The following is a 71,602-nucleotide window of genomic DNA, read 5'->3' as shown; positions in this document are numbered from 1 at the left end:
GCAGAAAAGGGTTTATTTTGGCCTTTGACCAGTGGTGAAATCCAATTTTTTTTACTACCGGTTCTGTGGCTTGGTGGGAGTAGCTTGGTGGGAGTGGCAGGGGAAGGATATTGCAAAGTCTCCATTCCCACCCCACTCCAGGGGAAGGATACTACAAAATCCCCATTCCCTCCCCACTCCTGGGGGAAGGATATTGTAAAATCTCCATTCCCACCCCACTCTGGGCCAGCCAGAGGTGGTATTTGCCGGTTCTCCGAACTGCTCAAAATTTCCACTCCCTGTTCTCCAGAACCTGTCAGAACCTGCTGGATTTCACCCCTGCCTTTGACCCCGGGAACGCTGCCACCGTCATATGGCTGTCATTATGAGCCGAGGTGGCGCAGTGGTTAGAGTGCAGTACTGCAGCTACTTCAGCTGACTGCTAGTTCAGCAGATCAGCAGATCAAATCTCACCGGCTCAAGGTTGACTCAGCCTTCCATCCTTCCGAGGTGGGTAAAATGAGGACCCAGATTGTTGGGGGCAATATGCTAATGCTAATGCAATATGCTAATATGCAATCTGCTATATGCTAACTTTGTAAACCGCTTAGAGAGTGGTATAGAAATCTAAATAATAATAATAATAAATGTGAACTGGTAGCCAAGCATCTGAATTTTCGATCACACGATTGTGGGGAGGCTGCAACATTCTAAGCGTGAAAATTGGTTGTAAGGCTCTCTTTTTCAACGCCGTTGTAACTTTGAAATGGTCACTAAATGAATGGTTAAGTCGGTTGCAACTTCCTGCGTTGCTGGCCTGCATTGATTACTAATCCAGCCACATCAAGAGAATGCACTCCAGAGGATGACTTAAAAGCAAGGCGTAAACCGTCAAAATAAGGGTGTTTTCCACTTGCAAGGCATGAGTCACCCGGGGAAAACGAAGGGATGATAAAATTATGTGTTTTAAGATGTTGAGCCTGAGTGACAGCTTTCGGGGTTATGAGAAGGGACATGCAACACACTGGGCAGGTAAAGGCTGTTGTTAGGGAAGAGATGTCCATAGATACATAGATACGGCTGGGATATAATATAATAATATAGCAATAGCAATAGCGCTTATATACCGGTTCACAGTGCTTCCAACCCTCTCTAAGTGGTTTACAGAGTCAGCCTCTTGCCCTCGACAATTTCGGTCCTCATTTTACCCACCTCGGAAGGACGGAAGGCTGAGTCAACCTTGAGCCTGGTGAGATTTGAACTGCTAAATTGCAGGCAGCCGGCAGGCAGCAGAAGTAGCCTGCAGTACTGCACTCTAACCACTGCGCCACTGTGGCTCATACTGATTTAAATATATCATATCATATCATATCATATCATATCATATTATATCATATCAGAGCCTTGGTGGAGCAGCGGACTAAAGCGCTGTTAAATAGCACTTAAGTAGCACTTAGCTGCCAGCTGCCTGCAATTACTGCCAGTTCAAATCTCACCAGGCTCAAGGTTGACTCAGCCTTCCATCCTTCCGAGGTAGGTAAAATGAGGACCCGGTTTGTGGGGGCAATAAGCTGACTTTGTATAAAAAAAGAACACCGCTTGGGAGGGTGGGGGGGCGAAAGCCCTACTAAGCAGGTATATACAAAAATATGAAGGCTATTGCTTAACGCATTGTAAGCCCCTCTGAGTCTCCGGAGAAGGGCGGCATATAAACCGAACCAATAAATAAAATAAATAAATAAATAAATAAATAAATAAATAAATAAATATCATATCATATATATGATATATGATATGATATATTTTATCAGTTTATATAATTTATAAAAATTTCTAAAGTAAATATAATTTATAGTTATAATTTATAATAATTATAATTATTACAATAATAATTGCAATGATAATTTATAATAATGGTTATTTATAATAAGAAGCGACTGGGCAGCCATTTGCCAAAAGCTGGTCTCCGGTGTGAGCAGGGGGGTTGGGCTGGATGACCTCCAAGGTCCCTTCCAACTCTGTTACCGTTATTGAGTTAATTTAATTTAAAATCACTGGCAAGAGTCATCAAGAATCTTAAAATATATTGTGGCAAAAAAAGAAGAAGAAGAAAAGAATGTAAAATCAGGCAACATTACACGATGACTCATTTAAGGACCGTCACGACTTACAAACATAATTGCAGGCTCAATTACGGCTGTATGTCAAAGAATACGTGCATTACAATTTATAAGTCACCTGACTTCCAGTGATGCTGGGTGTCATTTGCAAAGGCCTTAAAATATGAAAAACAGGATAATAAAAGCGAAAGGAATAAAAACGGGTAAAGATGGCTGAATAATAGATCCGGTGGATCAAAAAATCACAGAAATGGTGACTGGAGCCATGAAATCAAGAATCATCTGCTTCTCATGAAAGTGGGGAGAGACAGATTGGTCTAGTGCCGTGATGGCGAACCTATGGCACAGGTGGCACAGGTGCCACACGGAGCCATATCTGTGGGCACATGAGCATTGCCCTACCTCAGTCCAGCACGCGTGTGTGCACTAGCCAACTGATTTTCGGGCCTTTCGGGCCCACCGGAAGTCAGGAAATGGGCTGTTTCTGGGCCTCCGGAGGGCCTCCGGGGGAGTGGGGAAGGCTGTTTTCACCCTCCCCAGTCTCCTAGAAAGGCTCTAGAGCCTGGGGAGGGCAAAAAAAATGGGCTTACCGGGCCCACTGTGCCATCGCATGCCAAAAGTGGAGGGGAGCGGGGGGGGGGTGTCACACGCATATGTGTGGGGGGACGGGGCGCATTGAATTATGGGTGTGAGCACGCGCAATCTCCCCCATTACTCCCACTTTTGGCACACGACGGCAAAAAGGTTAGTCATCACTGGACTACTGGTTAAGGCACCAGGCTAGAAAGTGGGAGACAGTGAGTTCTAGTTCTGCCTTGTTCATGGAAGCCGGTTGGGTGACTTTGGGCCAATCAGCAGGAGACGGTGAGTTCTAATCCCGCCTTAGCCATGCCAGTCGGTTGACTTTGGGCCAATCAGCAGGAGACGGTGAGTTCTAGTCCCGCTGAAAGTGAGTCGATAAGTGAATTGTACCTCATTTTATTACCTTTTCTTGCCACAATTATTAAGGGAATCACTGCAGCTGTTAAGTGACTCATGCAGTCATTAAGTGAATCTGGCTTCCTTCCTTGACTGTGCTTGTCAGAAGCTGGCTGGAAAGATCACAAAAAGGTGATGTTTTTAATTCTGGTCTGTGACTGTCAAAAAAGATTGAAGACTGACAAATCAGTAAAATCTGCATTTATTTATTTTCAATTAGGAAAGCTGTTGCCCATGGCAAAGTGAAGGAACAAGAGATGGCGTAGGGCGGTGATGGCTAACCTTTTTGCCATCGCGTGCCAGGAGGGGGAAGGGGTGGGGGAGGTTCGCGTTCGTGCGTGCCCACACCCATAGTTCTATGCGCCCCGCCCTGCGCATGCATGCGTGACTCCCTTCCCCCCCCCCGCTCCTAGCACGCAGAGAGGCTCTGGAGGCTGGGGACAGCAAAAAAGTCACTTCCTGTCCAACCGGAAGTTGGGAAACAGGCCGTTTCGGACCTCCGGAGGGCCTCCGAGGGAGTGGGGAAGGTTGTTTTTGCCCTCCCCAGATGCATAGAGAGGATCTGGAGCCAGGTGAGAAAGAAAAACGGGCCTTCCCTGCCCTCCCCAAGCCCTCTGGAGGCAGGAAACAGACTGTTTCTCTACTTCTGGTGGGCCCAGAAGGCCCGAAAATCATGGAGCTGAACTGGCGTGCCTACTGATATGGCTACACGTGCCACAGGTGGCACGCGTGCCATAGGTTCGCCTTCACGAGCATAGGGTTTCCTACTTGAGCAGGGGGTTGGACTAGAAGACCTCCAAGGTCCCTCTTGTTTTTCTTCCTGGACAAAAAGAGTGTTTTTATCCTAGGTTTCTGTTGACATGACATTTCTTCCATGGGCTCCATGTTGATTTAATGATTCTTTGCTTTCTCTCTCTCTTTTTAAATTATCTCTCCGTTTGGTGTGTTTGGTGAAGTTGTGAAAGGCACACAATCCTATAATAAACCTTCGAGAATGAGTAGAGGGTGGCTTTGAATCAAACCAGGTTTGTTTGGGAAACTGCGCCAAGCCAAAAAAAATGGTATGAACAAGGAGGTGTAAACATTGCAATTTGACCTCTTCGTATATGGGCTCTTCAACCAAAAAAGTTAGCTTTAATTTTTGCATGCTTCAGAGTGAGCCCTCTTGGGGGTTTTAGGAAACCCCCCCAAATTTAATCCTGACATCCCTTTTGGTGATGTCATTCTTGGGGTGTCGTGAACCCTATTTGGTGACCATTCCAGGTCTGGATACAGGGTAACCCCGTGATTGTTAGAGAACAGTGTGCAAAAATATGCTTGGGAATGAAGAGTTTTTGGCTTAGATCGGTGCTCCCCAACCTTTGTTGCAGGAAGACGGGTGGACTTCAACTCCCAGAATTCCCCCAGGGGAATTCTGGGAGTTGAAGTCCTCCCATCTTCAAGAGGTCAAGATTGTCAAACAATGGTAGGTCATCTAGTCCAGAGGTCTGCAACCTTAAACTCTCAAAGAGCCATTTGGACCCACTTCCCACAGAAAAGAAAACACCGGGAGCCTGTTGTGGCCCATCAGTGGCGTGTGTGGATTGTAGCTGATTCTGACAGCGAGGAGGCTGGTGTGGTGCTGCGCCAGCAGCCTGTGCAGCTGGCACTCGAGTCGGACAATGAGGAGGCTGGAGAAGATGTGGTGCCAGAGGCAGGGATTCAGCCAGGGCCTTCAGAACCTCCAGAAGCTCCCTTAAGTGAAGAGGATGAAGAGGAGGAGCCTCTTCTCGATGCACGGGCGGGCAGAGCTGCCCAAAGGCAGGAGTGGCTCCTCAGGAGGAGGTCTCCTCGGGAGTAAGGCTTGGGACTAATTGGCCACTCCCTTAGCCTATTTAAGGAGGAACGCCAACAGAAGCAATTTGCAGGGAACAACTTCATTCACATAACTTCGTGTCTTGTCTTGCTTATCTTATCAGCTTCCTGCAAATTGCTTCTGGGCATTCTGCCGACCACAGTAAGCTTTCAGTATTATTCTTTGAATTCTTGGCGGCTGTTAATGCAGTTAATTAACAGCAATTGTTGTAAAAAAACTGTTTTATTCAGTAAACTAAGGTTTGAACGGACTTTGTGTGTGCTGCGTTCTTTGGGGTCCATAGCTGGGGAAGAACAGAGCCACAAAACCCTTCCCGTGCCTGACTAATTCTTGAGATGCCACAAAACTAGCATATGTAGTTGAATTAAACGTTCTGTTTTCTTCTGAAACTTTTATTTTCTTGGATTTATCCCTGGTTGGCCTACCAGGGGTTGAAAAAGCGTAATAAATTGTGTGCTGGCAGGTGTCGCACATTAGCAGTTGTGTCACAGGGAGCTGCAGCAGAGGGGTGAAAGAGCCACATGCGGCTCCAGAGCTGCAGGTTGCTGACTCCTGGTCTCGTCCATTTTCTGGAATGGCTCCAGATTGAGCACAGAAAAAAAAATCCCCCCAAAATAAAAGGAATGTGAAGTGAAGCTGGACGTTCATTTGTACCTTGGCTGTCCTGCTTCCTGCCAGAATCGACCCCAAATTTTGCACCTTTAAGATTTGATGCTTGCATCCCTTTCCCAAACCATGGGGCCTGGTGGCGCAGCTGGCTAATAGCGTGTTATTAACATTCAGCTGCCTGCAATTTCTGCAGGTTCAAATCTCCCCAGGCTCAAGGTTGACTCAGCCTTCCATCCTTTCTAAGGTAGGTAAATTGAGGACCCAGTTTATGGGGGCAATAAGCTGACTTTGTATAAATATACAGAAGGATGAAGGCTATTGCTGAGCACATTGTAAGCTGCCCTGAGTCTCCGGAGAAGGGCGGCATATAAATCAAATTTAAAAAAAAGAAAGAAAGAAAGAAAGAGAGAGAGAAAGAAAGAAAGAAAGAAAGAAAGAAAGAAAAAGAAGGGAGGGAGGGAGGAAAAAGAAAGAAGGAAAGAAAGAAGGGAGGGAGGGAGGGAAAGAAAGAAAGAAAAAGAAGGGAGGAAGGGAGGGAAAGAGGGAAAGAGGGAGGGCCTGGTGGCTCAGCAGACTGAAAGCATTGTGATTAACACCAGCTGTCTGCAATTACTGTAAGTTCGAACCTCACCAGGCTTTTTCTAGCCCATAGCCTTAACCACCAGAGAGGAAAAGGGAAGGGGGGAGAGCCTTGATAGTACAGTGGTCTAAAGCACCCTGTTATTAAGACCCGCTGCCTGCAATTACTGCAGGTTCGAATCTCCCCAGGCTCAAGGTTGACTCAGCCTTCTATCCTTTCTAAGGTAGGTAAATTGAGGACCCGGTTTGTGGGGGCAATAAGCTGACTTTGTATAAAATATACAAAAGTATGAAGGCTATTGCTTAACGCATTGTAAACCGCCCTGAGTCTCCGGAGAAGGGCGGCATAGAAATCAAATTTAAAAAAAAAAATGTGCTCGGATGCCTTTCTGAGATTGTTTTCCAAGGATTTGCAAAGACTCGGTTAATCGGGATTGTCGGATTTGCAGATGTCCAGCGAAGCATCTGGTACTCTTTGCTATTTTCATCCCAGGGAGCGCAAACGCCTTGCGAGCGGGGACGAGAAAAGCTCTTGTCAGCAATTGCATAACACCGTCGCCTTATGTAATCTGTCAAAGCCGAAACCCTTGATTTGTTTTGATCGGGCTTTGGCGTTGTTGGTTGGTACCCGGTGCACATGGGAAGACACTCAGGATATGCAAAACACAAAAGCCAAACAGCCAGCGGCTCTTGGAAACGGAAAATGTCCGTATTGTGGCTCGTAATGTCCCCAGACAATGCTCTAAAATGGATCTCTTCCAGCTGACCGGCTTTGAATGATGCTTGTTTATATTCCAGTCAGAGGACAAAAGGGAGCTTTCCAAACATGTGTGATGGGGATGGGTCTTGGTTTGTGCCAAGGTTGCTCCTTCCCACTGAAGTCTGATCTGTGAGGTCCTTGGTGCTCTCTGAATTTGGTGGTTTTCTTGCAGACGTTTCATGACCCAACTAGGTAACATTATCAGTGCTAGAAGGGAGTGGGGAGGTGGAGGAACAGGAGGAGGAGGACTGTGGGCTCCTTGGTGCTCTCCGAATTTGGTGGTTTTCTTGCAGACGTTTCATGACCAAACTAGGTAACATTATCAGTGCTAGAAGGGAGTGGGGAGGTGGAGGAACAGGAGGAGGAGGACTGTGGGCTCCTTGGTGCTCTCTGAATTTGGTGGTTTTCTTGCAGACGTTTCATGACCAAACTAGGTAACATTATCAGTGCTAGAAGGGAGTGGGGAGGTGGAGGAACAGGAGGAGGAGGACTGTGGGCTCCTTGGTGCTCTCCGAATTTGGTGGTTTTCTTGCAGACATTTCATGACCCAGCTAGGTAACATTATCAGTGCTAGAAGGGAGTGGGGTTTGCAGATGTTTCATTACCCAACTAAATAACATAATCAGTGGTAGAAGAGAATGGGGTTTGCTCTTTGTTTATATATTAGTGCTGAGATGGCGAACTTATGGCACTCGTGCCACAGGTGGCATGCGTAGGCATATCAGTGGGCATGTGAGCTCAGCTCCGGCGGGAATATGCGCTCCGACCAACTGATTTTGAGGTCTTCTAGACCCACCAGAAGTTGTCAAACGGGCCGTTTTCAGCCTCCGGAAGATCTACGGGGAGTTGGGGAAGGCTGTTTTCGCCCTCCCCAGACTCCTAGAGAGGCCCTGGAACCAGGTGAGCCCCAGGCACCTGGAGGAACTGGGGTGGGTGGGTTTGCGCATGCATGCGCAGGGCGCATAGAACTATGGGTGTGGGCATGTGCGCGCCCCCCGCCCTCCCCCCTGGCATGCGATGGCCAAAAGGTTAGCCATCACTGCATTAGTGCCTTGTTCTGTCCAGCTTGCCCTGTACAGGTAGTTCTTGACTTACAACAGTTCATTTAGTGACTGGACAAGGTGATAATGGCACTAAAAAAACCGACAAGACAATTTTTCACACTTCTGACCGTTGCAGCATCCCCGTGGTCGTGTGATTGACATTTGGGTACTTGAATGATGGTTCATATTTATGACGGTCGCAGTGTCCCCCCGGGGTCGTGTGTTCCCCTTTTGCGACATGCAAAGTCAACGGGGAAGCCAGATTCACTTAACGACGGTGTTGCTAATTTTGACCGATTCGCTTAACAAACGTGGCGAGAAAAGTCGTTAAAACGGGGCAAAGCTCCCTTAACAAATTTCTCACTTAGCAGCATAAATTGTGGGGCTCAATGGTGGTTATTTAAATCAAGGAATACCTGTATATAGATAGCAAACCCCACTCGCTTCTAGCACTGATGTTGTAACCTAGTTGGGTTCATGAAATGTCTGCAAGAAAACAACCAAGCCCACAGTCCTCATCCTCTTCCCCACAAGCCCCACTCCCTTCTAGCACTGATGTTGTAACCTAGTTGGGCCATGAAACGTCTGCAAGGAAAAAACCAAGCTCAGAGAGCACCAAGAACCCCACGATCCTCCCCGTCTGCAAATCCGAAAGAGCCAAGTCGTGACTTGCCCAACCTTAAGCTTGGGTAGTGTTGAATGGTGGTTCTGGCTGAAATCCAGGATGGCATTGCAGCCGGCAAACTTTGTCAAGCGACGAGCCAAAACTGCATCCCCGGGAATGATTAAAAGCATCTAGGAAAAACACCACCTGTTTTGGCTCTCCGGCTTAAAAGGGGCAAAAAATCCCTCTGTGGGGCAGCCCCTAATGTCTTAATGCAGCCTTCCGGCTAATCCATTCTTCCTGCAAAAGAGGGCCAAAGTCTCCGCTATTTTTAAACCACCCCCCTCATTTAAACAAAAACTACTTTTACAAAAAGCGTCCTTTTTGCAAGAATGCCATAAACAGGGTTTTAGAGGCAGTGTTCTGACCCAGCCTTAGCAGAAGCAAGAAACAGACTCCTTGTCAGGGAAAAATCCCTCTTTATTTATCTCCTGTGAATTAATGGCATTCACACACCGAAAAGTCCAGGCAAGAGCCCTTCAAGGAGTTAACTGCACTAACAGACCTGATCAGTTCCTTGAGATAATTGCCAGGCCGCAAAGCTGCAAATCTAAGTTCTGGCAAGCAGTCTTTGGGCCACGAAACACCATGAGCGAAATCTTCAGAAATACGAACGGTTGTCTCCTACGACCACCACTCCCCTTTCCTTCTTATTTGTTCCCCAGCCAGGGAGGGGCCATTCAGCGTCCACGTGTGCCTTTGCTTCCCGAGTCGACTCCTTGTCCTCCGTTACTCACCTCTCCTAATTGCTCTGCGCATACATGGATCTGGAACAGGCCCCAGCTGTTCTTCCTCCCCACTCCTATCGGCCTCCAAAGGCAGCTGCCTCTCCAATGGCTGGGAAATGTCGGGCGGCCCTGGCTCTATCTCTGCGTCCGACGCAGAGTATCCATCGAGCCTTCCCCAGACTCCAGAACTGGCTCAATTTCCTCCCCATCGTCCGAGTCTGCCGCCAGCTCCGCTGGTAGCTGGTGGGCCACAAGAAGTAGGGAGAAGACGCAGTTTAAATATTAAGCCAGCGTTTCCCAACCTTGATAAGTTTTAAGATCGGTGGACTTCAACTCCCAGAATTCCCAGATCTTAAAACTCGCAAAAGGCTGTTCTAAGGCATTTAAAACTTTTATTAAACACTGTTAATTCCAGTTTTAAAAAATGTGCAGCACTCCTTTATCCTTTTCTGCTCTGTCTTCCAATTTTATCTCTGACATTCTGTCACAAGTGTTTCCAGGATTGCTGTGGCTATCTGCCTACTCACAAACAGTATGGTTTTAATCAAGCCATCTACTGTTGCCAATTACCTGCAAGCCTTCCCCGCCCTGGATAATTGTAGGTTGACTCCCTATATAAGCAAGGACCTTTTGCTTGCTACTCGGGCCTAGTCTTCTAGGCCTAAATGCACAGCTCCTGCAGGAAGCTTGTTGCAACGCCGCAGATGGGAGAAGAATGCAGATAAGGACTCCAGACGTCCCTACGGAGAGACTCCCACGGATGCTTGCCTTTTGCTGTTTTGAAACATGCAAGCTATCATCGGGACTGCTGCTGGACCTTCTTCCTCCCACAAGCTTCAAGCAATGTTTGCTGTTTGAACTGTTTTTACTTCAGGTGACTTTCAGCTGTGAAGCTCGTGCTGCTCCCATTATGATGGCCTTGATGATGTATCGACGCCGAAGCTGCTTACCTTCATGCTAGCTTTATTCTTTTGTGAACTGTTTTCGGTATTGTGGAGAGGGATCTAGGGAGATAGCCTTGCCTCACATACCCAGATAAGACTTTGTTTTTAATGTGCTTTCTTAAAGACATAGTGCTTTTTAAATGTTTTAAAGTAAATTATATTTTTACACAAGGCGCCTCTGTCAGAATTATTTCAGTCTCAGTGTGTTTACTCATGAGCTGGTTCATGGTCCGGGGTACCCCTCAACCCCATTTCCTAACAGTTGGTAGCAGAGGATGGTTTAACGAACTTACGCTCATGTGGTAACGCGCTAGACTGGAATGTCTGCAGTTGAATAGATGTTGACTAGGGCAGCAGCAGCAGCAAAAAGTATGAAGTCACAAACTGGACTGTCTGGGGCTCAGGCCAAAAATGTTTTGGCTGAAAAACCCCAAACTCTAATTGATTTAGAGAATAGTGGAGCTGTAAGTTTTGGAGCAGAGGCCTCAACTTGTGAAGGGCCTAAAATAGTGAGTAAACCATCATCACCTAAAGAAGTAGAGACTGGAAGAACGCCACTTCAGGTCTTGAAAACAAATACAGAGGTGGATGATGAGTTTAGGAAGGCAATCCTTCAGTTTTTAGGTTTGCCCACAGTAAGTCAGAACCCGACTGCTGATTCTAGCGAATTATTAAAGAATTCAGCCGTGAAAGGAAAGAAGATCGAAGTCCTACAAAACACCGGATCGGTAAGAGACTTTCAATCTTTTCCTAAAACCCCCACCTCAGACCATAAGTGGAGAATGGGGGATAACAGACTGCCTGATTCGAATGTTCCTGCTTCTTTGTTAAACCAGCATGGCCAAATTGATATTGCGCCACCTGCTGTTGAAGCCATCATAGATCAGGCTATAAAGACTTTAGCTCCCTTGATGACATCAGTGACTTCTGCTAAAATAAGAGACTCTCATGTTGAGCATAAGGTTGCAAGTGTGATAGAAATTTTGGCAACCATTTTAGGCGATGGTTTGCAGGCACCATCGGCTCAACAAATAGTAGCTGCACATACCAAAGCACCCCTGATGTCTGCGACTAATTCAGCGCACGCCACGAGTGGGATGTATCCATCCGTGATGACATCGACATCCAGGACAGTTCCGGAGGCTGCCTCAACTGAAGATAGGAATTTGGGAGCGCGCCCAAAAATTCCTAGAGATGTGCACCAGAGAGGACCCTCGACCTTTTGTGCTCAAACCAGGATGAGCTTTGCATCCGCACAACCTGAAGTTTTAATCCCTCCCATTGGGGAGGAACGATTGTCAGAATGCCTGATGGAAGACACTGTCCTGTGTGCTTCCATCCCAATGCCTTATTGCCCGTTCCAGGATGGACCACATTTTGAACATCAATTAATGTCTGTTCCCATGTTTAATAATGTACAGGTCCTTCCTCCTAATTTTAAAAGTTTAAGTGTGGGTGGAGGAAATTTTAAGGAATGGGTTAAAAGCATTCAAGTAACTTTAATGAAAGAGAATGTTTTACCGTTGTTGTTAAAACCCCCACCTAGACCATGGTCCTTAGAAGTTGATCTTTTACATCATAAGGCCTTTTGTATTTTACTGATGTCTATTGACCCTGCACTATATCCCAGTATACCTAGTAACCTGACCGTAACAGAAGTTTGGGTGAAACTGCATAAGCTATTTTGTTCAAAAAGCTCCCATGTTACAAACAGAGTTTATAGGGAGTTCTATTCCGCAAGGTTGAAGGCGGGAGTAGATATTAATGAACACTTATGTGAGTTAAACAGGTTAAGGCAGGAATTGATGTTGAGGGGGGAAACAGTGTCTGAACAAACCCTCATTACTGTTATACTCAATTCCCTTGATCCTAGCTGGGATAATTTTATATCGCAATTGGATAATGTTAGTTGTAATAACTTATCTTTAGAAATGTTATCTGGCAGATTGATTGCAGAAGATAACTTGCGAAAATGCAGGGCGGCTTTTCATAAAAAGGAAAAACCTTTAAGAAGGCCCGATAGTTCAGATAGAGCATATACTATCGGAGAATGCTTCAATTGTGGTTCAAGAGAACATTATAGAAGGGATTGCCCACAAAATGTAAATGCTAGGGCATGCTCAAATGTACCTTCTGATAATAAATGTAAAAGGAGGTCATTGCCTCCTGGTAGAAAGCCAAGTATAGATGTTCCTAACCACAGAAGGGGTAAAAAGCCAAATGAAGGCAACAAAGGGAACAAACCCAGGTTTAATGATAGCTCTGTAGGTATAGTGGAAACTACTGAGTCAGAGCTTACAAGGGAACAGCGAGACCAACTATGGTTAATGGACAGTGGAGCCAGTAACCATGTTGTCAGTGACCGAAGGTTGTTTGTTAATATGAGAAGGCATCAATCCATGGTCAAAGTTGCAAACGGTAAAAAGGTGAATGTTGTTGGCATTGGAGATGTTTATATTCCTGGGATAGGAAAGATTCATGGAGCACTGTATGTACCAGAGATAGATCATAATTTGCTAAGCCTAATGAGGATATGTGAGAACCCCAGAATGGAGATTCTGTTCTCAGGAGGAACAGCTGTGATCAAAAACAACAAATGTGTGATTGGGGAGGTTTTGAAGATAGGTGGTTTGCCTTATTATTCCCCCAATACGAATGCTGAGTCCTGCAGCGATAGCAATTACACTATCTCATTTGGTAGTAACAATGAATCACAGTTAGAACTAGGTGATGAGGATCAAGACTTTCACCAGAGGAAGCCTTGTAAAGACAAATGTAAAGCTAATAAAAGGTTTTTAAATTTTAACTTAGAGTTAGATAGTAGGGAACCTGAAAATGCTGATGCAATTGCTATAGGTGAGCCGCTGCATAACGAATGTGCTCACTTGATGCATCGCAGGCTAGGTCATGTGAGTTTTCCTATAGTGAAAAAGGTAACCGAACACTCAAGGGGAACCAAGATCAATGACTGTAACACATTCCTAGACTGTTCAATTTGTAGGAGTGCAAAGTTGAAGGTGAAGTCTGCGCCCAAGAAGTCTCAGAGGTACTCTGAACACCCGTTTCAGCTCGTCCACATGGATTTGGTGGGTCCATTCGCACCTTCCGTGGGTAAGAGACGGTACTTTCTTACCATAGTAGACGACCATAGCAGATTTGGATTCGTTTTTCCCCTAATGTCCAAGAGTGAAACGTTGACTAAGTTTAAAGAATTTTGTAACTTAGTCCAGAACCAGCACCAGGTCAGAGTTAAGAAAATCTTGACTGACAGGGGGACTGAATTTAATTCCAGGCAGTTCTCCAGCTGGTTGAGAAGTAAGGGGATAGTCCACTTACGCACCGCGCCTTACTCTGCGTTTCAAAATGGCGTCGCAGAACGACGCAATGGCGTGTTACAAACCATGATGCGGTGCGCCCTAGAGGACTCCGGATTAAACTTCGCGTATTGGGTAGAAGCAGTTAGATACGCGAATTACACCCTGAACCGTGTGTGGTCTAGTGTGGTGCAGAAGACCCCATACGAGGTGCTATATGGCCATAAGCCTAGCTTGGCACACCTCCACGTTTTCGGAGTGATGGCCGATGTTCATGTCCCGAAGGAGCTCAGGAGAAAGGGAGACCCAATCTCTGTTAAACTGAGATTTGTTGGTTATGAACAGGGCTCCAAGGCATTTAGGTTTGCCTACCCTAACGGGAAACTAATGATATCAAGGTCTGCCACTTTTCATGAAGGGGCCAATTGGAGTAAGATCCATGCCAATGAGATTCTTACTCAGAACCCTTCCCGCAGTTGTCATAGGCGAGCGGAGGATGTATCAGAAGACCTACCTGAGGATAGGGATACATCTGGTTCTGGGAAGCGTGCATCCCAGGCACCCTTGAAAGGGGTATTGAAGCGTAAGATGGGGGTAGCCAGGAAGGATAGGCACCCAGCTTCTGAGACGCATAGTGATAGTCACGAGGTAGATGACTCATCAGACGACTCTGATGTGAGTGACTCCCCTAAAGGCAGACCAGTTAGGGTTACCAGGGGCAATAAGCCTAAGAGGTACGACGACTTTGTTACCTCAGTCGACCAGGTTTTGGCCACCCCTCAGAGATATGAGGATGTGTTGGCCTTACCTGACCATGAACGACAGAAGTGGCTGGCCGCCATGGATACGGAATTAGACAGCCTGAGAAGGCTGGACGTATTCACGCCAACAAGATTGCCCAAAGACAAGAGGGTGATCGGCACCAGATGGCTTTTCAAACAAAAGCCCATTGAAGGTGGGGGCTTTATCTATAAAGCGAGGCTAGTAGCGCAGGGATTCTCGCAGAGATTCCCTGATGATTATGAGGACACCTTCTCGCCCACGGTGCGCCCTGAGAGCGTGAGAACAGCTCTCACCATCGCTACCATGCGAGGCGAACATGTATATCAGTTCGATATTCAGACCGCGTACCTGCACGCCCAGTTAGATAAAGAGCTGTACGTGAGGATTCCTCAGGGAGTAAGCCATCGGGAAGATGATGTGTGGTTGTTGAACAAGAGCCTATATGGCTTAAAACAATCTGGTAAACGATGGTACGAGTGTCTCACTAAAAGCCTGAGAGAGATGGGCTTTTTACCATCGTCGGCTGACGAGTGTGTTTTTGTTAAGGAAGATCAGGGCATTAGGGAAACAGTACTGTTGTACGTTGATGACATCCTATATATTTGCAGATCAGAGAACAGGCATAAGAAGTTCTCTGAGGACCTAAGTAAGAGTTTCGCCTTAAAACCATTAGGTCACATTAGCAAATTTTTAGGGGTGCAATTCGTAAAAACCGAGAAGGGGTTTCGGCTCTCTCAGGAAGATAAGATTCAGGAATTGCTTAAAAAGTGTAGCATGGTAGAGGCGAAGCCATGCGATACCCCTATGGCAACAGACTTCCTTAAGAATATGTACACTGAGAGCACGGAGTTTGAAGATAAGACCCTTTACAAGTCCGTGATTGGGTCGTTGTTGTACATTGCAAATTGGACTAGACCGGACATCAGTCTAAGTGTAAATGTGTTGTCTAGACATTCTGAACATCCCACACAGTACCATTGGAGCGGAATTAAACGACTCCTGAGATACTTAAAGGGTACTGTGAACTATTCATTGTTATTGGAACCAGAAGCAACTAGAGAATTGAGATTGAGTTGTTTTTCGGATGCCGATTGGGCAGGGGATGTTAGATCTAGAAAAAGTACCTCGGGGTACATTGTATACCTAAATAGTAGCCCCGTGTATTGGTACTCTGGGAAGCAGAAGTTAATTGCAACCTCCACAGCGGAAGCTGAGTATGTGAGTTTGTCCAAAGCTTCCAATAACCTAGTTTGGTTTGACGATCTTCTGGTAAGCTTATGGAGGCAGCCCATGCAACCTATAAAAGTCTATGAGGATAACATGGCTGCCATTAACATATCGGAAGCCGATGCTGTAGGCCAGAGATCGCGCCATATTGATATTAAAATCAAACATGTGAGGCAATTGGTGAAAACAGGTTTCATTAAGACTGTGTATTGTGAAACCAAGGAACAGGTAGCGGACGTGTTTACCAAACCGCTGCCCCGTGACCAACACCTCTATCTTCTGGGTAAAATGTCGATGGCTATGTGAATGTACTTCCCATTGATGTATATATGTACCCAATGTAGAATGTATGTTTGTTAACCAGTCAAATAGCCGCAGAGAAGGGGATTGTCACAAGTGTTTCCAGGATTGCTGTGGCTATCTGCCTACTCACAAACAGTATGGTTTTAATCAAGCCATCTACTGTTGCCAATTACCTGCAAGCCTTCCCCGCCCTGGATAATTGTAGGTTGACTCCCTATATAAGCAAGGACCTTTTGCTTGCTACTCGGGCCTAGTCTTCTAGGCCTAAATGCACAGCTCCTGCAGGAAGCTTGTTGCAACGCCGCAGATGGGAGAAGAATGCAGATAAGGACTCCAGACGTCCCTACGGAGAGACTCCCACGGATGCTTGCCTTTTGCTGTTTTGAAACATGCAAGCTATCATCGGGACTGCTGCTGGACCTTCTTCCTCCCACAAGCTTCAAGCAATGTTTGCTGTTTGAACTGTTTTTACTTCAGGTGACTTTCAGCTGTGAAGCTCGTGCTGCTCCCATTATGATGGCCTTGATGATGTATCGACGCCGAAGCTGCTTACCTTCATGCTAGCTTTATTCTTTTGTGAACTGTTTTCGGTATTGTGGAGAGAGATCTAGGGAGATAGCCTTGCCTCACATACCCAGATAAGACTTTGTTTTTAATGTGCTTTCTTAAAGACATAGTGCTTTTTAAATGTTTTAAAGTAAATTATATTTTTACACAAGGCGCCTCTGTCAGAATTATTTCAGTCTCAGTGTGTTTACTCATGAGCTGGTTCATGGTCCGGGGTACCCCTCAACCCCATTTCCTAACACATTCACTCTTTGCTGTGGACAACTATTGGATTCAGGCCTGAATTTTTTGGGAGGGTTTAGTATTTTATTCCTGGAAATTCTTTATCACGCCCGAGATGCATTCCTCTGTGTCTGATTATGACGGAAAAAAATAAAAATAAAAAGACAGACTCAAAAAGGTTTAAAAAACAAAAGCAAAGAGGCTTCGTTTCAAAACTGGGAAGGGCTTTTCAATCCCACCCACTAGCTTTATTCACACAAACATTTTAATTTACAAAGCTGCTGTCATTCATACACAATCAGGATTTCCACAGTGTTCCGAGGATTTAAATACAAGGTCACACACCAACCCAAGTAAACCAAAAAAAAATAAAAATGGAAACCATAAAATAAAAAGATTTATTCACACACGGGTCCTAGAGTTACCAGCTTCTGTGCAAAGAAAAGGGAGGAGAATTCTCTTAAGACTAGCATGGGAAAACAGATTTAAGACGTTCTTTCTGGACATTCAATTATTATTATTTTTTCCGGGATCTCTGTCCATGTTTACAATGGACCATGTCTGGGCCTGGATCCTGTGGAAAAAAAAAAGGACTTTTCCCCCTTTTTCCTCAGGGGTATCTGCAGGAGAGGATTTTTTAAAAAAAACAACCAAAAAAAAAACACCAAGTTGGTGATCATAACGAGATAGTATATATGGATTATTTTCATCTTTCATGAGCCTTGCTCTTCTAGACCAGGGGTCTCCATACTGGACAACTTTTAAGTCTTGTGGACTTCAATTCCCAGAATTCCTCAACCAGCTGGCTGGGGAACTCTGGGAGTTGTAGTCCACAAGTTCTAAAATTGCCAGGTTTTCGAGACTAGACTGGTCTAGATTAAGGGCCTTCCAGCTTCTTCAACCCAATGGGCCTCCAGTTAAGTTCTAGATACCCCTATCAGTTGGTATCTACTTCCAGATATCTAGTTCCACTAGAAACTAGGTATCTAGTATCTAAATATCCCTTCAGTTCTAGATATCCCTACCAGTTGGTATCTAGGTCCAGATATCTAATTCTACTAGAAACTAAGTATCTGGATCTAGATATCCTTCAATTTCTAGATATCCCTACCAGTTGTTATCTAGTTCTAGATATCTAATTCTACTAGGAACTAGGTATACCTTAAGTTCTAGATATCCCTACCAGTTGGTATCTAATTCCAGATATCTAATTCTACTAGAAACCAAGTATCTGGATCTAGATATCCTTCAATTTCTAGATATCCCTACCAGTTGTTATCTAGTTCTAGATATCTAATTCTACTAGGAACTAGGTATCTAGGTATACCTTAAGTTCTAGATATCCCTACCAGTTGGTATTTAGTTCCAGATATCGTTCTACTAGAAACTAGGTATCTAGATATCCCTTAAGTTCTAGATATCCCTACTAGTTGAGAGAAACCTGGAAATGGTAGCCCAATAGTTTCTGGAAGTCTTTAAAGTCAGGAAAACTTTGACTCTTGGAAAAGTAGCAGAAGGAATGACAGAATGGATGACCTGGGCAGCGATCCGAGTTTTGCCAGGCGGAAGAAATTCTGTAACAGGAAGACTCGTGTTCTTCAACTCAACATGGCAAAAAAGATCCTTGGGGGCCAATTTTGCGCAGCGCAACACGAAGGGGTGTACAATTTTTGAACCCAGTACACAGAGAGAGAGGGGGGGAGAGAGAGAGAGGGAGGGAGGGAGGGAGGGAGAGAGAGAGAGAGAGAGAGAGAGAGAGAGAGGGGCACCCAGCATCCGCTCAACCGCCAGGAGTGAGGTAGCTTTTCCATCATGTCAATCCAAGTCAGGTATTCCAGGAAGTGACACTGAATTATTTTTTTTCTTTTTCAAACTTCCGACAGCTTTTTGCAACAATCGTTTTAATTCCGTGCAGGTTGAGAGCTGCTGCTTGCCTCGGGGTGCCCCAAAAGTTTTCTCCTCTCTGAGGAACCGAGCAAAGCCCCAGAGAGAAATGGCGCCAGATGCTTAAAAGGCAAGTTCTCAGATGTTCTGTCCAAGTCATCTTCTCTCATTTAGGAACAGTGGGCTCATGGAATATATCAGCGGTGTCCCACCTTGGCAACTTTAAGACTTGTGGACTTCAACTCCCAGAATTCCCCAGCCAGCCATGCTGGCTGGGGAATTCTGGGAGTTGAAGTCCACAAGTCTTAAAGTTGCCAGGTGGGACACCACTGATATATGTCGTGTCGGAGGCCACAAACGAGAAGATCTAGCAGTTGTCCACCCATCAGCCACAACAAAACCCTGGGCTGGCTAAAAGTCTGGTTTTGAAGGAACCTTCCCAGCCCGCAACACAACGCTGCACTCTTCGATTTTAACCATTTGGTCACTGGAAAAGCAGATCTACCCCCTTCCTGACAGTCTGTTTGGGTCAGGCATTTCTATGGGTTAGTAAAAGCCCCATCAGGCAACCGAGGACTTAAATCCAGATGATAACTAGATACAATACGTTGAGAAGGATAAAGACAAAAGAGATTCAAACTGGAATCTATCTCGCGTGCGCGTACACACACAGATTTTTTAAAAAAAGATTATTGCTCTATAAAAGGACCGGCAGTGTGGGAAGCTGAGGGAGCGAAGGTATTAGGGAGATGGCAAAGCCAATGAGCAGCACCTCAACTCTTCAGTACAACATCTGGAGAAGTGGAAATCCTGAGGGCTTGAGTCCCTCCCTCTTCCCCATGGGTCAGCTGGGAAGGTCAAGGCACAGCCCTAGAAGGTGACCAACTTGCAAAGAGAGTAGTCCTCATGATAGGGAGCGGGGTGCCCGAGTGCCCTGGGCAGTGTCTTCTGCTCTCATGCCGTTGATCTCCAGACTCTATGCTTCTAGTTCCTAATGCCAACTCAACAATTATATTCCACCCCCCAGATGAGTTGATCTTGGCCAACGTCAACTGTGGTTGATGGCCGGTCTTCCCTCAATAGGCCAAAGCCTCCCAGGCCTTAGGCTAGTGACATCTATTGCTACTTAGGTAACCCGCTGCTCCCAAAGCTGGTGGGAAGGAAGACTTATAACCAAGAATGCCATGTGTTGGGTTGATCAAGAATGATGTGTTGGGTTCCTACCCCAATGCTCACTACAACCCAGACTGAGATAACAGCAGCTGTAGTCTCTGTAATGGCTACCTTTGACCTCTCGTTTTCCAACCTTACGGTGGGAGGAAGAGATACTGATACACAACCTCGGCAAAAGAGCTTTTTTGGGCCTAGAATGAGTGGGGAACTAGGTTCCTTTTATGACCTGGGGACTTGAGCTCCTAGAATTCTTGAACCAGCCATGGCTGGCTCAGGAATTCTGGGAGTTGAAGTCCATAGGTCATAAAGCGACCATCGTTTCCTGTGAGTGGCCTTGAATCTGATCAAAGCCAAAGGAAAGTTCAAACTTAGTTTCTCGATGATACAGAACTACCCATGACGGACTTTTTAAAAAATTCTTCTGCCAAGTTTAAGAGTCAAATGTGAGAATGCAATGTGGTTAAAAAAGGGAAACAGGAAGCTATGGCCAGATGTACAAAAGAGAAGACAGGTGTGGATGGCACATTGGCACCTTTAGAAAAGCTGTCGAGATGATGCCAGCTTCGGTGCCATCCTTCCAATGAAAAGTAGAGATCGAGTCGTTGGGAAAAGGTGATTGGGGGGGGGGGAGGGAAAGGAAGGTTCTGTGAATGGGCCAGGGTCAAAGCGCAAAGCCCACACTGTAAACAGCAAACTGAGATGTAAACAGTTTAAAATAAACTCGGGGAAAAAAAAAAAACCCGCCAATCGATCCCCAAATAACTTTTTTTTTTTTTTTTTTACGTCGGTGAGATCTGATCGCTCTCAATAATAAATTAGCAATCTCCATTCAACATTCATATAACCAGCGACTGAGGTGGGGACGGGGATGGGACGACTTCTGAGTGAAGGTGGGAGAGATACTTCCGCAGGAACCCCAGTCGTCGTGTCTGAAACCCGGGAGACACCAGGATCCTGGGGCCAAAGGTCTATTGCTTGTAACACAACACAGTCACATCCATTAAGTCAAAGGAAGATCACATCCGGAAGCAGGGAGAGGCTCCCGTCCTTAGGAACGAGGGCAAAAGACCTTAGGAGGAGACCCTGCTGGATTCCAGAAACGTCTTGTTGGCACCTGATGCAGCCAACCCAAGAAGCGTCGATCGATTTCTAAAGAGCTTTTGTGGGCAACCGAGAAGGAGACCGACACAGACAAAGAGATTGTAAAGTGGAGAACCGGAGCTGAAGCACAACTCAACAACCCAAAGAGCTCTTTCCTTAGCTTTAACGCATTTCTCGCAAGAGGCTTTCAAAATCCTTGAATAAGGCACTTGAATAAGGCCTAAGCCAGGAGTGTCCGCAGCTTTTAAGACCTGCGGACTTCAATTCCCAGAATTCCCCAGCCAGCATGGCTGGCTGGGGAATTCTGGGAGTTGAAATCCGCCAAAGATCTAAGCTATCACCACAAAAGCGTTAACCTCACCAACGGGAAAGGAAATCGCACGATGGCATCTTGCCCACGAGGCTTCCTCCGCACACACACACACGCTCGCACCCACCCAAACATCCCTCAAAAGTGCAGAAGTAGAACGCGAGGGCCCGTTGGGCTGGAACAGCACGGAAGCTCGCGGGACATTTGACACGCAATGCGATATGGCTTGTGCCCTGGGATAGATAGATAATTTTTGATCCAACTCTACCCCCCAAAAAACTGGCTAATTTCAAATGATAAAAGAGAAACATTCGGTCGTGTGAAACGTCTCTTGGGAAATTGTTTTAGTTTGGATTAGTTCACCTTGGATCTCAAAAGGATCTCTTTTGAGCTCTGTCTTGTCAATCAGGACCGTGTAGAATGAAAACCCTCGCAAGCCACATGACATCTACAATAAGACTGAAATTCATGGTCTAAAACTGGCTGCACATAACTAAGGAACGCCGATATTTTGGAGAGTAAATATTCTGCAGCACTCAGTCCTCGAGAAACTGACGGACGACCTCGGGAACCATTGCAAATGACCCAGTTCGTCTTAGACCAGAGGGGGGCGAAAGGCAAAGCACCGATTCGGTTTTATGACGCCGATCCAACTGTGCCTTCCCTGCCGCTGAACGAAGAGCGGTAACCCCCAAGACCAACCTACGGCTGATTGAAAGGAGCAGGATAGTCAGTTCAAAGCAGGCGGTCGGCTTAGCGTCCCCGTCACCGAAGAGAAGCAACTGACTTTCGAGAACCATGGAATGATCATCTTAGGGGAGAGCTACTTAGGGCAGCGTTTAAAATTGGGAATAATTCTTTTGTGGGTGCGTAAACATAGACACGCGACAGCTGCAAATGGATTCTCTTAACTTTGAAAAGATACCCTTAACTTTGAAGAAGCCTTCAAGAAGTAAGAAAGGGCCTGTACTTCTGTGGAAGGGAAGAAATTTCAAGAAGACTGACGGCTAAAATAGGTAAAAGGTGATGTTAAGATAGCCACTTGATTTCAGGCTGGCTGAATTTAGCCAGCCAAGGACTAGCTAAGTAAGCTACAAACCCCTAGATACAGACTTAGGATAACTTTTTCTACACAAAGACCGTTTCTACGGAAGTTTTCTATCACTTCTAAACCCCACACACCTTTCTGTAAAGTTTGGCATACAGAAACACAGGCTCCTGGGATGCTTAGATCTGGGTTTCTAACCCAGCAGCCACCTTGAAAGGTTTGTGTGTCTACCTTAAATATCCCTATCTGAAATCTCATGTCTTTAGGTCCCCCGATGTAGGTCATTTTGAAAAAAGGAGAGCAGGAGAAATGTGTGTTCCGCTGTGTTTCTAGCTTTAGGGGCCAGGCAGCAGCAACCAGAAACCAAAAAATAAAAATAAAAATTTTGTCACAGATCTTCATACTCTCAACTAAATATCACCCTGCTCAACGACATTCGGAGAGGGGGGGGGGGAAACAAAACAAAACAAAACGTTATGTACACATTTTGTCCCAGAATTCTGGTACTTAAACAGTAGCAGCAACAGAAAATTATTTGCTGGGGTTTTTTTTCTTCAGTATTTTGTTTAAGTGAAAGCGGAATTCCAAATGAACTGTGCAGATGAAGGGAATAAGCAAAAGATGAGCCGGGAAGGGGGTGTGGGGGAAAGGAAGGGGGAAATGTAAAAAAAAGAAAAGAGGATTTAATAGTCTTATAATGAAGTCGGTTGCAGCAGCTCCTGCTCTCCTTGAATCTCCCGGGGCCTCCAGACGAGTCTCAAAAGTTTCACGATATACCAGAGAACTTGGTGTCTATGTTAGTCGCTTCTTAAAGTTTGCATGTACATCGGGGAGACTTTCCAGGTCCCAGTAAAAAATCCTGCAAGAAAAGAAAGAAAGAAAGAAAGAAAGAAAAAAGAAAAGCGCTGGTGAAATGTCTATTATCAGAGCCCTGATATTAATTTACTTAATATAATTATTATGCTGAAATCGGTTAACAACTGATTACGGAGAAACTGTAGAGTGAAGGGTCTGAAGAACGTGACTGGTTCTTAAATGCCACTGGAGAAGCAAATTTTCTGAAATTCCTTGATATGGGGTTCCTGGGGCAGTGATGAAATCTAAAATTTGTTACTACCGGTTCTGTGGGCGTGGCTTGGGGGAGGTAATGTGACTGGGTGGGCGTGGCCAATTTTTTTTTTTAACTTTTAAAACCATTTTTTCTACAGCCTCTTCGGCCAAGAGGTTGTAAAAAAATGCTTTCAAAAGGCTTTGATGATCCCAGCTGAGTTTTTTAAAAAGCCTCTGCCGATCAGGCAACTCAGCTGGGATCGTCAGAGGCATTTAAAAGAAAAAAAAAGGGTTTTTTTCTTTTAAAAGCCTTTGACGATCCCAGCTGAGCCGCGCGACCATCAGAGGCTTTTTTAACTTTTTAAAGCATTTTTTCGGCCAAAGAGGTTGTAGAAAAAATGCTTTTAAAAGTAAAAAAAAGGCCTCTGATGATTGTGCGGCTCAGCTGGGCATGGGGGCGGGCAGGGATTTTTTTTACCGGTTCTCCGAACCACCCGCCGCCATCGCTACCGGATCGGGTGATCCGGTCTGAACCGGGAGCATTTCACCCCTGCCCTGGGGCCTCCCTGAGCCTGGTGGTTTTCTTGCAGACGTTTCACGAGCCAACTAAGTAACACCATCAGTGCTAGAGAGGAAGGGGAAGACTGTAGGGCCCTTGGTGCTCTCTGAGCTTGGTTGTTTCCTTGCCGACATTTCATTACCCGACTAAGTAACATCATCAATGCTCAAAGGGAATGGGGCTTGCAGGAAGGAGGAGGAGGAGGAGGAGGAGAACTCTGTGTCTGTATGGGTCTTTGGCACTCTCCGAGATTAGTCGTTTTCTGGCAGACGTTTCATGACCCAACTAGGTAACATCATCAGTGTACAAGGCAGTGGAGTTTGCACTATTTGTGATGTTACCTAGTTGGGTCATTAAAGTTTGCAAGACCACCACCAATCTCAGGGAGCACCAAGAACTCCCCCAATATTGTTACTCAACTATTGTAAACCCCCTCACATTTGAGGACTAACTTGAGAGCCAGGCCAGGAAGATAAACACGCATCAAAGTCAGTGACATCATCAGTAATTCACAAAGTTTGCCCCCTAATTTAGCTGGGTCACAAGGGAAACCTTGCCTGGCCTTTTAGCTTCTAGCATCCAAACTCAGTCACCAAGTTTCTTGGGACTAAATCCTCCTCCTCCTCCTCCACCGTCCCCCAGTGGAAAGGCCCAATTAGCCTTCAGAAGAAAACAATGGCTAAAAGTATGCCATAATTAGACATGGCTTTTACTCGTGCTCTAATTTCCTTGCTGGCTTTGGCAAAAGGGTGTTTCTGAAATCGGAGCTACGGAGTGTCGAAATTGGCCCCTCGGGAGAGGAGAATTCTGCTGAGGCTGCTGTAACTGGCATCACGTCAAGCAAAGCAGGACCAGCTACTTTACAGGATCAGCTAAGGCAGAGAAATCTATAATAATCATCATCATCATCATCATCATCATCATCATCATCATCATCATCCCTCGGAGCAATACCCAAAGGGCTACCCCGCTATTTAGGAATTCTAAATTTGCCGGACTTGAACATTTTGACTCTACAAAAAACCACCTTACTCGGAACAGCTTACATCCTCCGACGATACCTTAACAGTTCCTAGGTCCTTGGTTAGGACTCGAGCTGCTGAGCTATTAACCAGCCTCAAAGGCTGTGAATCTCACTAAAGATTAACCAATAAATAATAATAATAATAATAATAATAATAATAATAATAATAATAATTTTTTAAAAAAAGACCAGCAGGCAAAGAAAACTGTTCTGCTGCTAGACAGTTCTGGAAGATCTGATCTGGCAAAATCCTTCCAGTGTGCAGGACCATAAATACACGGCATCTCCAATTTTTTTACTGCCCGAATCAAATCTTTAACACAACAGAATGACAGAATTGGAAGGGACCTTGGAGGTCTTCTAATCCAACCCCCTTCCTGCAGTTTAAGATTGGTTCTTCTAGGCTAATTCTTTCTTTGATGGTCTCATTTCTGATTTTATCTCTTTTGGTCACTCCAGCAGCTTTCCTCAACCATCTTGTTTATTCAGTTTCATGTATGTTTTGTCATAAGTGTCCATGTTTGGCACTTGTACAGAACAGAGTTGGAAGGGACCTTGGAGGTCCTCTAGTCCAACCCCCTGCTTAGGCAGGAAAGCCTACGCCACTTCAGACAAATGGTTATCCAACGTCTTCTTAAAAACTTCCAGTGTTGGAGCATTCACAATTTCTGGAGGCAGGTTGTTCCACTGATTAATTGTTCTCACTGTCAGGAAATTTCTCCTTAGAACTAAGGAGAAATTTCCTGAGTTGCTTCTCTCCTTGGTTAGTTGGTGGTGCAACAGACTAAAGTGCTGTTAAGTATCACCAGCTACCTGCAATTACTGCAAGTTCAAATCTCACCAGGCTCAAGGTTGACTCAGCCTTCCATCCTTCCGAGGTAGGTAAAATGAGGACCTGGATTGTGGGGGCAATAAGCTGACTTTGTATAAAATAGAACACCGCTGGGGGGGGGAGGGGGGCAAAAAGCCCTACTAAGCAGGTATGTACAAAAGGATGAAGGCTATTGCTTAACGCATTGTAAGCCGCCCTGAGTCTCCGGAGAAGGGCGTCATATAAATCGAACCAATAAACAATAAATCGAACCAATAGTTTCCACCTGTTGCTTCTTGTCCTGCCTTCAGGAGCTTTGGAGAATAGCTTGACTCCCTCTTCTTTGTGGCAGCCCCTGAGATATTGGAAGACTGCTGTCATGTCTCCCCTAGTCCTACTTCTCATTAAACTAGACATACCCAGTTCCTGCAACCGTTCTTCATATGTTTTAGCTTCCAGTCTCCTAATCATTTTTGTTGCTCTTCTCTGCACTCTTTCTAGAGTCTCCACATCTTTTTTAGATCATGGCGACCAAAACTGAATGCAGCATTCCAAGTGTGACCTTACCAAGGCCTTATAAAATGGTATTAACCACTTTATATATAGAATAACAGGATGGGAAGGACCCTTGCTAGACAGTTCTGAAAGATCTGATCTGGCAAAATCCTTCCAACGTGCAGGGCCATATATACACGGCGGGCCCAATTATTATTGTCCAAGTCAAATATTTAACGCAGCAGAGTTGGAAGGACCCTCGGAGATCTTATAGCCGAACCCACTGCTCAAACCGACTGTCTGGCTCAGCAACAGAAACGTGGGAGCTCAATTGCAGTCGTAAGTGGAGGACTACCTCCACTTAACACTGAGGATTACAGAGGGCAAACCAGACCGTAGCCAGACACAGCGATCTGGCTACAAGCCCAGTTCTTCAAGAGATGCTGTCACGGTAAGAAACCGGCTTCCCACAAGTTCAAAAGGAAGAAAATGCCCCGTTTGACCGATCAGCAACTAAGTCTGTGTAAACAAGGCAATCCCTCTCGCTCGGAAGCACGCAAGGGGTCAGCCAGTGTGTGTCGTCCCCCCACTCCTCCTTTTCGGTTATATAAGGAGCAGCCCTCTTTCGCTGTTTTTTTTTCGGAGAAGACCCATTCCTGACTCAGCTCATATCCAAGGGAGGGGTGGGGGATAAGGACAGACAGCTAGCCCCCCTCCCGGCCAAACAAGCAGCCAAAGGGGCAGTTCTGTCCCGGCCTTTTGTGTTTACTGGACTCGCGTGTCAGCATCCTGAATTTTGAAGGATTTTTTTTTTTTCCTCCCCAGAGGGCACAGCCTGGTTATGCAACCCTGCACCGTCGTGTTATGGGCGCAGGAATAATCGCAACTGGCAGACGCAGATGATTTGAAAAGTTTTGGGTGGGGAGGACGGGCTCAAAAAAAAAAAAAAAAAAAAAAAAATTAAAATAAACAGAAATCGAAGACAACATCAAACGCTCCAAAAGGACCCGAGAGGAAGGAAAGCCATTCCTCTGGAGCTTTTGATGCCCTCATAAACAAGTCTGGGGGATGGAGGGCTCCTTACATAACCCCTAATCATCTCTGTGCCTGAGAAGCAAACGTCTACGAAAAGGATCAAAAAGGTCTGGACAGGTACTCTTTTAAAAAGGTACAGTCATGTCCCGAGGGATGCAAAACTTCACTCGTTGTCCTGGGATTAATCCAAAGCATGTGGGTTTTTTTTTTTAAAAAAAAAAACAAACAAGAATGGAAATATCGCTTTTCTTTGGATTACGGAGAGGTCAGACGAGGCTTCTTCCGTCACGTGGCAAATGTTTTATTTTGATTGTATTTATTGGTACCCCTGCCTTTTATTATTTTTTTACAAATCGCTCAAAGCGGCAAAAAGTATCCAACGGATCTTCCTCACTTTATAATGCCTTGGTAAGGGATATTACAGCCACGATATTTGGTCGTCACAAGATAAAAAAGATGTTGAGACGCTGGAAAGAAGGCAGACAAGAGCAACAAAGAGGATACGGGGATTTAGGCCAAAACGTGAAGAATAGTTTTTGGGTAGGTCTAGTTTCATGAAAAGAAGGACTAGGGGGGACACGATAGCACTCTTCCAATATCTCAGGGGCTGCCACAAAGGAGAGGGGGTCCAGCTATTCTCCAAAGCACCTCAGGGCAGGACAAGAAGCAATGGGTGGAAAGTAATCAAGGAGAGAAGCAACTTAGAACTAAGGAGAAATTTTCTGACTGTTAGAACAATCAATCAGTGGAACAACTTGCCACCAGAAGTTGTGAATGCTCCAACACTGGAGGTTTTTAAGAAGAGACTAGACAACCATTTGTCTGAAATAGTATAGGATCTCCTGCCTGAGCAGGGGGTTGGACTAGAAGACCTCCAAGGTCCCTTCCAACTCTGTTATCTGTTATCCTCCTGGTTTCCCCACAACAACAAAGATGGGTTGGGCTGGCAATCACTGGTCCAAAGTCACCCAACCCAAGAGCCTTGGTGGCGCAGCAAACTAAAGTGCTGTTAAGTAGCACCAGCTGCCTGCAATTAGTGAGAGTTCGAATCTCACCAGGCTCAAGGTTGACTCAGCCTTCCATCCTTTCGAGGTAGGTAAAACGAGGACCCGGATTGTGGGGGCAATAAGCTGACTTTGTATAAAATAGAACACCGCTTGGGGGGGCCAAAAGCCCTACTGAGCAGGTATATACAAAAGTATGAAGGCTGTTGCTTAACGCATTGTAAGCCGCCCTGAGTCTCCGGAGAACGGCGGCATATAAAGCGAAGCAATAAATAAATAAATCTATCTATCTATCATCTCTCTATCTATCTATCATCTGTCTGTCTGTCTTGTCTATCTATCATCTATCTAATAAGAGCCTTGGTGGCGCAACAGGCTAAAGTGCTGTTAAATAGCACCAGCTGCCTGCAATTACTGCAAGTTCAAATCTCACCAGGCTCAAGGTTGACTCAGCCTTCCATCCTTTCGAGGTAGGTAAAATGAGGACCCGGTTTGTGGGGGCAATAAGCTGACTTTGTATAAATATACAAAAGGATGAAGGCTATTGCTTAACGCATTGTAAGCCGCCCTGAGTCTCTGGAGAAGGGCGGCATATAAAGCGAAGCAATAAATAAATAAATAAATAAATAAATAAATTGGCTTTAATGGCTAAGGTGGGACTTGAACCCATGGCTTCCTGCTTTCTAACATGGTGCCTTAATTACTAGGCCAGGCCGGCTCTCTATTTAGGGCGTCTCTTCCAAGAATGTAGGGCAGCATTTAATACGTTTAAACATCCTTCCTCTGTTCACCCCACAAGTCCAAGGCCTAAGTGAGACAGGTTCAGCTGACGAAAAGTAGTAGAGGTAATGCTCAACTTACAACCGTTCATTTAGTGACTGTTCCAAGTTACGACGGCACTGAAGAAAGTGACTTATGACCGTTTCCCCACACTTACGACCGTTGCAGCATCCCCAGGGTCACGTGATCAAACTTTGGAAGCTTGGCAACTGGCTCATATTTATGACGGTTGCAGTGTCCCTTTAGCGACCTTCTGTCGAGCAAAGTGAATGGGGGAGCCACATTCCCTTAACAACAGGGTTACTAACTTAACACCTGCAGTGATTCCCTTAACAACCGCGGCAAGAATGGCCGTAAAATGGGGCAAAACTCACTTAACTGTTTTGCTTAGCAATGGTAATTTGGGGCTCAATTCTGGTCGTTAAGCCGAGGACTACCTGTACTCTTTTGATATTCATTATTTGAATACCGAGCTTGGTGAATATGATTTATTATTTTTAATGATTGATGCAACAGCAGGTATCCATGTTAAATTAATTACGAACAAATGAAAACAAGATCAATACTGGCGAAACACTTCAGCCCAGCTTCATTTCAGAGCAACTATTCGATAAGGGGCTTCGGGTCCTAACTTTTTAATCCAAACAGCCTTGTCAACTGATGTATAATCAATGCATCAACGTATTTTCTGGGATGGGTTCTTGAGGGCTCAAAGAGGCTCACCCAAAATGAGCTGGAAAGCAAGACAGAGAATTAATTTCGGGTCCAGTCAGGAGGACTGGACGGGACTTTCCTTTTAATGCCAAATGGGAGGGGTCGTGTCACAGGTAACACACCTGCACAAAAGCTGCAGCCGGATACCAATCAGGCAATTTAACTGTTTCATTGAGCCCGTCGTAGACGACCCAATGGGCTTCCAATTCAAGGAAACTGCAAGGACTTTCTCCCGATGGGCATCTGTTCCCTAACCCTCCGCATCTTAAAATATCCATATTTGCATTTCATAATATTAACTGATTTATTTTTAGCATGTTTTTTTTCTTTTATTGCTTCCTCCAATTTTCTCCACAACTACCATTCTGTGAGGTAAGATAGGGCTGAGAGAATGACTGGCCCAAAGTCACCCAGTCGCTTTCATTCTTAAGGCAGGACTAGAACTCACCATCTCCTGGTGATTGGCCCAAAGTCACCCAACTGGCTTTCATGCTTAAGGCAGGACTAGAACTCACCATCTCCTGGTGATTGGCCCAAAATCACCCAACTGGCTTTCATGCTTAAGGCAGGACTAGAACTCACCATCTCCTGGTGATTGGCCCAAAATCACCCAACTGGCTTTCATGCTTAAGGCAGGACTAGAACTCACCATCTCCTTGGTGATTGGATCAGTCACCCAGTCGCTTTCATTCTTAAGGCAGGACTAGAACTCACTGCCGCCAGGTGATTGGCCCAAAGTCACCCAACTGGCTTTCATGCTTAGGGCGGGACTAGAACTCACCATCTCCTGGTGATTGGCCCAAAGTCACCCAACTGGCTTTCATGCTTAAGGCGGGACTAGAACTCACCATCTCCTGGTGATTGGCCCAAAGTCACCCAGCTGGCTTTCATGCTTAGGGCGGGACTAGAACTCACCATCTCCTGGTGATTGGCCCAAAGTCACCCAACTGGCTTTCATGCTTAGGGCGGGACTAGAACTCACTATCTCCTTGGTGATTGGCCCAAAGTCACCCAGCTGGCTTTCATGCTTAGGGCGGGACTAGAACTCACCATCTCCTGGTGATTGGCCCAAAGTCACCCAACTGGCTTTCATGCTTAAGGCAGGACTAGAACTCACCATCTCCTGGTGATTGGCCCAAAGTCACCCAGCTGGCTTTCATGCTTAGGGCGGGACTAGAACTCACCATCTCCTGGTGATTGGCCCAAAGTCACCCAGCTGGCTTTCATGCTTAGGGCGGGACTAGAACTCACCATCTCCTGGTGATTGGCCCAAAGTCACCCAACTGGCTTTCATGCTTAGGGCGGGACTAGAACTCACCATCTCCTTGGTGATTGGCCCAAAGTCACCCAGCTGGCTTTCATGCTTAGGGCGGGACTAGAACTCACCATCTCCTGGTGATTGGCCCAAAGTCACCCAGCTGGCTTTCATGCTTAGGGCGGGACTAGAACTCACCATCTCCTGGTGATTGGCCCAAAGTCACCCAGTCCCTTTCATTCCTAAAGCGGGACTAGAACTCACACCATCTCTTGGTGATTGGTCCGAAGTCACCCAATCATCTTTCATGCCTAAGGCAGGACTAGAACTCACCATCTCCTGGTGATTGGCCCAAAGTCACCCAGCTGCTTTGGTGCAAGACTAGAATTCAGTCTCCTGGTTTCTAGGCCGCCACCTTCACCACTACCCTCAACTGATTCTCTTTTCAAATTCCTGCCAAGCAAAACTGACATGTTTTCTGAATTCGGCCACTTTGTTCCAGCACAGGGGTAGATAGCCAAGCTGTCTCAGGAATTCTGGGAGTTGAAGTCCACAGGTTGTAAAAGAGCCACAATTGCCCACCCCTGGCCTAGGGGATAATATACTACCCCCTCATCTATGGAAATCCGGATCACGATTGTCCCAAAGGTCCTTTTTTTTTTTCAAGAGGCAACTGGACTTTCTGGTGTTTCTTTGACGACGTTTCGCTTCTCATCCAAGAAGCTGCAGCTCAGAGCTGAAGAAGCTTCTTGGATGAGAAGTGAAACGTCTTCAAAGAAAAACCAGAAAGTCCAGTTGCCTCTTGAAAAAAAAAACATCTTTGGTACCCCTCCTCCTCATTTTAGTGAATAAAATCCTTCAGACTGCTCTGTAGAAAAGCATCTATTTTCTCTCTTCTTCATATCTGGGGCCAACAAGCAAAATGCGCTTTTTAAAGCCTCCCTCAAAGCAGCGGGGCAGGGAAACAAAAGAAAAAAAAAAAAAAAAGAATTCTCAAACTCTTGTTCCTAACCCCCAATTTGCAAGCGGAGACGCCTCTCAAAAGCAGAAGAATTCCCTTTAGCCACCCAGGCTCAATTCAGTGAGCAGAACACAGGGGGTTTTGCATGACAGCAGCTAGGCAATTATTTAAAATTGCAGGCCGTGGTTAAGAGGTTCCCCGGCTGGCTTCTGCGGTGATCCACAAATACGGCAGGGTGACGAGAGAGAGAGTGCGGGAGCTCCAGGGAGTATCTGTTGTGCTACTTCGGAGCCTGCAAAAGCCCAAACTTTTGTTCGTGACACGGTGATGTTTGGAAAGCATCTTGCTATGTCTGGAATGTCTCTAGAGAGACGGGCCTCTGCGTCTCTGCCGATTGTTCTCTGGCCTCGCTTGGAGCCAGGGTGGATAAAAATCAATGATTTTTTAAAAAAAAAAATTAAAAAAAAATCAGATTTTTTTGATTTAAATCAAATTTTTTGATTTAAATCAGGTTTTTTTTATTTTTATTGAATTTATTTTAATAAAAAACTTTTGGGGTAAAAATCTATCGTAAGATAGTTTTCTATTTATTTATTATTTATTTATTTATTAAATTTATATACCGCCCTATTCCTGAGGGACTCAGGGCGGTGTGAACAGCGAAAGATAAAAATACATGTAATACAAACGTTAAAAAAAAAAACCAATTAAAATATACTAAATACTCTGGTCCTAGATAATTCAAGACATCCCAGTTTAAAACAAAATCAAAAGCAATATAAAGGGAAAGTTAGGCCAGGCCTAACTATTTAAACTATTTAAGATACATAAGTAATTTAGTTTATTCAGCCTGAAATGGAGCTGAGTTATGTAGCAGGAGGCTGTATATTCTGCAACACTGGGACTATCGGTGAGTCAACAGCGGGTCAAAGGAGTAGCAGATTTCATTTCATTTCATTTTATTAAATTTGTATACCGCCCTACTCCCGAAGGACTCAGGGCAGTGAACAGGCACAAAATAAAACACATAAATACAAAAGTTAAAACATGATTAAAACCTAATTAAATAATTTTTGCCCGAGACAATTTAAAACTCCCAATAATTTAAAACAAATTAAAATTTGAGTTTAAAAATTTAAAAGAAAGGGGAGAAAAATTAGGCCAGGCCGGCTTGCTGGAATAAGAGGGTCTTAAGAGCATGGCGGAAAGTGCGCAGAGAGGAGCCAGTGCAGCTCGCACAGGAGAGATGTCACACGGAGCAGAGATGACAGTTGCTCTTTAAAAATTATGATTTAAATCGAGTTGATTTAAATCAAGCCTTTTTACTAGTGATTTAAATCACGATTTAAATTGTGATTTAAATCAACTCGATTTAAATCAAATCCACCCTGCTTGGAGCCCAAAGGAAAAAACAGACTCCCTCCTGCCGAATTTGACTTGTGAGCAGCGGGTGAGGGCAACCACAGCTGGCCTCATGGCTCTTGCAAGCCGGCCACACTCTCTCAACCTCAGCAAGGTCCTTGCTGAGCAAGGAATAAAAGCATTTTATTAAAATAAATTTGATAAAAATAAAAAAAAACAATCTGATTTAAATTTTTTTAAAAAAATTTACAACTCCCAGAATCTTTCCCAGCCAGGGTCTTAAATTTGCTAAGGTTGCACAACACCTGTCTGGAGAAAGTACAGGCAGTCCTCGTTCTATAGCCATTCGTTTAGTGACCGAAGTTGCAACGGCACTGCGAAAAGTGACATTCACTTGATAACGGCGGCCCAAAAGGTAAAATTGAGCCTGACTCATTTAACAACCGCCTTGCTTAACAAGAAACATTCTTGTTGTTAAATCGAGGAGTGTCTCCTTTCCACATGCAGCTTAAGAGGAAGCCCACCCTGCATTTAAAAAGAGAGGGAAAGTTCCAGAAAGTTCTTTACCTGGGCCGAGACTTTAAATTCATAGAGGTAGCAGGAAAGGGCCTAACTTGCCTTCCAAACAATAAATAAGTCAGTCTTTTTGGGGTGATGCCTTCTTTTACGGCAGGGGTGGCAACTTTAAGACCTGTGGACTTCAACTCCCAGAATTCCTCAGCCACTTGAAGACTGCCTGTAACCCCATACAAAGACCCTTGGTGGCGCAGTGGTTAAAGTGCAGTATTGCAGGCTGACTCTGCCCACTGCCAGCAGTTCAATCCTCACCGGCTGCAGGTTGGCTCAGCCTTCAATCCTTCTGAGGTTGGTAAAAGGAGGACCCAGATTGTTGGGGGCAAGATGCAAATAATGCTCTCCGAGTGGATTTGATTTAAATCAAGTCGATTTAAATCACGATTTAAAGCATGATTTCAATCACTAGTAAAAAGGCTTGATTTAAATCAACTCGAGTTAAATCATCATTTTTAAAGAGCAACTGTCACCTCTGTCCCGCAGCAGCTCCTCCTCTGACCCGCTGTTGACTCACCGACAGTCCCAATATTTTTTTTTTAATTTTTTAATTTTTATTTTTTTAATTTGATTTATATGCCACCCTTCTCCGGAGACTCAGGGCGGCTTACAATGCGTTAAGCAATAGCCTTCATCCTTTTGTATATTTATACAAAGTCAGCTTATTGCCCCCACAAACTGGGTCCTCAATTTATCTACCTTAGAAAGGATGGAAGGCTGAGTCGACCTTGAGCCTTGGCGAGATTCGAACCTGCAGTAATTGCAGGCAGCTGGTCTTAATAACCAGCTTAATAACAGGGTGCCTTAGACCACTGTACTACCAAGGCTCTTGGTAGTACAGCCTCCTGCTACATAACTAAGCTCCGTTTCATGCTGAATAAACTGAATTATTCATGTATCTTAAATAGAAATCTACCCTTGGATAGCTTTTTAATCCAAAAGCATTTTATTAAAATAAATTTGATCAAAATAAAAAAAAAAAACGATTTAAATTTTTTTAAAATCCGATTTTTAAAAAAAAAGAATCATAAGATTTTTATCTACCCTGAATCCTCTACATTGTAAACTGCCCACAGAGTGCTCTAAAGGAGTGGCCCCCAACTTTTTGGGCACCAGGGGCCGGAGAGGGTTTTTTCCGTGGACCAATGGGCTTCAGGTGCTACCTGGCTTCAGGTTTGTGCACAGATTGGATTTTGCTCATTTGTGTGACCTGGTTTCTGGTGTGCCGGTTCACAGCCCAGACGTTGGGACCCCCTACTCTAAAAACGTGATGGGGAGGGGAAGGATGTTTATTTTATTTATTTATTTGATTTATTTGATTTGATTTGATTTCTATACCGCCCTACTCCCGAAGGACTCAGGGCGGTGCACAGCCAAACAATAAAATACATACATACAAAATTTAAAAGTGGAATTAAAATCAAATTAAATAGTTTTGGGCCAGACAAATTAAAACCCCAATCAATTTAAAACCTATTTTAAAATTTGAATATATAAAATACTAAAAAATTAAAAAATTAAAAATCTTTTATAAAAGAGGGAGAAAGTTAGGCCAGGCCCGCCTGGTGAAATAAAAAGGTTTTAAGGCGCGGCGGAAGGTGTGCAGATCCGGGATCCTCCGTATCTCCGGGGGGAGCTTGTTCCAGATCGTAGGTGCCCCCACAGAGAAGGCCCTCCCCCTGGGGGCCGCCAGTCGGCATTGTTTGGCCGACGGCACCCGGAGGAGTCCCTCTCTATGGGAGCGTACTGGCCGGTGGGAGGCTATTGGTGGCAGCAGGCGGTCCCGTAAGTACCCCGGTCCTAAGCCATGGAGCGCTCTAAAGGTGGTAACTAAGACCTTGAAGCGCACCCGGAAGACCACCGGGAGCCAGTGCAGCTCGCGCAAATGGGTGTTACATGGGAACGCCATGTCGCTCCCATTACCACCCGCGCGGCCGCACTCTGCGCCAGTTAGAGCCTCTGGGTGCTCCTCAAGGGGAGCCCCATGTAGAGAGCGTTACAATAGTCCAGGCGGGAGGTGACGAGGGCATGAGTGACTGTGCATAAGGAGTCCCGATCCAGAAAGGGACGCAACTGGCGGATCAGGCGAACCTGATGAAAAATCCTCCCGGTCACAGCCGTCAAGTGCTCTTCTAAAGACAGCTGTGAATCCAGGAGGATGCCCAAGTTGCGCGCCCTCTCCGTAGGGGCCAATGATTCGCCCCCAATAGTCAGTGATGGCACCAACTGACTATATCGGAAACCACAGCCACTCGGTCTTGGATGGGTTGAGCCTGAGCCTATTCCTCCCCATCCAGATCCGTACGGCCTCCAGGCACCGGGACATCACTTCAAGGGCATCGTTGGGGTGGTCTGGGGTGGAGATGTACAGCTGGGTGTCATCAGCGTACTGGTGGTACTTCACCCCGAAACCACGGATGATCTCACCCAGCGGCTTCACATAAATGTTGAACAGGAGGGGCGAGAGGACCGACCCTTGCGGCACCCCGCATATGAGGGGCCTCGGGGTCGACCTCTGCCCCCCTGTCAACACAGACTGCGACCGGTCAGAGAGAAAGGAGGAGAACCACTGCAACACAGTGCCTCCCACCGCTAACTCTTCCAACTGGTGCAGCATGATACCATGGTCGATGGTATCAAAAGCCGCTGAGAGATCTAACAGGACCAGGACAGAGGAGCAACCCCTGTCCCGAGCCCTCCAGAGATCATCTACCAACGCGACCAATGCCGTTTCCGTGCTGTACCCGGGCCTGAAACCCGACTGGAACAGATCCAGTTACGTTTCATCCAGGTGCTGGGGGAGCTGTTGCGCAACCACACTCTCAACAACCTTCGCCACAAAGCGAAGGTTGGAGACCGGATGATAGTTTACCAACATTGCCGGGTCCAGGGAAGGCTTCTTGAGGAGAGGCCTCACCACTGCCTCTTTCAAGGCGGCAGGAAAGTCACCCTCACCCAAGGAAGCATTTATAATCCTCTGGAGCCAGGAGATTAAATAGATGTTTAATCCTAAATGCTATTGCTATCTCCTTTCCAGCATTCCCTAACCTGTTGCTACCAGAAAGAGCATAAATAGCCTCAAGCCAGTGGTGAAATTCAAAAATTTTCCCTACCGGTTCTGTGGGCGTGGCTTGGCTTGGTGGGGTCATGTGACCGGGTGGGCGTGGTCAACCTTTAAAAACATTTTTTAACTAATTTTTTTTTAAAAAAAACTTCCGATGAACAGCTGTGACAAACAGCTGTGCCCGTGATCGTGGGAACTTTTTTTTTTTTTTAAACTTTTTTAAAAAAACCTTTTTAAAGCATTTTTTTTACTACCGGTTCCAGCGAATAGGTAGTAAAAAATGCTTTAAAAAAGTAAAAAAAAAACTGTTCTGACGATCGCGCGGCACAGTTGATTATCACAGCTGATCATCGCAAGTTTTTAAAAACTTTTTAAAGCATTTTTTTACTACCGGTTAGGCTGAACCGGTAGAATTTCACCCAAGTGCCTCAAGCCCTTGGATTCATGGCAGGATCATTTTAATAGGCAGAGAAACAGAAGAAAGGCCCCTTACCCTGTTTTCAGAGCCCACCAACACTTTGACCTGAGTTTAAGCAGCACAAGTAACCTGGTCCATTCTGGATTCAAGCTCAAAGGCATCGGGTCGATCTTGCGGGTTAGCAGCCAACATGTCTTTCAGGAGCTGTTTGATTCCTTCAGACATGGAAGTCCTGCGTTTCTGAGGAATGTGCAACTCCATCTTTGGGTTTTCTAGTAGAGCTTCCCCGACAGGTACGATCTCGGTCCCCTGCTTGATGTAAGTCCCCAAGAGTTCCTTCTTGGTCTCGGCATCGATGAAGGTTATCCGCTCGATCATGGCCCAGATAATGATGCCCAGCGCAAAGATGTCCGCTTTGGCCGTGTAGTGCCCCTCCCACACTTCGGGAGCCATGTAGAAATCCGAACCGCAAGCCGAGGACAACCAGTACTTGTTCACATTCACATTTTTGTCGTCGTCGTCGCCGTCCTTGCCTCGGGCGGTCAATCCCGCGCACACTTTGCTCAGCCCAAAGTCTGCGACTTTGAGAACCGGAGCTCCCGACTGCTCGGTGATCAGGATATTGTCCGGCTTCAGGTCTCTGTGCACGATGTGGTTTTTGTGCAGGAACGCAATGGCGCTGGTCAGCTGGAGCATGAAACTCTTGTTGGTGGCCGGGTCGGGCCTGCGGGAAAGAATATACTGGTTCAAGTCTCCCCCTTCGCAGTACTCCATGACGAACCACAGGTAACAAGGCTCTTCGGCGTAACCCAGAATCCTCTCGCCTGGCAGAAGGAGAAAAGAGCAGGAGGAATAATTACTGCCTTGGGCAAAACGGAGTGACTCCAAATCAGTTAGAACGGATTGAAACCATTCATTTAGGATTCACACAGGTTAAGACCAGAGGTGGTATTCAGCGGGTTCGGGCGAATCGGTAGCAGCATAATGCCATCCTATTTAACCACGTTTTTGAGGCCTAGCACATGTGCGGAAGTTGTGTGTGTGTGCTTTGCGCACACGGGGTGAAGCAGTAGTAATGTGAAACCCACCGCTGGTTAAGACACCAGAATATCAGTAGTCTTTGACTGCTGACCACAATTGAGTCCATGATTTATGCTGCTAAGTGAATTTTGCCCCATTTTCTTGCCACAGTTATTGGCATGTGCACCTAACAACTGCATTACTAACTTAACAACTGCAGTGAGTCAATCTGGCTTCCCCAAAGACTTTGCCCATCAGAAGTTTGCAAATGGTGCTCCTATGACCCAGGGCACTGGAACTGGCAGAAATATACATGCCAGTTGCCCAAGTGTCTGAATTTTGATCATGTGACCATGGGGGTGCTGCAACAGTCATAACAGTGGAAAACTGTCATCAATTCATTTTTCAGTGCCGTTGTAACTCTGAACGGTCACTGAATGAATTGTCATAGGTTGAGGACTACTGTATTTCTCAACCTTGGCAACTTGAAGGTGTGTGGACTTCAACTCCCAGAATTCAATTAGTTCTGTCTGTCTGGCGAATTGAATTCTGGGAGTTGAAGTCCACACATCTTCAAGTTGCCAAGGTTGAGACCGCCTTAGAATCTTAGCAACTCGTGTGTGATGCTCAGAGCTGGAAACCGGATTCCAGACAGCATCAGACCAAAGGAGAATAATAAAATAAAGCTATCACTTCCTGGGAGCCTTCTAAAACCCTATTTCTGCTTTTTTTTTTTGCAGCCACAGCCTGCTGCTGAGTATACACAAGATTTGTGTATACTCAAATCTTGTGTATACTGTTCACACGTCCCTTTTACTAGCATTGAGAAGTCATCACACTGTTGTGGCTCCGTTACCGGAGCCTGTGTCATTGGCAGGAGAGGACTCCGAGAGTGAAGGAGAGGAGTTGGCAAGGCCTCCCTCTCCAGGACCCTCCTCTCTGGCAATGCCTTCGGTGTCTGCTGAAGGGCAAGAGATAGGGCCGGGGCCAAGCACGTCCACGCAGCCACAGGTGGGCAGTGATGAGGGAAATGAGTCTTGGCTGGATCCTCGGCAGCGTCACAGAGATAAGCGCGTGCAACAGAAGAAAAGGCGTGCCCGAGATTAAGCTGAGTCACTGGACCACACCCCACAGGGCATAAAAGGGGGTGAGGTGGCCATTCAGACTCTGTGACGGACAAAACTAACTACTATCGAGTCACATTGCATCTTTGGAAACAACATTATCTGCCTTGGATTTATTTTACGAACTGGACAATTCTTGACTGTGGGTATTTTGTTTATTGAGTAAAAGTTCTTGGCAAGCAGCTACTGGGTTGCTGCCAAGCCTCTTATCGGAAGAATTGGTTGTCTGCCAGTTTATTTAACCCCCGGCTGTCTGTTTGTGTGCGTGTGTGAGACGGGGACAGAACACACACTGGTTTAAGTACAGAACTGACTTTTCCCCTTCCTCAAACTTTGATGTAACTTTGCCATTCTACTCTATATGAGCCTGGGAGGCTTACAAAATAATACCACTAATCTTCCAAACAGAATGAGGCATAGATAACTAAATGCTGCTAACACACAAAAAAAAAACCCTACAGGTAATCCTCCAACAGTTTGCTTAGTGACCAGTCAACGTTATAACGGCCCTGAAAAAAAAGTGAGTTATAACCATTTTCCACAGTTACGACCTTTTGAAGCAGCCGCTATGATCCTGCGATCAAAATTCAAATGCTTGGCAAGTGGTTCGTACTTACGACCGTTGCTGTGTCCCAAGGTCGCGTGGGTCAAGCAAAGTCAAATGGGAAGCCAGATTCACTTTACAACCAGGTTACTGATTTATCAACTGCAGTGATTCCACTTAGCGACTGTGGCAAGGAAGGTGGTAAAATGGGGCAAAAAAAATCACTTAACCAGTGTCTTACTTAACTACCAAAATGTTGGGCTCAATTGTAGTCGTAAATCGAGGACTACCTGTATCCGGATTGGTTTTTTTTTTTTTTTAATATTATTTTTGCCATAAAGGATTGTGAGAAACGCTGGTTATTTGCATAAACATGTCTGTCACCATGACTATTACTATGGTAATTGAAGGTCCTATCAAAATTTGGCTGGGCTTCCTCCTCAACAAAGAAAACATGTTGGAAAATGGGTGTGAACTACAGCCCTGAAGGATTGAAGGGCTTAATCCCACATAAAGGAGCTTTTTCTCATCCTATTTCCTCCTTAATCTCGGCTGGTAAACAAACACGGAGAGGAAAGGCAGGGCCCAAGTTATAAAAATCCTATGGTGGCTGCATTCAATAATTAAAGAAATAATATTACTGCTTTTTCTTTCGTTATGAGGATGCGGAAGAGCGCTTCAAGATTGCTTGGTCTTTCAGACCACAAGAGGAAATACTGTACAAGTACTAAGCAATAGCACTGATATAGCCCTTTACAGCCCTTTCTAAGCAGTTTACAGAGTCAGCCTCTTGCCTCGAGTTATGACCAATCGAGCCCAAAATTTATGTTGCTGAGTGACACATTTGTTGTGAGGTTTGCCCCATTTTTGCGGCCTTTCTTGCCACCGTCGTTAAGTGAATCACTGCAGTTAAGTTAGGAACACGGTTGTTAAATGAATCGGGCTTCCCCATCGCCTTAGCTTGTCAGAAGGTCGCAAAAGGGGATCACATAACCCTGGGACACTGCGACCGTCATAAATATGAGTCAGAGGCCAGGTGTCTGAATTTTGATCACGTGCCCATGAGGATGCTGCAACGGTCGTAAGTGCGAAAAATGGTCACGATGGTCACTTTTTTCAGTGCCGTTGTAACTCTGAGCAGTCACTAAATGAACTGTTGTAGGTCGAGGACTAGCCATAGTCAGAAAAAATTCTCACAAGGAACCGTCGCTTCCAAAGACTACAGAGAGTTCTCGACTTACAACAAAACATTTGATGATCGTTCAAAGTTACAATGGCACTGGAAAAAGTGACTTGCAACCGTTGTTCACACTTAACGACCGTTGCAGTATCGTCACGTGATCAAAATTAAGATGCTTGGCTATCATATTTATGACGGTTGGAGTTATCTCAGGATCACACATTGGCAACTTTCTTTCCAGCAAAGTCAATGGGGAGGCCAGATCCACTGAATAACTGTGTTACTAACTTAAGAACCCCAGTGATTCACTTAACGACTATGGCAAAAAAGGTCACAGAATGGGGCAAAACCCATTGAACAACTTTCTCACTTAGCAACATAAACGTTGGGCTCAATTGTGGTCGTAAGTTGAGGACTACTTGTATATAAAAAGAGAGCAAACCCCACTCCCTTCTAGCACTGATGACGGTACCTAGTCTGGTAATGAAATGTCTGTAAGAAAACAACCGAACTCAGAGATTACCACGGACCGCAGTCTTCCGCCGCCTCTCCGCAAACCTCACTCCCTCACTTGAACTCACTTAACAATTGTTTTGCCCAGCAGAAGAAATTTGGGGGTTCCATTGTGGTCGTAAGTTGAGGACTACTTGCCGTTCACCCCATCCTGACTTTTCAAAGAAAGAAGTAGCTTTGCCAACGTTTTATCCCAGCTTCTGAAAGGCCCTTCAAAGACCGATCCAGACCAGATGGCACTTTGGCACATCATTCATATATATATTCATATTCATATATATATATATATGTATGGAACTCCGACTGCAGCTGATTTTATGAGAGATAATGTTGGGAGGCAGATGTTTTATTGCTCTTAGCCACTTAACTATTTTTTTTTTCTTTCTATAATTTAATACCAACAGGTTTTGCAGGTTCGAACCTGTATGAAGTGAGTGAGTTTGGGCAAATCTGACAGATGTTTAACTGGCATTACCATATGGACACTACCTGTTGTATGGAAATAACCAGAAGAGACCAATTGCTCGTTTCTAACCAACTAAAATCTTACTCAGATTGCCTTGATTTATAAACCATTCGTTTGAAGTTTCAAATGTTTTGGGCCTGGAAAGCCTCCTGCACCAAGCTGGAAGCCAAAACGGGGCGTGGGGGCGCATGTGCGGGGATGCGTGTGCATGCATTGAATTTTGGGGGTTTGGGCACGCGTGCGTGCATTCACGTGCGTGTGCTCTCTGGGCACTCTGGGCCCAAAAAGGTTAACTATCACTGCACTAGAATATCCATCCAATATAAACATACTCCCAAAAAGTTGTTTTTACGTAACAAGGTTCCAACGGGGATACCGTACCTTATACCCATTGGAACCTTGTTACACAAAAACCACCTTTCTGGAATCCAACGGGAATCCTTCCAAGTAAATGTGCTTAGAAGTACAGATTTCATTGATGTCACAGGCTTCCCTTTAATCCACAGCTTGTTATCACTTAAAAATGTTTGACACTCGCTTTGTCTCTCTCTCTCTTTTGCTGGTCACTGGATCGAATAAGACACGACTTACTTGTTTTGCCTATTGTGAACAGGCGGATTAAGGGGATGAAGCTCTTTATTTTTGTTCGCTAAGTGAAGGCGAAGCGATCAGGGAATTGTTTATACTTGTCACGGTGGTGGTCGCAAGAAATCAGTTTCGGGGAGTGGGGGGTGGGTGGGAGGAAAGTTCTTTTAGTGCATTATTTTTCTTGCTTCTGCTTTATAGAATCTTTCACTGTTCTATTCCACGCTTGTAAAAAAAAAAAATAATTGTTTTTAAAAACGTTCCGACAAAATCCATCGGTTGGTTTGACAACAAAGGGATCGGCGCCCCCTTCTCCCGATCAGATGGACCGTGTAGTATTAATTCCACTCGGTGACCGCTTATTCTGTGTTGACCTGCCGTGTTAGGCCCAAGAGATTACAGCCAGCAATTAGCCACATGACAGATGATATAACTAGAAGCACAAAGACTGCTGATGCCTGGCAAATGAATAAGGCACAATGCTCGGTGCCCATCTGCCCACTCTGTATGTTCTGGCAAGTCCCCCCCCCCACACACACATCTGCAGCAGGCTGGCTGACACGTGAAAGGGTCTGGCTTATTTAAGAAGCCACTTCTGCTCAAAAAATAAAAAATAAAAAAATCACACACACATGCGTGACCGATGACGTGCGTGATGCCCAGCCCACGTCTGGTAATGCGGTGACCGGGCACGCTGTTCGGCCATGTGGTTTCCTCTCTGCTCTCCCCTCCACCGTTCTGTTCTCAATTAAACAGCAAGGTTCACTTGAGTCTACAGGATACCTCGTTAAAACCAGATTTATACTAAATATAGAGGAATGAAATACTGGCAGCCGCAGTCTGCCGAAGAACTGACTACTGGAAGCCCGAGCGAGCATTGGGCTTTCCTTGTTATTTTGGCAAATTTGTATTTGCAAAGGAGTTGAAGTCCACAAGTCTTAAAGTTGCCAAGTGCAGAGCCCCCTGCTTTACTAGTTAGAGACCCTTCTGTGTAAGCAACACTACACGGTGCATGTAAAAAGTTCTCCTGGCTTGAAAAAGCTCAAACACAGGATTCACAGTGATTGCACCACGACTGGGAAGGTTTGAATGTATGAATCCCCAGCATTTTCAGGGTGGCTTAGAAAAGGCTCACCTGCTCTCATATATATTCCAGAAAGCATAAGACAAAACAATGGTACCAATATAGGAGAATATTTGTACAGGCTGAAAAGAGGGGTCCTTGGTACTCTCTTGTGCTTGGTTTTCTTGCAGGCATTTCATTACCAAACTAGGTAACATCATCAGTGCCACCACTGTTTCACTCAGAACAATGCTTATGTAGCACTGATGATGTTACCTAGTTTGGTAATGAAACGTCTGCAAGAACACAGCCACAGTGGAAGGAAAGCGAAGAGGGTGACCAGCAGCAAGGTGGATGGTCTTGGTTAAAATGGTCTTCAGAAGATCTAAAAAAACCAAGTTAAGGGCAAACCTTTCATAGAGAAAGTCTATATGGAAATTAGAAGTCCAAAATGATGACATAATCATTTATTTAATCATTATGAGGTCCTTGGCGCTTTCTGAGCTTGGTTGTGTTCTTGTGGACGTTTCATTACCAAACTACATAACACTATCAATGCTACATAAACATTATACTGAGTGAACCAATGGTGGGACTCGACAGCTTTCTATTTCTTTATCCAGAACAGCATAACTAACAGAGATGGATAGTGAGCATCCTAAGGTGCTTTTGGCTTGCAGGACTAAGCCAGGATCCAAAGACTTATTATTCTTCAGCTATTACCTAAGGGCATTATCTCAGCTTCTCACTACCGTGTTTCCCCAAAAATAAGACCCTGTCTTATATTTTTTTTGAACCCTGAAATAAGCGCTTGGCCTTATTGCCATGTGCTCAAAAGCCCAATTGGGCTTATTATCAGGGGAGATCTTATTTTGGGGGAAACGGGGTAAATTTTGAAAATTATTTTTTTTTATTAATCATACTTCTATGCCACCCACTCTCCGAGGACTCTGGGTGGCTACAACAATCAACAGTATACTAAATAGCATATTGCCCCCAACAAACTGGGTCCTCATTTTACCACCCTCGGAAGGATGGAAGGCTGAGTCAACCTTGAGCCGGTGAGATTTGATCCGCTGATCTGCTGAGCTAGCAGTCAGCTGAAGTAGCTGCAGTACTGCACCCTAACCACTGCGCCACCTCGGCTCTCAAAAATTACACTTTGAGGGCCACTAAATTCGGAGCCAACAAAAGAACCAATGTTGCATATCTTTAGTATATGCACCATTGGTTCTTTTGTTGGCTCCGAATTTAGTGGCCCTCAAAGTGACCCTAAAGATGCTACTGTAAAGAGGTCCTGTGTTTCTCAACCACGGCAGTTTGAAGATGCGTGGACTTCAACTCCCAGAATCCCCCAGCCAGCAGAGCTAACCTAGAAACGGGAAGATTTTGAGTTCTAGTTCAGTCTCAGTCCCTCTTTCTCAGCCCAACCCACTCGCAGGAGCATTATTGTGGGGATAAATAAGAAACAGGAGTACAGTATTAGTATATTCACGGCAGGAGGATATAGTACTATCTCTTCAGTTAGTAATGGTTAAGGACTTACCCCTTTCTTCCAACATCTCCCTTGTAAACCCATCACTTTCCTGCAGAGGAGGGGCACTTCTACACCTGTTAGCTGCCCCTTCCTTCCCCGGTTTATCCCTCTACGTTAGCTAGGTTGATGTGGTTTGGGCTCTTCCCTTATTACTAGCACTGATGATATTACCTAGCTGGGTCATGAAACGTCTGTAAGAGAGCCAACCAAGCTCAGAGCACCAAGGATCCCAACAGTCCCCCCTCAAACCCCACTCTCTTCTAGCACTGATATTACCTAGCTGGGTCCTGAAATGTCTGCAAGAAAACTACCAAGCTCAGAGAGCACCAAAGACCCCACAGTCCTCTTCCTCTACCTCCTCTACTCCACATACCCTACTCCCTTCCAGTATTGATAACGTTCCCTAGATGGGTCCTGAAACGTCCGCAAGGATACCACCAAGTTCAGAGAGTACCAAAGAACCCCAAAGTCCTATTTCTCCCTCTCCTCCTCTACAAACTCTCCTTTCCAGCACTGATAACGTTCCCTAGCTGGGTCCTGAGATGTCTGCAAGACCCCCCCCCCAACACCCAGCTCAGAGACCACCAAGGACCCAAAGTTGACCTCCTTTTCCCCCACATCACACTCCCTTCTAACACTGATGACGTTCCCTAGCTGGGTCCTGAGACATCTGCAAGAAAACAAGTAACCTCAGAAAAGACCGAGCCCCACTATCCTCCCACACACACCCCTCCCTTCCAGCACTGATGATGTTCCCTACCTGGGTCCCGAGACATCTGCAATAACCCCCCACCCCCACAGCTCAGAGGCCACCGAGGACCCAAAGTTGTCCTCCCTCCTCTTCCCCCACACCCTTCTGGCACTGATGATGTTCCCTAGCTGGGTCCTGAGACGTCCCCAAGATCCCCCCCAACTCAGAGACCACTGCAAGAAAACCACCATGTTCAGAGAGCACCAAGGACCCCACAATCCCCCTCCTCCTCCTCCTCCCCTCTGCAAACGTTACTTCCTTCTAGCACAGATAACGCTTCCTCTGCAAGGAAACAAGCAACCTCAGAAAAGACCAAGAGCCCCACAATCCTCCTCTCCCACCCACACACCCCACTTCCCTTCTACCACTGATGATGTTCCCTAGCTGGATCCGGAGACGTCTCCAAGACCCAGTTCAGAGACCACATCAGACCCCCATTCCCCCAAGTTGAACCCCTCCTCTCCCCAAGCACCCCCCACCTTTGCTCCCCCTGCCCTCAGCAGCACCGCCTCCCAGAGCTCAGCACCCTCCCATCCCTTCCCCCCTCCCCATCGTGCGAACGGCCCCAATACGTGTCCTCTCCTGGGAGACCGTCCAGACCAGGGGTCTCCAACCTTGGCCACTGTAAGCCTGGCGGACTTCAACTCCCACAATCTCCCCCCTCCTCCCCTCTGCAAACCTTACTCCCTTCCAGCACTGATGACGTTCCCTAGCTGGGTGATAAAACGTCTGCAAGGAAACAAGCAAACTCAGAAAAGACCAAGAGCCCCACAATGCTCCTCCCTCCATACCCCCCCCAACCCCACTCCCTTCCACCACTGATCACGTTCCCTAGCTGGGTCCTGAGACGTTTCCAAGACACACACACACACCCCCAGCTCAGAGACCACGTCGGACCCCTATTCCCCACACACCCCACCCCCTTTCACCGCTGATGACGTTCCTTAGCTGGGTACTGAGACGTCTGCAAGGAAACAAACAACCTCAGAAAAGACCGAGAGCCCCACAATCCTCCTTCCCCCCCCACCCCCACCATCACTGATGACGTTCCCTAGCTGGGTCCTGAGACGTCTGCAATAACCCCCACACCCCTCAGCTCAGAGACCACCAAGGACCCAAAGTTGTCCTCCTCTTCCCCCATACCACACTCCATTTTAGCATTGATGACGTTCCCTAGCTGGCTCCTGAGACGTCTGCAAGACTCCAGACCCCCATTCCCCCCAGTTAAACCCCTCCCCTCCCCAGACACCCCCCCACCTTTGATCCCCCTGCCCTCAGCAGCACTGCCTCCCAAAGCTCAGCACCCTCTCCTCCCTCTCGTCGTGTGAACGTCCCTGACACGTATCCTCCCTCGGGAGACAGCCCAGAGCAGGGGTCTCCAACCTTGGCTGCTGTAAGCCTGGCAGACTTCAACTCCCACAATCCCCCCCTCCTCCTCCCCTCTGCAAACCTTACTCCCTTTCAGCACTGATGACATTCCCTAGCTGGGTGATGAAACGTCTGCAAGGAAACAAGCCACCTCAGAAAAGACCGAGCCCCACAATCCTCCCCCACACCCCCCACCTGCTTCCAGTACTGATGACGTTCCCTAGCTGGGTCCTGAGACATCCCCAAGATCCCCCCCCCAACTCAGAGACCACTGCAAGAAAACCACCATGTTCAGAGAGCACCAAGGACCCCACAATCCCCCTCCTCCCCTCTGCAAACCTTACAGCGGCCCAAGTTGGAGAGCCTGGGCCCAGACGACCCCTCCCTCTGCCCCTTCCTTCCCCTTCCTCACCCTTGAGGGAGGTCTCGACCAGGCGGAGGTAGAGCGCGCTCTGCTTGTTCCCGTGGCTCATGCGCTGCCCGAGCCCGTCGCGTTGCAGGACGCACTCCTCGAAGCGCACCACGTTGGGGTGGTGCCGCCGGAGGCTGGTCAAGGCCCAGAACTCGGCCAGGGCCAGCTCCACGTTCTCCGGAGCGTCGCACCTCAGCCTCTTGACGGCCAGGCGGGCCCCGCTGCGGCCCGACACCGCCTCGTACACCACGCCGTAGGCCCCGCGCCCGATTTCAGACACCAGGCGGTAGCGTGGAGGGGAAGCCAAGGCGGCTTTGACCGACGACGGTGAGGCCCGGCTAGGAAGACCGACCGAGCGGCCTTCCATGGCGGCCGAGGCGCCCCTCAGAAACGGCGGCGGCGGCGGCGGCGGGAGCCGCTCGCGCTCGCCGCGCCTCAGGCGCCGCTCCGGCAACCTTTCTGTCCCTCGGCGGCCACCGTCGCCGCCCGTTTCCATAGCAACGCCGCGGCGGGGCCTAGCTGCCACCACTGCAGCCGTCGCCGCCGCCGCCGCCTTTTTGCCCGTCGTGGTCGGAGTCGTCGCGGGCGGGGAGCGCCTCTCTTCATCCCGCCCGCCCCGCCGGACCGGGGCTCGACGGAGGCTCACGTTCGCTGCTTTTTTTTTTTTTTTTCCCCGGCTCGCTTCCTCGCCCGCTTGCCCGCCTGGCTGGCTGGCTTACGGGCGGGCGGCCGGCCGGAGGACGGTAATTCTCCGAGCGTCTGAGGCGAAGATGGGAAGCGAGAGGAAAGGAAAGGTCGGAGGGTAGAAAAAGCGCGCCTTGTCTGCCCCTTTAAAATGCGCCCAGCCAATCGCGGCGCTGCCCGCCCACCGAGGAGGGAGGGAGCGGCTCGAACTATTTTTCCGAAAGAAAAGGGGGGGAAAAGTTCATAAAAACCACCCCGCTATCCAAGGACACTCTCGCCTCTTCCGAATTGTGCTCCGTATCTCTTCTTATTTTTTCTAAAAAAAAAATAAAACCAATCACCCCGAATGTCTCCGCACGTCGGAAACCTAAATTTGCAGTTGTAGTTAAGAACAAACCTCCCCCTTCGTTAGAATGGTCTGCTCCTTTCCCTTTCGCGGCAAATATTTCATTCATAGCTTCTGGAAGGCGGGAGGGTCCATTCCATCTCAGAGACGGGGGGGGGGGAAACGAGAGAGAATTCGGATCGCCCTTGCCTCTTTTTAGTTTAGGGCATTTCTTAATGTTCCTCCACAGGAGGTCCATCTCCCTCCAGCAGATCCAGAGGAGTGGGAACGGTCGGATGAATGGAAATCCCACTCCCATATTTGGGGGTCTGTAGTGAGTCCCCCCCCCCACCGCGTACTTTGGAAATGCCGGCGCCCGCATGAATGGAGGTTAGAGATGCTTGAAAGGATAGAGACGGGGAGTTGCTGCTGTCAACCTCGGGGTGAAAGCGGGGGGGGGGGGGGACTCCGTTGCATAAGCGCCTTATGTAAGAATTCCCGTCTGTCCCCGGAGAAGGGAAAGGGAGGGCCGGGCAGGCACCTGCTAAGCCGCACGAAGAGCCTGGCTGGGGGGGGAGATCCGCCTGGCGATCCACTTTTTTTTTTCCCAAAGAGAATTGGAAGGGACCTTGGAGGTCATCTAGTCCAGCCCCCTGCTGAAGCAGGAGAGCCTGGCTGGGTGGACGAGACGAGATCCACCTGGCGATCCAAGAGACGCATCAACTCCCCCCCCCCAAATAACAGAATATTAAGAGTGCGAAGGGACCTTGGAGGTCATCTAGTCCAGCCCCCTGCTGAAGCAGGAGAGCCTGGCTGGGTGGACGAGACGAGATCCACCTGGCGATCCAAGAGACGCGTCAACTCCTCCTCCCCAAATAACAGAATATTAAGAGTGCGAAGGGACCTTGGAGGTCATCTAGTCCAGCCCCCTGCTGAAGCAAGAGAGCCTGGCTGGGTGGACGAGACGAGATCCACCTGGCGATCCAAGAGACGCGTCAACTCCCCCCCCCCCAAATAACAGAATAATATGAGTGGGAAGGGACCTTGGAGGTCATCTAGTCCAGCCCCCTGCTGAAGCAGGAGAGCCTGGCTGGGTGGATGAGACGAGATCCACCTGGCGGTCCAAGAGACGCGTCAACTTTCCCCCCCCCAAAATAACAGAATAATAAGAGTGGGAAGGGACCTTGGAGGTCATCTAGTCCAGCCCCCTGCTGAAGCAGGAGACCCCATATCATTTCACATAAATTTATGACTGTCCAATTTCTTCTTAAAAAGCCTCCAGTGTTCAAGCACCCACAACTTCTGGAGGCAGGTCGTTCCACTGCTTTTTTTTTTTTTTTTAATTAGATTTATATGCCGCCCTTCTCTGGAGACTCAGGGCGGCTTACAATGCGTTAAGCAATAGCCTTCATACTTTTGTATATTTTTACAAAGTCAGCTTATTGCTCCCACAAACTGGGTCCTCAATTTACCTACCTTAGAAGGGATGGAAGGCTGAGTCGACCTTGAGCCTGGCAACCTTGAGCCTTGAGCCTGGCAAGATTCGAACTTACTAATTGCAGTCAGCTGGAGTTAAATTACAATGCATTAGTCTGCTGAGCTATCCAGGCTCCTAACAGTCAGGAAATTTCTCCTTAGTTCTTATTTGCTTCTCTCCTTGATGAGTTTCCATCCATCGCATCTTGTTCTACCCTCAGGTGCTTTGGAGAAGAGCTTGACTCCCTCTTCTTTGGGGCAGCCCCTGAGTTGATTCTCTTTTTTTAAAGCAGAAAACTGAGCAACATTGCAGCACAAGTGGAAAAAAATGTGGTTTGCTGGGTGGCTCGAAAAAAAAGGACACAAAGATAGCAGGGAAGTTGACTGTATGCGCTACCTGGGTTCACACAACACCTGAACTAAGTTAGCTTGGAACTTAGCAGTGACATTTGTACAATAAACTGAGCAGAATAGAATAGAAGGGAAAGGAAAGGAAAGGAAGGGAAGGGAAAGGAATAGAATCTGGAAGGGACCTTGGAGGTCTTCTAGTCCAACCCCCCTTCTCAGTCAGGAAACCCTATACCATTTCAGACAGATCTCTTAAAACTAACCATGTTACAAGGAATGGTGGATCGGGCCCAATGAATAGAATTGAGTCATCAGGTAAAATATATTTCTTTTATTTGCAGGTTCATCACATCATTACAAGAATGCATCAGGAACTGGGGCAAGGAGGAGCGTGCCCACCTTTTATACCTGTGGGCGGGGACTCAGGTAAGGAGGGGTCTATGGGAGGAGTTGACCAGGTGGGAGTCTGGGTTAACCCCTGCACTACTGCGCTATAGCTGATCCCTGGCACGGTCAGAACATTTATACTTGACAAATCCCCCTCTAAATGTCTGACTCGTGTCTGAGGGCCTGACTGACTAGTTGGTACTCTAGGGTGAATGTTGAGCTTGGAGACTAAGTGTGAGTGTTGCTTGCCCTGTAAGGGTTTCGTGAGTATGTCTGCGGTCTGCTCCTCAGTATCACAGTGTATGGCCTTTATGAAGCCAATTCTAGAGAGCTGTCTAACATGCTTGTACTTTATATCTATGTGCCTTGACCTTTGCCCTACAGCGTCGGACATAGATATCTCTATGGCGGCTTTGTTATCTTCGTAGACGTTTATTGGGTAGGCTGGTTCTCTCCACACGCTGGCAAGTAGGTCGTCGAACCAGATGAGGTTATTGGCGGCTTTGGAGAGGCATATGTATTCTGCCTCAGTGGTGGAGGTTGCCACCAGGATCTGTTTGCCTGAGTACCAATGCACCGGGCAGTTGTTTAAATAGAATATGTATCCAGATGTGCTTTTGCGGCCTTTGGTGTCTCCGGCCCAGTCAGCATCAGCGTAGCATGAGAGGATGGGTTCTTCGGATTTTTCAGGCTCCAGGGTTAGGCATGCGTTGACACTCTGCTTCAGATATCTTAGTACCCTTTTCACTGCGTCCCAGTGGTATGTGGTGGGTTTGCTCACGTGCCTGGATAGTAAGTTGACGGATAGAGCGATGTCCGGCCTGGTCCAGTTAGCGATATACAGGAGGGAGCCTATGATGGATCTGTACAGTGTGTTGTCTCCAAATTCGGGTGATTCATCATGCGTGTTTTTTAGGAAGTCCGCCTGCATGGGTGAATCACATCCCTTGGCGTCCGCCATGTTGCACTTATGGAGTAACTCTTCTATCTTCTCCTTCTGTGATAGTTGGAAGCCTTTTGATGTCTGGTTGACTTGCACTCCCAGGTATCGGTTTATCCTCCCAAGGTACTTTAGGGTGAAATGCTCGCTTAGCCTGTTGGCGAAGGTGTTGCGGTTGGCTTCGTGTTTGCTGATGTATAGAATGTCATCCACGTAGACTAGGATGTATTCTGGTGAGTCCCCTTCTCTTCTGGTGAAGAAACAGTTGTCAGCTATGGTCGCTGTGAATCCCATAGACTTTAGGGCCTCTACCAGGCATTCGTACCATCGTTTGCCTGATTGCTTCAGTCCATACAGGCTCTTATGGAGTAACCAGGTGTCTCCTCTGTTGGTTTCCTTGCTGTGGGGTGCTCTGATGTATATCTCCTTGTCTAGTTTGGCGTGCAGGTAGGCGGTCTGCACGTCGAACTGATGTACTTCCAGCCCCAGCAAGGATGCGATGACCAAGGCGCTTTTGACGCTTTCCGTTCTTACGGTGGGCGAATAGGTGTCCGTGTAATCCTCCGGAAACCTTTGAGCAAACCCCTGGGCAACTAACCTTGCTTTGTATAGGCATTGGCCGCCCTCCAAGTTCTTGATTTTGAATATCCACCGGGTGCCTATTGTGTTCTTGCCCTCTGGAACTTTGGTGGGGGTGTATACCTCCAGTTTCCTCAGGCTGTCCAGTTCTTTGGCCATGGCTAACTCCCACTTTGCCCTCTCCCCCTGGGGTAGTCTCAGTACCTCTTCGTAGGAGTTTGGCGTAACGTGATTTGAGTGCACGTGCATCACGTAATCATTCAACCTTTTTGGTAGCTGGTTTCTGGTTGACCTGACTGGCCTGGTTGCTGCCTGCTCAGTGTCATGCAGGTATCTGGCCTCTCTTTGTGTCAGGGTTTCGACATTTAACTTGGGATGATTCTCTTTCCATCCCTCAACCTTGATGCCTTGGAGGCTGGGCTTGGGCCTGCTCTCCTCCTGCCTACTCACTGTCTCGCCTTCGTCTTGGGTTTGCTCGATTGGACTGCTCTCCTGCCTGGTTGGTACCTCATTTAGGTGTAATCTGGACCAGTTGGCCTGCTCGTGGAATGCCGCTGTTCTAGAGACCACAAACCTATTATTATTGTCCACAAACCTGAAGCCTTTGGTTCCTGGCTCGTATCCCATAAACCTGAGCCTTCTGGATACCTTATCCCCTTTCTTGCGTAACTGCTTGGGTATGTGCACATCAGCCGTTACACCGAACACATGTAGGTGAGCTATCTGGGGCTTCTTGTTGTACATGACCTCGTAGGGGGTTTTGTTTATTACACTGGACCATGTTCTATTTAAGGTATAGTTGGAGTAGACCAGGGCTTCAGACCAGAAGTGTTGGCCAATGCCTGCGTCCTCTAAGGCGCATCTGACCATTGTTTGTAGTGTGGAATTCCGTCGTTCTGCGACCCCGTTCTGAAAGGCGGAAAACGGGGACGACGTAAAGTGAATCACACCCTTGGACCTGAGCCAATGTGAGAAGTCCTGAGATAGAAACTCAGATCCTCTGTCGGTCATGATCTGTTTGATCTGTTTGTTGTTTTGGGTTTCTACTCTTTTATAAAATTCTTTGAATTTTTGGAAGGCCTCATCCTTTCTTCTTAAGGTGTAGACGAAGCCATATCGACTATGGTCATCCACTATGGTGAGAAAGTACCTTTTCTTATAATTTATGGATGGCCTTAGGGGCCCTACTAAGTCCATGTGTACTAAGTCGAATATTTGGTTGGCGGCGCGTAACGACTTCTTGGGTCTGGGTTTTACTTTTAGTTTTGAACACTTGCACACCGAGCACTCGAGGTAGTTTTCGCAGTTTTTTATTACGGCACCCTCGGTACAGTTGGCCATTTTTTGTATCACGGGAAAACTGGCGTGTCCAAGCTTGCGGTGCAGCAGGTGGGCACAGTTGTCATGCATTGGTTTGCCTATTGAGGGTTTCCTTTGGGTGTGTTTGTCGTGTTGTGTTTCGGGTGTCTTGCTGTCATCGTTACCTATCTCTTTCTTGCCTACCTGCTCGCCCTCATCCCTGTCTTGGTCAGTGTCTTCTGCGTTCTCTGAGCTGGTGTTTATGCAGTGTGCGTGATCTTCATGGAAGATTACATAGGGTAACCCTTGATCAATGGTTATTCTCCCTATATCCTCCCCGTCCTTGCTAATCTTCACGTTGCCTCTAGTGAATGTTATCTCAACCCCTGACTCCCTGCTGAGCTTTACCGCGGCCAGGATGTTGTGGGGTATCTCCGGGACTAGTAGTACCCCCTCTATTTTCCCTACACCTGGCAGTGTGATTGTGCCTTTCCCTGTTACTCTGACCTGATTTTGATTTGCGACTTTAATGGAAAAATTCTCTCTTTTGAATGACGAGAGCAGTTCCTGATTGTATGTAGTGTGGTTGGATGCCCCTGAGTCCAGGAGCCAAGAACTGATATCTTTGTCTTGGTGTGTGGTGCGGGTGTGCTCCCTTATTCCATACAGGGACCCCGTCCTGCTGTCGCGTGAACTGTCCCTGTTTCCCCTTCTATCCCTGGGGATGGGTGAGTCTCTACGCCTGTACCTATCTTCGGACGTGTGTCTTTCTGATTGTCTGTACTTATGTTCCGGCCTGCCTCTCTCCCTATGGTTCTTGGGGCAGTCCCTTTTGATGTGCCCCCTCGACCCGCATATGTAGCATTCGGGTGTGTTGTGTTGTTTCTCTTGGAAGACTACTCTCTTCTCTCCCTTGTGTTCTCTGGGAGGGCCGGGACGGCCCCTCCTCAGATTATCCTCTGCGATAAGCCTGTTGGATAGTCTCTCCACAGACAGCATCCCTAGGCTGACGGTGTCTAGGTGTGTCAGAAAACTATTCCACGTGTGATCTAATGGGTTGATTATCACACTCTTCATGATTTGGTCTGAGATAACTTCCCCCCTAAGGTGTAGCTCTGCCCTGGTGCCGCTCAAGGATACTAGATGTTCACTCATGGGGGTCCCTGGCTTAAGCCTGGCGGAAAAGAAATCCTTGGAAATTTGCGTGGTGGTGGACACACTCTCACTATAAAACAACCCAAACATTTTCCCTATAATTTCGGACACCGTGAGGTTATGGCCAATACAGTGGTAAATTGTGGGGGAAATACTGGCAATTAAAAGGTAGAATGCCTTATGGTGCAGGCAATCCAGCTCTAAACTCCATGGTCTCTCAGGGGGATCATTAATAAAGTGGGACATGTTTTCTTTCAGAAACACCACCTGGAGCTGCTGTGACCACTCTAGGATATTACCCCCATCCATCCTCAACTTAGGAAAGTCAACAGGTAAGTTCCCAGCACTAGTAGTAAAATTACTTACTGCTGGCTGCTGTCCATGGTTCCTTATGTCCCTATAGCAGCAGTAGGGCATAGGAACGCTTGCCGGTAATTTAAAAGTCCCGCTTTGTAATTTTTTTCTTTTTTCTTCCTCTAGGCGGAAGAGCGCATGCGCGAAGTCCATTTCAGCTCCGCCGTCGCCGAGGAAGGACCTGTTCGTCGCGGCTCCGCTGTGGAGGCCTCTGCTTGTCGGGTAGGCCTCGGCCTCGGCCTTGGGGGTCCAGATGTTTTCCGTAAGGGGTCGTCCAGCAGCTGTGCCTCCGGAGTGAAGATCCCGGCGATGTTGAGGCTCCGGCGATGCTTGTAAGTAGCTGCCCCAATCCATGCGGTCCGGGGTGCGCGGTCTGGGCGATCGCAGGTGCGGTGTCCCTGGGGTCCGAAGGTGGGCTGGCGAGTCGTCGTGGGCATCGGTGGCTCTCGGGTGGGCGCTCTGCTTTCCCTCTCCTCGCCTTCCTTTCTGCTTAGGCCTCTTCGGCTTCTCTTTGGTTATTTTGAGGCCTGGGCCGAAGGCGGCGGCAAGGGTCTTCATGGCCCTATCGACTTGCCGCTCGCTGGGGGTGTACCAGGGGTCGGAGTCGGACTCGGTCCCCTCCCCCTGGTCACTTTCATCGTTGTTTATGGTCCGGCATTTTTCGCGCGCCGGCCATTTTGAATCCCGTTTGTCGATTGGTTGGGGGTCGGCCATCTTGTCTGACCACGTGGACAAAGATGGCCGCCGTTTCAAATTTGGAGCGGGGCTTTGGGGCTCGGTGGCTGTTGGGAGTGCCCCTTTGGGCGATCCACTCACCGAGTCCAGCTCCTCGAGTTCGGAGTCCGAGCTCTCTTCGCTCCTTGCCACCTCGCGGTCGATTATGAAGCTCCGCAGGTCGGCAAGGAGGTTCTTGTCGCCGGCTCGCTCTTTCAGCAGCTGCAGGACGTCGAGTCGCAGCCTCTCTTCCTCTTGATCGTGGTGGTGGGCCCTTTTCCCTTTTTCGATCTCCCCCCTTTCTTCCGTCGCGGTGGCCTTGGGGGTGGTTGATGTTCCTGCCTTCCCTGGCGAGTCCGATGGGTTGCTTTCCCGTTGCTTCGGAGGTGTCGCCATTCTGCAGGTAGGTATGGATCCTTGTTTCGTGGCTTGGGATCCTTGGGCCTTACCAACCATCCTCTGCTACCATTTTGTTACAAGGAATGGTGGATCGGGCCCAATGAATAGAATTGAGTCATCAGGTAAAATATATTTCTTTTATTTGCAGGTTCATCACATCATTACAAGAATGCATCAGGAACTGGGGCAAGGAGGAGCGTGCCCACCTTTTATACCTGTGGGCGGGGACTCAGGTAAGGAGGGGTCTATGGGAGGAGTTGACCAGGTGGGAGTCTGGGTTAACCCCTGCACTACTGCGCTATAGCTGATCCCTGGCACGGTCAGAACATTTATACTTGACAAACCAAGGAGAGAAGAATTAAGGAGAAACTTCCTAACAGTGAGGACAATTAACCAGTGGAACAGCTCGCCACCAGAAGTTGTGGGTGCTTCATCACTGGAGGCTTTCAAAAAGGGATTGGACTTGAAAGAGCTGAGGTGGCGCAGTGGTTAGAGTGCTGTACTGCACCTACTTCAGCTGACTGCTAGTTCAGCAGATCAGCGGATCAAATCTCACCGGCTCAAGGTTGACTCAGCCTTCCATCCTTCCGAGGTGGGTAAAATGAGGACCCAGATTGTTGGGGGCAATATGCTAATGCTAATGTAATATGCTATATGCTATATGCTAACTTTGTAAACCACTTAGAGAGGGCTGTAAAGCACTATGAAGCGGTATAGAAAATAATAATAATAATAATAATAATAATAATAATAATAATAATAATAATAATAATAATAATACTAAAATGGTATAGGCCAGGGTCCCCTGTCTAAGCAGGGGGTTGGACTAGAAGACCTCCAAGGTCCCTTCCAATTCTGTTATTCTATGTATCTATGTCTCTTTTTAAAAACCTCTGGTGATGGAGCCCCCACAGCTTCTTGAGACAAGCTGTTCCACTGAATAACAGAGTTGGAAGGGACTTTGGAGGTTTTCTAGTCTACCCTCGGCTCGAGCAGGAGATCCTATTCCAGACAAATGGCTTTCCAATCTCGTCTTAAAAACCTCCAGGGAGCATCCACAATTTCTGGTGGCAATATGTTCCACGGATTAACTGTTTTCACTGTCAGGAAATTCCTCCTTGATTCCACGTTGCTTCTCTCCTTGATTAGTTTCCATCCGTTGCTTCTTGTCCTGCCTTCAGGTGTTTTGGTTGTTAATTAACACGGTTATTGAAGTGAATGTTTCTTGCCATCGTTGTTAAGTGAATCACTGCCATTGTCAAGTTAATAACATGGTTGTTAAGTGAATCCGGCTTCCCCATTGACTTTAAGGTTGCAAATTGGGAACACATGATCCCGGGATACTGCAGCCATCACGAATATACGCCAGTTGCCAAGTGTCCAGATTTTTTTTTTTAATTTTTTTTTTTTAAAACAAAACATAAAAACAACCATCATCCATTACAATTACAGGAAGTGTGTCGATCGGTTACAATTCTTTTGTGCTTAATCCCATATCCAAAATTTACAAATGATTTGTCAATTTATTATATCTCATTGTGTTATTATTCTCATTTAATATTTATTTAACAATGGCATTTATCCCCTAAAAAACCATATCATATATTTTATTATTACATTTATTTCATATTTCATACTTCCTTTCCATGCTTTCTTATCTAGCCATTGATAGAATAAATCCCATACTATATAATATTGCTTATCTTCCTGTTCTCTAATTTCAAATGTCAAATTTACTCATTTCAGCACATTCCATAACTTTCTTAATGATTTCATCTTCCCTAGGTATTTTCTCCTCTTTCCAATTTTTAGCAAATACAATTCTAGCCGCTGTTAAAACATTCACAATTAAATATCTCAGTTCTCTATTATATATTTTAACCACTTGACCCTGGGACATAAATATGAACCAATGGTCAAGCATTTAAATTTTGAGGATATGACCCCGGGAATGCTGCAACGGTTATAAGTCTGAAAAACTCAAAAAAGTCACAGTTTTCAGTCCTGTTGTAAGTTCAGTCACTAAACGAATGGTTGTAAGTCCAGGACTACCTGTATGCATTGTCTACCTAAACTCCACCGAGAATTCTAGTTTGACTTTTTAGACGATTAGATGAGATCAGAAACAAGATTGTCTTCATTCTCGCTCGGTGAGACCAGTTGTTTTGAAGTCTGGTTGAGAACTGTGCCAAGTTTTTCAGATGAGATTTGATAGTAGTAACTGGGAGAGGGATCTTGGAGTCCCTAGTGGACAGTCACTTAAATCTGAGCCAGCCGTGTGCAGCAGCTGCCAAAAAAGCCAACACAGTTCTGGGCTTCATCAACAGAGGGATAGAATCAAGATCATGTGAAGGGTTAATACCACTTTAATAAGGCCTTGGTAAGGCCACACTTGGAATCCTGCATCCAGTTTTGGTCGCCACAATATAAAAATATGTTGAGACTCTAGAAAGAGTGCAGAGAAGAGCAAGAAAGAGAATTAGGGGAATGGAGGCTAAAATATATGAAGAATAGTTACAAGAAGAAGGACTAGGGGAGACATGATAGCAGTGTTCCAATATCTCAGGGGCTGCCCCAAAGAAGAGGGAGTCAAGCTATTCTCCAAAGCACCTGAGGGCAGGACAAGAATCAATGGGTGGAAACTCATCAAGGAGAGAAGCAACTTAGAACTAAGGAGAAATTTCTTGACAGAACAATTAATCAGTGGAATAACCTGCCTCCAGAAGTTGTGAATGCTCCAACACTGGAAGTTTTTAAGAAGAGATTGGATAACCATTTGTCGGAAATGGTATAGGCCCTATACTATAGGGTTTCCTGCGTAAGTAGGGGGTTGGACTAGAAGACCTCCAAGGTCCCTTCCAACTATTCTATTCTATTCTATTCTATTCTATTCTATTCTATTCTATTCTATTCTATTCTATTCTATTCTATTCTATTCTATTCTATTCTATTCTATTCTCCTTATTCTATTTATTTTTCCTATTCTATTCTATTCTATTCTATTCTATTCTATTCTATTCTCCTTATTCTATTTATTTTTCCTATTCTATTCTATTCTATTCTATTCTATTCTATTCTATTCTATTCTATTCTATTCTATTCTATTCTATTCTATTCTCTTCTATTCTCCTTATTCGATTTATTTTCCCTAGTCTAGTCTAGTCTAGTCTAGTCTATTTAAAAGTTATAGCTAGTAGCCAGCATGGGTTTGTTAAAAACAGATCATGCCAAATCTTATTTCATTCTCCCCAAATCCTAACTTACCTGAATAGGCACCCCTCATTCGTTCTCTGGAGTCATCTCTCGCCTTCCTACCACGCTGCTCCAGAGCGGCTCACCGAAATTAAAAGCCAACAACAGCCAACTCAATAAAACATCACAGGTCATAAATTCAGAGCCCGGCTAAGATTCAATTAACATCCGGCCTGATCAGAGACATCCATCTTGGGCTGCTGATGTCACTCGGTCGACCGGTTTCTCCGAACGTGACCAAACACAATTTTGAAGGAATATATTGCTTTATGAAAATGATAACTCTGCCACCATAATCGAAGTGACAAGTCGGCGGCCGGCTTAGAAAAAAGCAGGTTCGAATATAAAACAAATCCCGGGGCAAAAATAAAAACAGAGCCAACAGTATGAGAATATGAAGAAACTTTAAAAATGGAGGATGAGGTCCAAGCCTATCTGGGGTGAACTTTCTGATTGGGGGGCTCACCTGACTCCAAATGGCACCCCAAAGAAGAATTGCTTCCTTACTTCAGTCCTTAGAATTGCCCAGATGTTTGGGCTTTGCAGTAATTTTTCCCTGAATGAACTCATAAACTTTTTCAAAGATGCATGGACTTCAATTCCCAGAATTCCCCAGGTGGCATTCTGGGAATTGAAGTCCAGGCATCTTAAAATGGCTAAGCTGAGAAACTCTGCTTTAAATGATTCTATAAGGTGCATTAAGAGCCAATTCGGTCTGCAGTACAGCTAGAAACAGGGAGATGGGGAATTCTAGTCCCGACTTAGGTACGAAAGCTGGCCCGGTAGCCCTGGGCCAATCACCAGGAGCCAGTGAGTTCTAGTCCTGCCTTAAGCATGAAAGCTGGCTAGGTGACTTCGGGCCAGTCCTTCTCTCTCAGCCCTGTCCACCTCATAGGGTTGTTGTGGGGAAAAGAAGAGAAGGAAGGAAGGAAGGAGAAGGAATTAAATACGTTCGCTGCCTTGAGTTACCTATTGTATAAACCTATGAAGGTGAGGTAAAAACTTTAATAATAAATAAAATCCTGGTGAATTCACAGCAGGAGTGAGATTTCAATTCAAGATCTGATTTATAATTTGCTTTTTGGGGGGCATCCCATCAGTTTTCAGAGGATCCCTAGAGCTTAAGATCTAAAATAGACTCCCTTTGATCTCATCATTCATCTCTCCCTCTCTCTCTCTCTCTTTCTCTCTCTCTCTGTCTCTTTCTCTCTGTCTCTTTCTCTTTGTCTCTCTCTCTCTGTGTCTCTGTTTCTCTGTCTTTCTCTTTCTGTCTCTCTCTGTCTTTCTCTCTGTCTCTGTGTCGTTCTCTTTCTCTCTCTCTCTCTCTCTCTCTCTCTGTGTGTCTCTCTGTTTTTCTATCTTTCTCTTTCTTTCTCTCTGTCTCTCTGTTTCTCTGTTTCTCTGTCTTTTTCTGTCTCTCTTTCTCTCTCTCTGTTTCTCTCTGTCTCTGTGTGTCTCTTTGTCTTTCTTTGTCTCTCTGTCTCTCTCTCTCTCTGTCTTTCTTTCTCTGTCTCTCTGTGCCTCTCTCTGTGTCGCTCTCTCTCTCTCTTTGTCTTTGTCTTTCTCTCTTTCTCTGTCTCTGTTTCTTTCTCTCTGTCTGTCTCTCTGTCTTGGTGCCTTTCTCTCTCTCTCTCTCTCTCTCTCTGTGTGTGTGTGTCGCTCTCTGTGTCTCTCTTTCTCTGTCTCTCTGTCTTTCTCTCTCTTTCTTTCTCTGTGTCTCCCTTTCTCTGTCTCTGTCTTTCTTTCTCTCGCTGTCTCTCTCTGTGTCACTCTCTTTCTCTCTCTCTCTCTCTCTCTGTCTCTCTCTCCGTGTCTCTGTCTCCCTGTCTTTCTCTCTTTCTCTTTCTCTTTGTCTTTCTCTCTGTCTGTCTGTCTCTTTCTCTCTGTCTCTGTCCCTTTCTCTCTCTTTCTCTCTCTGTTTCTTTCTCTCTCTGTGTGTCTGTGTCTCTCTCTCTGTCTCTCTTTCTCTGCCTGTCTCTGCCTGTCTCTGTCTCTATCTCTCTGTCTTTCTCTCTTTCTCTTTCTCTCTCTCTCGGTCTCTCTTTCTCTGTCTGTCTCTCTCTGTGCCACTCTCTCTCTCTCTCGCTCTTTGTCTCTCTGTCTTTTTCTCTCTCTCTGTCTCTCTGTCTCTCTCCCTCTCTGTCTCGTTCTCTTTCTCTCCCCACCCCCCCAGGTTTCTTGATCTTTCCTATTGGCTTGAAGATGATAGAGCCACCGTGTTAGGTACCGGTAAAAGTTTTGCAACTTTCTTCAGAAGGTTATTTCTTCTGAAGGCCAGTAGATGGTGTCCGAGAAACTCATTTCTCCTTGTTTACCAGCATTGCCAGCTGATGTGGAAGCTGGCGCCTTGAAAAATGCACGGAGATGGCCTAACAGTGGAACGCTTTGTCCGATGAGCAGGCAAACACCCTGGCGTGCTTCTGAATTTCTGGGAGGAAAATTAGGTCATTGCACGGATACAAACTTTGCAGAAAAGATGCAAGGTCCCAAACGGTCTCCCAAATGAACAAACTTTCTGGTGGCTCTACAGCCTAAAGCACTGTTATTAACATCTACTTACATCTGCTGCCTGCAATTACTGCAAGTTCGAATCTCACCAGGCTCAGGGTTGACTCAGCCTTCCATCCTTTCTAAGGTAGGTAAAATGAGGACCCAGATTATGGGGGCAATAAACTGATTTTGTATAAATATACAAAAGTATAAAGGCTATTGCTTAACGCATTGTAAGCCGCCCTGAGTCTCCGGAGAAGGGCGGCATATAAATAAAAATTTTTTTTAAAAAAACTTTCTGATAAAAGAAAATATTTATAGCTCAAGCCCGAACTGGGGGGTCCTTGGCGCTTTCTGAGCTTGGTGGTTTTCTTGAAGACATCTCATGACCCAACTAGGCAACATTATCAGTGCTAGAAGGGGGTGAGATTTGCAAAAAGGAGGAGGAGGAGGAGGAGGAGGAGGAGGAGAAAGGAGGGTTCTCTGAGCTTAGTTTTCTCCTGGTTACTAAGGGATTTTTTCAACCACTATACCAAACTCCCTCTCCAACGCACCCCCGGGAGTCCTGAAGAAAACAGGTTAGGGATGGCTCATAATGGTGGAGATCTATTTATCTAGGAGTCGAAAACAACTTGAGGGCATAGAATCAATCAGTTTTTTAAAAAAAAAAATCCCATAAAAGTACGAAGAACAAACCTACTTAATTTTTCAAGATCAGGCAAGGCTGGCCAGATGTTTCCAATTACTTTGACAGTATAATTATGTAGACCTACATACTGGAATATATTTTGACAGTATAATTACATATGTAACTGCACAATATCTAGCGAACCCTGTTCGGATAAGCTACACAAGGTACCTGCTCTTGGGAATATCATCCCCTCGTAGCCTGTATATTTTGGGTTTTTGAAAAATTATTTATGCCCCACGTTTAATTATTTTTGTAAACAACTCAAGGTGGCAAATATATTTAATGCTCCTTCCTGTTCCTATTTTCTCCAAAACAACAACCCTGTGAGGGGGACTGGGCCGAGAGAGAGGGACTGGCCCAAAGTCCCCCAGGTGGCTTTCATGCCTAAGGCGGGACTAGAACTCACCGTCTCCTGGTGATTGGCCCAAAGTCATCCAGACAGCTTTCATGCCCAAGGCAGGCCGGACTAGAACTCACCGTCTCCTGGTGTTTGGCCCATAGTCACCTAGCTGGATTTCATACCTAAAGCGGGACTAGAACTCACCATCTCCTTGTGATTGGCCCAAAGTCATCCAGAGAGCTTTCATGCCCAAGGCAGGCCGGACTAGAACTCACAGTCTCCTGGTGTTTGGCCCAAAGTTACCCAGAGAGCTTTCATGCCCAAGGCGGGACTAGAACTCACCGTCTCCTGGTTATTGGCCCATAGTCACCTAGCTGGATTTCATACCTAAAGCGGGACTAGAACTCACCATCTCCTTGTGATTGGCCCAAAGTCATCCAGAGAGCTTTCATGCCCAAGGCAGGCTGGACTAGAACTCACAGTCTCCTGGTGATTGGCCCAAAGTCACCCAGAGAGCTTTCATGCCCAAGGTGGGACTAGAACTCACAGTCTCCTGGTGATTGGCCCAAAGTCATCCAGAGAGCTTTCATGCCTAAGGCAGGCCGGACTAGAACTCACAGTCTCCTGGTGATTGGCCCAAAGTCACCCAGAGAGCTTTCATGCCCAAGGCGGGACTAGAACTCACCATCTCCTGGTTATTGGCCCATAGTCACCTAGCTGGATTTCATACCTAAAGCGGGACTAGAACTCACCATCTCCTGGTGATTGGCCCAAAGTCACCCAGAGAGCTTTCATGCCCAAGGCGGGACTAGAACTCACAGTCTCCTGGTTATTGGCCCATAGTCACCTAGCTGGATTTCATACCTAAGGCGGGACTAGAACACCGTCTCCTGGTGATTGGCCTAAAGTCACCCAGAGAGCTTTCGTACCTAAGGCGGGACTAGAACTCACCGTCTCCTGGTGATTGGCCTAAAGTCACCCAGAGAGCTTTCGTACCTAAGGCGGGACTAGAACTCACAGTCTCCTTGTAATTGGCCCAAAGTCACCCAGAGAGCTTTCGTACCTAAGGCGGGACTAGAACTCACCGTCTCCTGGTGATTGGCCTAAAGTCACCCAGAGAGCTTTCGTACCTAAGGCGGGACTAGAACTCACCGTCTCCTGGTGATTGGCCTAAAGTCACCCAGAGAGCTCTCATACCTAAGGCGGGACTAGAACTCACAGTCTCCTTGTAATTGGCCCAAAGTCACCCAGAGAGCTTTCATGCCCAAGGCAGGCCGGACTAGAACTCACCATCTCCTGGTGATTGGCCTAAAGTCACCCAGAGAGCTTTCATGCCCAAGGCCGGACTAGAACTCACCATCTCCTGGTGATTGGCCCAAAGTCACCCAGAGAGCTTTCATGCCCAAGGCAGGCCGGACTAGAACTCACCGTCTCCTGGTGATTGGCCCAAAGTCACCCAGAGAGCTTTCATGTCCAAGGCGAGACTAGAACTCGCAATCTCTTGGTGATTGGGCCATAGTCACCCAGATGGCTTTCGTCCCTAAAGTGGGACTAGAACTCACCGTCTCCTAGTTTCTATCTTGCTACGTTAACCATTAGACCAAACTCTCCCCCTCTCTCAATCTCCTTGCCTCCCAAACGTAGCCATGGCTTTTGCCTTCTTGCCAGCAGAACTGGTGATGATCTGTAGCCTAGATGAATCTATTGACTGACTCATGAGTGGTACTCTCCTCCTGATGATGTTTTACGGGTTTTAATTCAGTTTTAATGGGGTTGTTTTTACTGTCATCTGTATTTTACTTATTGTGTTTTTGGGGAGGCCGTTTTAATCATGTGAGCCATCCCGAGTCACGAACGTGAGATGGATGGCGATATAAATTCAATAGATAGATATAAACAGATAAATAAACATAAGGCGAAGCATAAAAAAAGAGTTATGGGGGAATAAGACCAAGGAATTACAGTTTAAGCAAAAGAAAGGGTAAGCTAGATAAAGCTGGTTTATACCTATGACTTCCCAGTACTTTTCCATTTTTTATTTTTATTTTTAGCTTTTTTCAAGCGTCCCAAAGTTATTTTATTATTTTATTTTATTTATTTATTTTTATATGCCGCCCTTCTCCGGAGACTCAGGGCGGCTTACAATGCGTTAAGCAATAGCCTTCATACTTTTGTATATTTTATTCAAAGTCATCTTATTGCCCCCACAAACCGGGTCCTCATTTTACCCTCCTTAGAAAGGATGGAAGGCTGAGTCGACCTTGAGCCTGGTGAGAATTGAACTCGCAGTAATTGCAGGCAGCTGGATGTTAAATGCTGCCTTAGTAGGAGGCATTAGCCTCCTACGCCACTCAGGCTCCTGTTGCTTTTTCAAGAGGCAACTGGACTTTTGGTTTGCTTGAAGACGTTTCGCTCCTCATCCAAGAAGATTCTTCGGTTCTGACTGAATGGTGGAGAATGGAAAGCTTTATATATTCCTCGCAGTCATCTGCTCATTAGTACTCTCTCTGAGAGTCCTTGAGGTCACTTGGAGGTTATCTGTGCCCGAATAGTGCAAATTGGTACGGAACCTTCTTGGAATGGCTGAAACAGGAGACAGGTGGGGTCGTGTCGTATCCCACCCGCTCCATTCTTTCAAATGCAGGTGGACTGCTGAATCTTCTCCTCATGGGGCGGTTCTCCTACGTTGTGCCCAGGGGTGGGATTGAAAAATTCTAGCAACTGGTTCTCTGCCTGGTTGCTGGGTGGGCGTGGCCATGGGGGTGTGGCCTAGTCAGCTTCCTGCACCACGGGGGGGGCGTTTTTGCCCTCCCCAGGCTCTGGAGGCTTTCTTTGAGCCTCCGGGAGGGCGAAAATGGCCTTCCCCGGGCTCTGGGAGCCCTCCGGAGGCCGGAAACAGGCCCGTTTCCAGACTTCTGATACTTCTGTTAGGCCCATTTTTCACCCTCCCCAGGCTCTGGAGGCTTTTTTTGAGCCTCCGGGGGGGGTGAAAATGGCCTACCCCGGGCTCTGGAGACCATCCGGAGGCCGGAAACAGGCCCGCTTCCAGACTTCCGGTAGGCCCATTTTTCACCCTCCTCAGGTTCCGTAGGCTTTTCTCGAGCCTCCGGGAGGGCGAAAACAGCCTCCCCTGGGCTCTGGAGTCCCTCCTGAGGCTGGAAACAGACCTGTTTCCAGACTTCCAGTAGGCACATTTTTCACCCTCCCCAGGTTCCGTAGGCTTTTCTCGAGCCTCCGGGAGGGCGAAAACGGCCTCCCCTGGGCTCTGGAGGCCGTCCGGAAGCCAGAAACAGGCCCGTTTCCAGACTTCTGGTAGCACCCATTTTTCACCCTCTCCAGGTTCCGTAGGCTTTTCTCGAGCCTCCGGGAGGGCGAAAACAGCCTCCCCCGGGCTCTGGAGGCCATCCGGAGGCCAGAAACAGGCCCGTTTCCAGACTTCTGGTAGCGCCCATTTTTCACCCTCTCCAGGTTCCGTAGGCTTTTCTTGAGCCTCCGGGAGGGCGAAAACGGCCTCCCCTGGGCTCTGGAGTCCCTCCTGAGGCTGGAAACAGACGTGTTTCCAGACTTCCAGTAGGCACATTTTTCACCCTCCCCAGGTTCCGTAGGTTTTTCTCGAGCCTCTGGGAAGGCGAAAACAGCCTCCCCCGGGCTCTGGAGGCCGTCCGGAGGCCAGAAACAGGCCCGCTTCCAGACTTCCGGTAGGCCCATTTTTCACTCTCCCCAGGTTCCATAGGCTTTTGTCGAGCCTCCAGGAGGGCGAAAACAGCCTTCCCCGGGCTCTGGAGGCCCTCCTGATGCTGGAAACAGACCTGTTTCCAGACTTCCGGAACTTCCGGGAGGCCTGTTTTTCACCCTCCCAGAGCCTCTGCGTAGACACTGCACTTACCTGGCATCCAAAACAGGCTGCATGGAGATTCCTGGCAGGGGTGGGGTAAGGTGGGTGGGATCAGCCACCTTACCCCATTTCAACTACCGGTGCAGCGGAACCAGATGTAAAATTAACTTTCAGTTCGGCCGAACTTGACCGAACCGGCTGAATCTCACTCCTGGTTGTGCCATGCATTTGCGAAGTGGTTGTTTTCAAACCTATATTATATTTTCCCCCACGTCTATAAACTGCTCCATACATCATCTTTAATCCACATCTAACTCATGAAGATCTCCTCCATATTGCTCAACCCTGATTTTCTTGTTCCTCCTCTCTTGACCTCGTCTAGTGGCCTCTTCTTGAGAGGGTCTCCTCGACGTTGTTGAACCATCCACTTCCTCTCTTGACCTCCTACATTAATTGTGCACTTCATTCCTCACCTCCTTCTCCCGAGGACCTCCTCAACGATGTTATCCAATCATCGACTTTCTCTTTTGACCACTTCACTATTTCATCAACAGAGAAGAGCAACAAGGATGATTAGGGGACTGGAGGCTAAAACATATGAAGAACGGTTGCAGGAACTGGGTATGTTTAGTTTAATGAAGAGAAGGACTAGGGGTGACATGAGAGGAGTCTTCCAATATCTCAGGGGCTGCCCCAAAGAAGAGGGAGTCAAGCTATTCTCCAAAGCCCCTGAAGGCAGGACAAGAAGCAATGGGTGGGAACTCATCAAGGAGAGAAGCAACTTAGAACTAAGGAGGAATTTCCTGACAGTTAAAACAATTAATCAGTGGAACAACTTGCCTCCAGAAATTGTAAATGCACCAACATTGGAAGTTTTTAAGAAGATGTTGGATAACCATTTGTCTGAAGTGGTGTAGGGTTTCCTGACTGAGCAGGGGGTTGGACTAGAAGACCTCCAAGGTCCCTTCCAACTCTGTTATTCTATTGTATTGTATTGTATTGTATTGTATTGTATTGTATTGTATTGTATTGTATTGTATTGTATTCTATTCTATTCTATTCTATTCTATTCTATTCTATTCTATTCTATTCTATTCTATTTAACACTGGAGGTTTTTAAGAAGAGACTGGACAGCTGTTTGTCTGAAATGGAATCAGAATCTTCTGCTTGAGCAGGGGGTTTATTAATTAATTAATTTATTTATTTATTGGTTCGATTTATATGCCGCCCTTCTCCAGAGACTCAGGGCGGCTTACAATGCATTAAGCAATAGCCTTCATACTTTTGTATATACCTGCTTAGTAGGGCTTTCGGCCCCCCCCCCAAGCGGTGTTCTTTTTTTATACAAAGTCAGCTTATTGCCTCCACAAACCGGGTCCTCATTTTACCTACCTCGGAAGGATGGAAGGCTGAGTCAACCTTGAGCCTGGTGAGATTTGAACTTGCAATCATTGCAGGCAGCTGGTGCTATTTAACAGCACTTTAGTCTGCTGCGCCACCAAGGCTCTTGGTTGGACTACATGACCTCCAAGGTCCCTTCCCACTTTGCCATCCCCTTCTTCATCTCCTTGCTTTATTACATAGGCTGACCTTAAGTATTCCTTTCCCCACACGTTCAGCTTGCTTCTTCAGAAATACTCAGGTCTGACCTTCCTTAAGAGCAAAATCAAAAGGAGGAAGCTCTTAGACTCAGTCTTTGGCCCCTTCTTTGGACCAAAAGCTTCCAACCCCCCAACAGGCCACGTGTCTCTGAAAAGGGTGTCAGACCTGCCAGAACGTAAGCCTCTAAATCAGGGGAGGGGGATCAATGGCCTCTGGATGGCCTGTGGACTTCAACACCCAGAATTCCTGAGCCAGCCATGTTTGAGAATTCTGGTAGTTGAAGTCAACGCATGGCGGCTGATGACGTTACCTAGTTGGGTCATAAAATGTCTGCAAAGAAAAAAAAATCCACAACCCAAGCTCAGAGAACACGAAGGACGCCACAGTTTTTATATATATATATATATATATATATATGTTTTCTCAGGTTTTCGCGGGTGTTTGTATGTAGGTCTTTGGTTATTCGGGTCTTCTCCCACGTAAAATTGGAAGTGCCTTGGCGACGTTTCGACGAAGTCTCATTCGTCATCTTCAGGTTGGTGTTCTCGGCTTCGTGCTTCCAGGAGCAATGTGAGATCGCAGCTGTCTCTTCCTTTTAACTGCTAGTGGGGATGTGAGCTGATTGGGTGGGAATTTGGCTGTGTTCTGATTGGGTGGAGGTGTGTTCTGATTGGTTAGGGGCTTGGCTGTGCTCTGATTGGATGGGGGATTGGTTGTGCTCTGATTGGCTGGGGGTGTGTTCTGTTTGGGTGGGGGCTTGGTTGTGCTCATCTTAGTCTGAGTTGCAGGGGGATTTGAGCTGGTGAGCTGCGTTGTTGTTTGGCTTCGTGTTCGTGGCCGTGCTATCTCTTCATGGTGGGTGTCAGTCTGCTTCATGTATGGATTGGAGGGGTTTAAAGTGGCTAATGATGCAGCTGCGGTCTGGCTTCTGGTCCCTGGTCGTGGCTCATTATCATTAGCAGTTAAAAGGAAGAGACAGCTGCGATCTCACATTGCTCCTGGAAGCACGAAGCCGAGAACACCAACCTGAAGATGACGAATGAGACTTCGTCGAAACGTCGCCAAGACACTTCCAATTTTACGTGGGAGAAGACCCGAATAACCAAAGACCTACATACAAACACCCGCGAAAACCTGAGAAAACAAATATATATATATATATATATAGTTTATATTTATATATATATATATATATATATATATATATATATATATATATATTTATATATTATATTTATATATTATACCGCCCTTCTCCCGAAGGACTCCTCCTCCTCCTGCTCCTGCTCCTGTTCCTCCTCTCTACAAACCTCACTCCCTTCTAGCCAGGGGTGAAATGCTCCCGGTTTGGACCGGATCGCCTGATCCGGTAGCGATGGAGGCGGGTGCTTCCGGGAGAACCGGAAGCAAAAATCCCTGCTCCCCCCAACCCCCCAAGCCCAGCTGAGCCACACAATCATCAGAGGCTTTTTCTTTTAATTTTTAAAAGCATTTTTTCTACAATCTCTTCGGCCGAAAAAATGCTTTTAAAAGTTAAAAAAAAAAAAAGCCTCTGATGATCGCGCGGCTCAGCTGGGATCGTCAGAGGCATTTAAAAGAAAAAAACCCTATTTTTCTTTTAAGTGCCTCTGACGATCCCAGCTGAGTTGCCTGATCAGCAGAGGCTTTTTTAAAAACTCAGCTTGGATCGTCAGAGGCATTTAAAAGAAAAAAACCCTATTTTTCTTTTAAATGCCTCTAACGATCCCAGCTGAGTTGCCTGATCGGCAGAGGCTTTTTAAAAAACTCAGCTGGGATCGTCAGAGGCATTTAAAAGAAAAAAACCCTATTTTTCTTTTAAATGCCTCTGATGATCCAAACTGAGTTGCCTGATCGGCAGAGGCTTTTTTAAAAACTCAGCTTGGATCGTCAGAGGCATTTAAAAGAAAAAAACCCTATTTTTCTTTTAAATGCCTCTGACGATCCCAGCTGAGTTGCCTGATTGGCAGAGGCTTTTTAAAAAACTCAGCTGGGATTGTCAGAGGCATTTAAAAGAAAAAAACCCTATTTTTCTTTTAAATGCCTCTGATGATCCAAACTGAGTTGCCTGATCGGCAGAGGCTTTTTAAAAAACTCAGCTGGGATCGTCAGAGGCATTTAAAAGAAAAAAACCCTATTTTTCTTTTAAATGCCTCTGACGATCCCAGCTGAGTTGCCTGATCGGCAGAGGCTTTTTAAAAAAAGCCTCTGCCGATCAGGCAACTCAGCTGGGATCGTCAAGAGTCTTTTGAAAGCATTTTTTTAACAACCTCTTCGCCGAAGAGGTTGTAGAAAAAATGGTTTTAAAAGTAAAAAAAAAAAAAATGGCCACGCCCACCCAGTCACATTACCACCACCACCACCACCAAGCCACGCCCACAGAACCGGTAGTAACGAATTTTAGATTTCACCACTGCTTCTAGCACTGATGATGTTACCTAGTTGGGTCATGAAACATCTGCAAGAAAACAAGCTTAGAGATCACCAAGGATACTAGTTCTCCTCCTCCTCCTCCTCCTCTCCACAAATCCCACTCCCTTCCAGCACTGATGCTGTTACCTAGTTGGGTAATGAAATGTCTGTAAGAAAACAATCAAGCACAAAGACTAGCAAGGACACCACAGTACTTCTCCTCCTCCTCCTCCTTCTCTCCACAAACCCCACTCCCCTCCAGCACTGATAATGTCACCTAGTTGGGTCATGAAATGTTTGCAAGAAAAGAACCCTGCTCCGAGATCACCAATAACCCCACAGTGCAACCCACCTAGCCTCACCTCTGGCATTCTCTTCCCAGGTGAAAACAGAGAAGCTCCCTTCGCCTGGTGGGGGATGTTGGGTCTCCTACTCAGGTTCCTTG

General features: G+C 46.5%; 1 protein-coding gene across 1 annotated transcript; it reads right to left on the bottom strand.

Annotated features, from left to right (window-relative positions):
• Positions 1 to 22,001: 22,001 nt before the first annotated feature.
• Positions 22,002 to 48,707, bottom strand: STK35 (serine/threonine kinase 35). The gene is made up of 3 exons (XM_060684565.2): positions 47,857 to 48,707; positions 37,369 to 38,117; positions 22,002 to 23,050 (listed from the first exon to the last, which is right to left on the bottom strand). Exons 1-2 carry the CDS (start codon positions 48,350 to 48,352, stop codon positions 37,405 to 37,407), a joined length of 1,209 nt encoding a protein of 402 aa, XP_060540548.2. The 5' UTR covers positions 48,353 to 48,707; the 3' UTR covers positions 22,002 to 23,050; positions 37,369 to 37,404.
• Between the last annotated feature and the right edge of the window lie 22,895 nt (positions 48,708 to 71,602).

This window comes from Pantherophis guttatus, chromosome 3 (genome assembly GCF_059756535.1).
Source record: "Pantherophis guttatus breed Tessera chromosome 3, ASM5975653v1, whole genome shotgun sequence".
NCBI classification, from domain to species: domain Eukaryota; kingdom Metazoa; phylum Chordata; class Lepidosauria; order Squamata; family Colubridae; genus Pantherophis; species Pantherophis guttatus.
This window is presented reverse-complemented; position numbering and strand designations above follow the sequence as displayed.

Excerpts from the sequence above, each read along its gene's own strand:
- STK35 (XM_060684565.2), bottom strand. The coding sequence starts at position 48,352 with ATGGAAACGGGCGGCGACGGTGGCCGCCGAGGGACAGAAAGGTTGCCG. Across the intron at positions 38,118-47,856 it reads GGTCGAGACCTCCCTCAAGG|GCGAGAGGATTCTGGGTTAC; the intron begins GTGAGGAAGGGG and ends TCCTTCTGCCAG.